Below are 72089 nucleotides of genomic sequence, written 5' to 3'. Positions count from 1 at the left end.
CTGCTTAAACAATGGAACGATACCCTGTCCAAAACGTACAATGATGAATGGGTACAAATGTTGCAATAAAATCAAAGCTTTCCCCTTTGACTCCTTACCCTAAAACCCATATAACATGAAGACATTCTGATTTACCTAAAGGTTCAAGTGGTTTTGACCCACAAGTGAATCTCCACTTCAGTGGTGGATCTGTCATCTTGCAAAAATAGACTTGCATTTTGTGTGGGGAAATATTTCAGTGGCCCAAGTATTTTCCAGCTAACAGATGCTGTAGCCACACAGATGTATAATCTACTTTGGAAGGATTCCATGATATTTCTCTTCCCATTAGCCCTTTGCTACTAAGAGACCTGATTTAATACTGATAAAAATCGTTCTTATATAGGTGAAAGTGGTGTTAAGCTTCAGTGATCTGGTGGGTAAAATGGCCCAGATTTTCCTGTAATACCCCAGTACACGTGACTAACAGCAATTGTAGGGTGGCATTGATGTGTTGGAAGTCCATTTGCATTTGCATCAAATACAAACACAAACACATCACACAGATGCACACACACACATTTCACACACATGAACACACATAAGCATGCTCGCACACACACACACATACAGACACTTCAAAATAATGCCACAGGATCCTTAACCTCGACCTAAACTACTGGAACAGGCAAACAGGACTTCGGTTCAATATTTCATCTGAAAGACTGATTTAGGGGTTTGGTTGCACTGTGACTCTATTGACCATTATTCTTTTGGTGAAACTTGCTTGTTATTGACAAATATTTAGCTATTGTGATTAAAAGTAATCAATTGTATCCTGTATTATTTAACCATAAGAGATTATTTGGGGGAAGGGGGTGGTTAATTGATAACTTCAATATCAATTTATTGAACCTCTTTCCATTATATGATTTTCATTTAATACTTTAATAATTGGCCCCAAATTCAACCTCATTTTCGTCTGTAAGATTATTTTTTCTTAAATGTTAAGATCACACAGAAGTGTAGGAAATTCTAAATATCATAAATATAGAATTTAGTTAAATTTAGTTAAACTGGAAGCCAATTTTATGCAGGTCTTAAAAAGAAAACAACTTTCAAACTAAGGCTGAATTTAAGATTTTTTGCACAATTCCGAGCGATCTTATATTTAAGATTAAATGTTATTAGAGGATAAGGTGAGATGGAATTTCAGACCTTATTTATGAATAAATAAATTTATTTATTTACAATTTACAATTTACACTGAAAGAACAAATAGTCATAGACATTTTTTTGAATAGGTGAAGTTGGTGCTGGTTAGCTGTGGGGTTTTCTTAGTCTCTTAAGCGCTCCAAGATGCTGCCCCACATGAAGGGCACTACATAAATGCAAGTTGCCGTTGTGTTTGCTTAAATACCACTAGTCAGTGTGAAATGTTTTGAGTATTTTTGAAATGCTTCAAGATGATACCATGCTATTTCAAATACAAGAATGATTTATCGTTATTATGGTGAAATGAATTGTATAATTATAAAACCCACTAAACTTTACACCAAGCTTTGGCAAAAAAAAGTACAGATTTTATTGCAGTGTGTATCAATCATTAAGTGAAACTAGAGCAAGAGAATTTAAAACTTAGTATGACCGAGACTATACAAAAAAGATTTTTCATATGATTTGACAGGTTTGGTCAAGTTGTGAATCATGACTGGTCCAAGCTAGATATTTTACATTAAGCGTTCTGACCCATCTAATTAAACTCCAACAGTACCCCAACAGACACTCTGGGGTCCCCAAGCCTTGACTCCTAATACTCTTTAGAATTAAGTAAGCAAAGTGCTTCCCTCTGGGGAGAGAGTGCACATTCCATTCCAGACGGGGATATTTCCTTGTCTAGATGGCATACATATTTGGAATTCAGTCTGTTTTGAGTACTCTTAAGCATGGCGATAGGTTTCCAAATGCATCAGACATCCAGTTGATCAAAAAAAAGCTTTCCAAATAGCATACCTTTAAGGTGAATGCGAAAAACTTGACGCACCTTGAATACTTGTTCGGAAAATGGGCAGAAATAGTTTAGGCATGGATACATGTGAAATAACTGGGAGAAACTTAATTGCTGGAATTTATTGATGGAGTAGTTTAGTACTTTAGTAACTGTATTGTTCCTCCATGCAATCAAGTGTTCAAGAAATTAGTAGATTCCTGTAGAGTCCTGTAGAGTATTGGTTAGAGCACTCGTCTCGCATGCGAAGGGTCCTGGGTTCGATTTCAGGGCAGGGCAAAATGTTAGGCAAGTTTCCTTACCCCACATGCCTCTGTTTACCTAGTTGTTAGTCAATTGATGCATAGCTTTTCTGGGGGTACTAATCCCCCAAAATAAAATAAAAAATACACTAAAAATAATAATAATTTGGTCAGTCAATCCACAACTGTCTGTGGGAGACTGCTGTGCACAAAACATACAGTGAATTTGTTTTACAGTATATTCTGTGAAGTGCTTTGAGACGTCTCGAAGACGTGATAAGGAGCGATATGAAATGCAAGGTATATTATCAGTAATAGAAAACACCCTTTAATAAATCATAGGAGCCAAGTTTCTTCCATAAACCAAAGGAGGAGGTAACAAGAGAGGTTATTGTGTTTCCGTTTTGGGGAGGGGAGAGGGGGGGGCTCTTGTGTTCTAATCCTATGGTTCCACCTAATTAATTTCTCTTTTATGAAGTAGCGTTTGACGATTGTATCTTGTTTGAAGCAGATTAGGAGCCACACACTTCATTAGCAAGGTGTAAATGATCGCCGCCTCTCGCCATCCACCTGCTTAATTGGGTTAATGAAGTGTCTCAACGGAGGGAGCTTTGAGACACCATCTTCCCAGGTTCAATCACTCTCTTCGTTTCCACAAGTGCCTCTGCTATTTATCACACACGGCAGATCCGCAAGATTATTTATTTTTTTGGGTGGGGGGGGGGAGTTTAATAAAAAAAATCATGTTAAAAAAAAATCTGATATTTAAGGGTGTGTTTCTTTCACTGTCAGCATTGGCTGCTTTAATTCAAACGTACTGTATTTGGCTTTTTGCATGATCTATCAGGTTCGGTCAAGTTTCCCAGCATTAGTTTACACTACATATTGCACATCTGTTAGAGTCTTTTGAATGACTCCCCGCAAAATTGAATGACCATTGCTTTTTTAATTACACCAGAACGTGTGTTTTATGTTGTCAATTCCAATGTCAAAGTGCTGTAGCAAACGGATCTCAAACGAGAGAAACAAACTCCACAAGGCTGAGCTCGTAAATATGAACCAAAGCCCCGAAATATTGCAATGTGACATATGCAATGACATCTGATCAAAATACGCGTTCTCCTGATCTCTCTGAACTGATGATAGTGAAGAGGAACCGATGCATTGCTGCAAAAATGGCTATTGGAGGATTTTCTTTTTGCAAACCATCTACAGTACCGTGTGTGTCCTTTTCTTTATTGCATTTCAGTCAAATGCTCAGTCGACCTCTTTAATGCCTGGCAAAAAGAAAGAAAAAAAATCGAAACATCACAGTTATGTTGGTTATCAAAGCGGGAGTTCGGAAGAACACTATTTTAAACCCTTGATGGAGTTTTTGCTCAGCATCACATTGACGGTAGATACACCTCTGTCTTAATAGCCGCTGTTGGAAACCTCAGATCCTACCTTCCCACAGCTGCACACTGGTTGTCAGTCAGTCCCTTCATCCCGACTCATTGTGACTGCAGAAGAAACGGAAGGCTGTGCGAGAAACTCAGATTTAAATCATGTTTGTGATCAGATGAAACTCAAGTCGCAGATTTTAGAAGCAGAAATTGTTCTTTCTTTTATGCATACAGGATATATAGTATACATGTAACATGTTTATTATATCTTAATATATTTCAAATGTAATTTTAATACACCTTAATCTATATGTTCTGGAATGAATAAATAAAACGCTTCCATTTTCCGGGTCCTTAAACATCCAGAATATTTTATCTTCCAGCATTTTAGGAGCGTGTAATCCGCTATCAAAACATTTTACGGTGACTTCCACCTAAGGAGATTTTTTTTAATTGTTAAAAGCTGATAAAAGGAAGAGAGATTCATTGGGAAGGAGACTTTGTCAAATGCAGACCACCCCACAACCCTCACACACAACCCAGCATCTTGTTTCCCTCTCTTAAGGAGGTGGAAAATTCAGCAAAATCTTGGCTTTTGAACGATTCTTTTTATCCGGACGAGGTCGAGACACCAGACATCTGCCATTGTGTCATGGTGTGGTCGAGTTGTATTTAACTGAAATAGTTAAATTGCTACTGAGGTTTCGGGTGAATAATGTTTGTGTGAGTTGGAGTTATTGGGGGGGAAAAAAGGTGCACAAATTAATTTCAATTCGCACACCGCATAAATGGAGGTTGGAAGAAAAAAATCGTTTACCTTTGGAAATATACACGTTAGCTCGAATGGGTTTGTTGCACAAGAACTGTGGGGAAAGCTCAATGTGCAGACGTGAGAGAAAAGGGAATAGAAGGGAATGGGATAAGGGATGAGGTGGTGGGGCGCGGGGGGAACTGATCTGAAATATAACATAAATATAAGTGAAGCAGTCACTAGTTGTATCAAATGTCCTGTTTCTGTGCTGTACAGTCTATTAAATTGTATGTGCTGTCCCTTTTAGCCTGAATGTGGCAGCATTTTAAACCACAGCACGTTCATTTGAAGAAGATTGTCTTTTTGGGTCCATAGAAGTGAGGAAGCTTTTATCTTATGTGTTAAGATCACAAAACGCATTGATCAACTGCAGTACCTTATGGTGCATTGTTTATAACCCTTAATAGTTGGAAATAACTAATGCGAAGGAGAATAAAGAGTTCTTATGGATAGTATCATTAGTGTGACTTAATGCACTAAAAATACAATGTAAAAGATCGAATTTCCACTGAAGAGTCTTCGAGATGATTCAAAGTATAACAGATAATAGGTTAAGTGCCTCCAAAGTCGTCTAGTCATCGGTCGACCAGTTAACAAATCTACTAGTTCACGCAATTCGTTGTTATAATTGTAACGCCATCAAGAGATAGTGCTTTGAACTATTCGCTTTTTTCATCAAAGAAAAGGTTTTCACAAACCAATCCCCTCCAACCCCAAACCCGAACGAATAGATACATGTTTTAAAGGAACTTGCTTGATTATGTTTTCGGAATTATACTCGCCTTAATAATCTTTTCTGGGGACGATGTGTGTGTGTGTGGGAGAGGGTGGGGGCGGGTTGGGGAGGGGGGGGGGGGGAATTTAACTATGCCTTAGGTTAATAATGCATTGGTCTTTTGAGGATACATCTTCGGACATTTAACATTCAACCCCTTAAATACTGTCAACCTACCCCATACGTTTAAAAAAACTGTACAACTATGGGAACCACCTTAGTGACACGTTTACTGAATGTGTGCCCCTTGTTTCTTAAAATTTAAGGTCACCCCCAAATTGTGGCAAAATCGTAAATTCAGTCTTAATTTGGAAGGCCATTTTTTATACTAAATGAATATGGTCACTCAATCCATGGGTGTTTGTGGGACACTGCTGGTGCAGCGTTTGGCCCAACACATGCACAGTTAATACACTTTACAGTATATTCTGTGAAGCGCTTTGAGACGTCTCAATGATGTCATAAGACGCCATATCAAATTCAATGATTATTATATAGACCAGTGGAAAACGTGGCTTCTGCTGTTAGATTGGATTTAAGTTCTACAGTTCTATGTGATCATAAAAAAGGCCAAAAATGGTCTTTGAGATTAGGCAGAATTTCGGGCCTTGTGTCTATTTTATAAATTTTTGGCCAAGAATTACTTTTTGTTAACTAGTCATCTTCCTCCTCTGTCTTCCTGCCACTGGAGATGTCCATTGGTTTAATGAATAATAATAATAAGTGTGCGTATGCCTGTATCCAGAGCTTTCTTCTCTCTGAATTGAGATTCCATTGTCTATCCAAATATATGTGATGACCCGGGATCTGTTTCAATTTGCTTCAGGTACAGTATTATGACTGCAAATGATTCAGTGGATAGCTCTGTCTGGGCGGAGATCATACAACAGGGAACTAATTACTTTCTGTATATTGGATTATAGAATTACAGATTCGAGATGGAAATTGCGACAAAACTATATCGTACTTTGAAAGGGGGACTAACTGTCTTGCAGTAGCGAGAACTTAAGAGTTGCAAAAGTCTGATATGATGGGTGAACTGATGTAACCCACCTATCATTGCTCGCTCTTTCCTCATCTCTCTGCGCTAAGCTCAGAATGTCATGTTATAACAAAGGTCACTTCAATGCATTAGTTTCCAAAAAAAACAATTACACTCACAGTCTGTCGTCTATGTTTCAATGAAATGAAATGAAATGGCAAAACTCTGGAAAATAAGCCTGGACTGTTGGTTTTTGTTTCGGGACCACGTCACTAAAAGTACATTTCTCACCTGCACCGCATACAGCAAAGATGTAACAATAAATAGGAAAGTCTATTTGGATTTTGTGGGCGGAGGGCAAGGGGGAGGAGGTAAAGAAATACGCTAAATGGTCCGTGTGTGGGGGGGATGGGAGACGAGATGAAACTTGAAACATTTTGGCATTTTGAAAAGGATGGGAATCGTGGGAAAGGAAAAAAAATCATGAGTGAATGGAGAGTTTGGGTATTTCTGATAGTCTGCATTATCCCAGAGAGTGCAAATCGTCACCGTGAGAGCTTTAACACCTTCAGTCGAGCCTGATAGCAAAGCTGACACAACATCCACCTGAAGGAGTAAGCTGAGAGAAGGGATACATTTGCAGTTACTGTGGCTTATTTTTTAAAAATGTGTCTTCATAACTCTAATATTTGGCACACCACGCTGTAAAAAATAATGAAATGATTGAGTGTTTCTATTTTAATTTCCTCAAATACACCTGTCGTTCTGTACATCTACAGATGCCGTGCGTTGATGCCATGAAACCAATTGTGCGCACAATCCAATAAAATGTGCAAATCTTATACAAATCAGTTTGGAATATATATATATATATATATTTTAAAAAATCTGAATTTGTTCGTTTCAATGTTATTTGACGATTGAAATAAATACTCAGCTAACTCTGCTTGGTTAACTCTGCCTCTGATCATTGTTTCGAGGAAAATGTGCTTGCATTTTATTTTGCCTGGAAAGAGACTTTCTTCGCAAGTCTCCGATTTTCCACAAATAAAGCTTTTGGGTTTGAGTGCTCACACATTGGTTCGTGTCTCGACCCTGTCTGTGCAATGCGGGGCTGCTGTGTGCTGCTCGTTGTCATGTGTCTGTCTAACCGCTGGCAAGTGCAAACTCACCTTCTGTTTACAACTGTTTTTGTTTCTCTGCCCAGTCCTCGTCTTGTCAAAACTCCTCTCCTCTCTCTCTCTCTCTCTCTCTGTCTGTCTCTTCAAATTCGGGCAAAACAATTCACCACAGGCAGTGAGTGGATAGCATTACCTTAGTTGCTTATTATGCAGCGGTGCAGTCAAAAAGAAACAACAGCAAACTTAACCTGAAATAATCGCTGTGCTTGCGGCCATGCTTGCAGACTTTGTCCTGTTTTAGTATGATTATTCACTGCCAAACAATATTCAACCAGCCAACAGGCCCATTGGATCAGCCACATTGTACTTGGGCTATATTTCTATTGATTCCACACGCTGAACTCCATGAGAAACTCTCACCTAACATATTCTGGAAAAGGAAGGAATATCACGTATTATATAATTATATACGATGTGTGTGTGTGTGTGTGTGTATGAGGTGGTGGTGGGGTGGGAGGGAGTGGGGGAGTAGGAGGTGGGTGGGTGTTGAACTAAGGAAAAATCCTCTTAATGCAGAAACACGGTTAAATCCGAAATTCATTGTTATTGTAAGGATTCGAAGCACACGTCCCAGGATATAGAATTGGGACTGAGCTCCATTCTCATTGTACCTTCTCGGAGCAGGCAACTGACTGGAGGCTTTTTCCACAGTGTCTCCTGCTGGATTCCCTGTGCCACTGAGTCACGTGTAACCCTGTCCTTTCCTGCCACACTTACTGAAGTGAGCATATTGAGTGAGACGGAGTTGGTCGTTATGCATAGGTTGGACAGACGCAAGTTGAACTGAGAACCCTCGTTTCACCCCCACATACACAATGTAATAATAATTATTAATAATCCTTATATTGGACATAGCGCCCTTTAGGTGGGAGGACGTCTCAAAAAACTGCTCGGTGCAGCGATGTGGCCATCAGATGTTTGTTGATCATCGCGCCAATGCATTTTATGAAACCGGAGACACCAGAGAATCGGTGCTGATTCATATCCAGGTTTAAAAATAATTGTTTAATGTAATATTGGAACCATTCTAAACCGATAGGTAGCTCCGAAGACAAATGGCGCGTTCAATCGGGACAGAGGGGATTGCAAGAGTATTAAATGTTGCAGCAGACTGAAATAAATAGTGGCAAGCATATTAATTATATGATAAGGACGAGAGCATACACCAATAATAAGGTGTTATATTATCAATTCATGTTGCAGCTTCGAGTTAGACCAGTGGGCGGGATGGAGATCAAGAGATCAATCGACCTCCTGGACTAACGTTAACTTTACTTTTCTTGTTGGTGTGGTCAGTGCAAGTGTAAAAAGAGACGGAATCGTGTGAAGCGCGAGAGAAGACAGGAAATTGTCTGAGTTGCTGCGAAGATAAACATATTAAAGTGTGAAATCGACAGTCAAGTAGCGTGTGTACTTTTGCACTTGAAGCGCTTCTTAAGAGAGATCCGTCTGGTCTGTGTGAATTGAACGCTCTCCTTCCTTGAGTCCGAATTCTGTTTGTCAACCTTATTTTTTATTTAAATCTGAATGAGTGAGTGACCAATTTTTTTATTATAATTTTTTTATTATAATGTTTATACGACATATGCAGTCAATTCACTTTACAGTGCATCCTGTGAAGCATTTTGAGATGTCTCAACGACGTGGCGAGGCGCTATATCAAACGCAAAGATTATTATTATTATCATCAACCGTCCTAAAATGGTCTTATTTTTAATTGAAAAAAATCAACCACTTTGCAAAGTAATTTTTTTTAAAAAAAATTAAACGGGATTAATTATTTGCTGACTGTTCCACAGCTTGGAAGCGGACTGTGTGTGTGTCTGCTCCTAGAATTGTGGCTCGACATTGGAATTGATACGAAACTTTTGCTTTGAATTTCTAAAGTGATTTGGTTATTCAATATCTCGCCGCAGCAATGCGTCAACGAATTAAACGAGATTGCTATTCCATTGATAACGAAAATAATTGGTAGATTTTAGTGGGCAAGGAACACATATAATAATAATAATAATAATAATAATAATAAAATAATAATAATAATTATCCTTGAGTTTGATATAACGCCTTGTCTGGTCTTCGAGGCGTCTCAAAGCGCTTCACAGAATATACTGTAAAGTGAATTGACTGTATTTTTTGTGGGCGAAACGCAATAAACCTTACTTTCCGGCCGATAAATGTATTAAGTGTAAAGGTGTGCAAGCGGAAATAATTATTTACTTTGAACGATTTGAAGATCGTGTCCATATAGACACACACACACACACATACACACCAAACACGCACAGAGACAGACTATCGTACCCACAAACAGCTAAGTGCACAAACAAACGCGCTCTCTCGGGCACATTGATTAATTAACCATTTTTTAAAAAAAAAATGAATTCTCATAAGTGTTGGGCACAAGTGAATAGGAACTCGCATTGTTCTGAAATCAAAGTTTCCGCGCTCCCCTCCCTTTTAATGCTTTGGCTTCCCCCAAATCCGAGGGGTTAATTAAACCGGTTTTGTCAGCGGCTCCACGGATTGTGGAAGTCAGATAATTGAGAATGTCAATGATGTTAATTGAAAAGCCAGGGTTTACCAATTACTTTTGAGAAATGTTCTGCTAATCATCCACCTTCTCCCTCCACCTCCCCCCACCCCCCCTCCCCACCACCCCACCACCACCTCTCCGTTAACTTCATGGGCTGGAGTTTCAAGCGTTCTGCCTCTAACGTTAAACTTGAATCCATAACTCGCTGACTCGCTCGATCCTCTGTTTCGCTCGTTCTATTAAAGTTGAGCCAGATAAGGAGGTGAAGTGATGGATGTGTCACGCTATTTTTTTTTTACCATTTCCCTTTTGACAAAGAACCATTAAAAACGAGGGACCAGTGTCGTTTCGATGTGCTCTGGTGCTAAGTCGCTTGGTGAATTCAAGTTGCACTGAAATTAAAGTCAATCGATTAATTGAGTGACTTGTCCTTTACTTGATCCGACAAGAAACGGGGCTGCATGTATAAACTGACAGGCGATATAAAATAGTACTATTATTATAATCCTTGCCGTTGACAGAAAGTACAGAGCAAAGCGACTGTGGGTAGTTGCTGCATTTTCGCCTGTAGCTCTGAATGTTAGAATAAACAGTGAACAGTGTACTATTCTATCATTTATTATTATTATTATGATTAATAAATTCCGGTTTCCTTTCGGATTTGTTTTGCCCGCTGTGCATAGAATGGATCAGCAATAAAGCGCCAATGTTTGCTTTTTTTCCTCCAGATGCCCCGAAAGTTTTTAGTTTTACCTCAACTGCGGTGGGGTGAGTGGGATTTACTTGTCACTAAGACAATCTGCGCGCCTTGTGTTTGCTCTCTGTGAAAAAAAATAAACCGAGGTTATCTCTCTCTAGAGAGAGAGAGAGAGAGATACCAAGCTGTTTTTTTTTTGATGTGTTTGAGAGAAAGTGGGCGAGTTATTATTATTCAACAGGTTGGCCGCCACGTCCCACAATGAAGCGATGTAAAACGACGTGAAATTAACCTTCTTTTTGTGTTCTGATGCTAAACTGGTTCCACTCGCATCAAGAGAAGCGTTTGCTCGTTCTTGAGATCTAAGACTCAGCATAACGTCAGCTAAAATATCATCTAGAAAAAGAGGGATGGCGAGTTTTTGTCTCGCGTATTGCTAATATCGCTTCATTTTCATACTGTGAAATAGGGTCAAAAATGTGATGTTTCCTTGTGTGGGTTCACCCAAATTTTCACATATATTGCACTGAACGCGTCAAAACACTTAATAAATACTGGACGCACAATCTTGTAAGGTTAAGTTCGCTTAATACGTCTTAAGCAATCGTACGCTGGGACACGCTGAAAGCCGATTTAACCCGTTACTACAACAACAACAAAATTAAGAAAGTGAGGGGATTTGAACCGATATAAAACAGCTCCAACGAATGGATTGGGTGGTAGGTAGGTATGTATCATTTAACCATTTCAGCAGCAAAAGTGATATTTATTATAAAGAAATGATCGAAATTTCACAAGACTTTTTTTTATCTATCATAAAATAAACACTGTACAGAACTGAATATTTATATGAATTAGTTGGACAATAAATATCTGAAATGGACAAAAAAATCACGTGTAAAAAGCACATTTTTTGAATCATTTCATCTTTGCCTACAGTAACATTGAATACACTTAACTTTACAGTACCTAATAAAAAGAATGAAAGTAGGTCCTAGATTTGTGTGTGTGTGTGTGTGTGTGGGAGGGGGAGGGGGGGGGGGGGGGGGAGGGGGGGTGGAACCAGATCAAGTCCCGTCATTTTTACACTATTAAGAAATACTAATTACAAAAATGATCCTGTACATAAAAAACTCATAAAATTTCAGAACTTACAAGGAAAATAGACAAATAAAGAGCCTAGCGTTTGCTTCGCTTCTGAAGTTGCAGGTGGGAGTTTTTTTTTAATCCAAATATAAAACTCTTTCAGGCCTCCTTCTGCTACAGGATTCCGTTCTTTTTTTAATGCTTCACTTCCTTTGCTTTTCAAACTTACGAACGGGACAGCTTCGAAATCGTGCCTTTAAAACGGAAATTAAAATTGAAAACAGACCTGGCACAGTGCAAATTTCCGCCAGTTCTACTCACAATAGACTGACCCCGAGCTAATAAAGCACATTCTCACCCTCACATGCTTTTTTTTTAATATATATATATATGAAGGGGGGGGAAGGGGTACCTGAACTGACAATTATTTGGTAAACTAATAGACCCTAAATGGCAGACTCCCCAAGTCGTGTGGATTTGTTACACCCAGTGTAAGTGCCGCCAATGCTCAATGATTTCCAGTTTATTACATATTGTTTCAGGTTTGGAACCGTGGAAGACAAATCAAAATTGTGCGAGAGTGACATTGATGTCGCCGTATGTAACTGGCAACTCCAGAAAAGTTTGATAACTATGCATATACTGTATAATACTCTATTAACACCTGCAAACAAAAGAACCCAATCTGAGCACCTGACCCCGATGATGAGGGTGAGGATGAGGATAACAGGGTGGTGTGGGTTGGGGGGGCAAGGGAAGCAGTCGAGTCAACTTGACCACAGTTTAGCTAAGTGAGTGTCCAATATGAAGTTTTGCTGCTGCAATCGAGGGGGGGGAAGGGGTGGGGGTGAGTTTTCACAGTTCAGCTCATGTTTCAAGGCGCTCGATTCAAACAGCGGCGGGTTATTTTTTTTCCAGCAAAATTTGGCTCCATTATATAACAGCAGAACCACACTCCCACCTCCCCAACCCCCCCCCCCCCCCCCACCCGCCCTGCTCCAGAGCCTTCCACAGCAACAAGCGGTTATAACACACTTGCATACAGTACAGCAGATCATAATTTGTCTTATGAGTCTAAAAACACAAATAATTAAAAAAAAACACAGATGTACCACTGATATAAGACACACACTGATTGTCTCTCAGGACTACATATGAACTCCTTATAAACACTTTAAATAAAGTAGTGCATCTGGGACAGCCAGTTCGTAACAATTCACACAGCCCTGATGGTTCGGTTTGTTTGTGTGTGTGGGTTTTTTTTTTCCTCTTTCGATGCCAGTCTTAAACAGCTGGTTCACATTGGAAAACGGTGCTTTAACATTGGAATAATCGCCAGTCAGTTCAATTCTATCCATTCCAAGCGTTTAACTGGGTTGGGATGTGTGTGTGTGTGTGTGTGTGTGTGTGTGGGTGGGTGGGGGGGTGAGGGAAGGGAGAGAGAGGGGGCGTGGGGTGGGGGTGGTGAAGAGGGAAGGGAGGAAAGTTGGCTGGAAGTACTGAAATGATCACAAGTTTTTGTTGTGGTTGTGTGTGTGTGTGTGTGTGTGTGTGTGTGTGTTCTGTCCATTCCAAAGGGTTTTCACGTTGGAATCATTCGTCCAAGTTTTCAAAGGAGAAAGAGAGAGAAGAGAGAGAGAGACAAGAGTTTCCCAGCACTTCACAAGACCTGAAACTTCCACGAGGACGTCTGATCTTTGTAATCCAAGCAGTCAGCATTAAAGTTGAGTTTCCAAGACGCGGTCTGGTCTTTATAATCCAAGCAATCGGTGGCGTTAAAACCTAAGCCGCCGGTCGGGTAGCCCTGGGCAGAGAGGGAGGCTGGAGACTGGTTGAGGTGACCGGCCGTCACTGCGTTGGTGCCCATGGGGCTGAGAGCCGTGCCCGGGCCGGAGAGCTGGTGGTGCATGGGGGACAGGTAGGAGCCGCAGTCCATTCCTCCAAAATACGACGTGGATCCAGCGTAGCCTTGCGTGTAGCCCGAGGCCTGGGTGTAGGTCATGGGGTAGGAGCGCTGCATGCACGACGAGGAGGTGGAGAGGGAGTCGGGGGCGATGGGGGAGATGGACGCCGGGCTCCAGATGGACACCGGGGCGCTGCTGCTGGAGATAGCCGTCACCGGGGTGCTGGAGGGCGGCGTGAACTGGCCGCTGGCCCCGCTCTCTGAGCTGGGCTCCCGGGCCGGGGAGCTCTTCTTCTTAGACGGTCGGATTTTATTCTGCCCTCCGTTCTGCTGCTGTTGCTGCTGTTGCCGGCATTTCGCTCGACGATTTTTGAACCAAACCTTTCCCCCACCACCACCACCACCACCACACACACACACACACACACACAGACACACACACACAGACAGACACACAGATAAACACACAAAAACAGCAGAAATTAATTCAATTTCGGGCACAAATCGACGTTGATCTGAACAGTTTTAACTCAGGAAAGAGATCTCCGAGGCCACACGTTTGCTTCGAAATGTCTTGATTATTTGGTGAAGCAATTAAAAACATTGCATCAATTTGAAGTCTCTTGTTTATTTCACGCGAATAAATGTATTTTATATTTCTTTTGTATGACAAACTCATTTCCTTGTTACTTTTACTTGTCACTATAAAATTGCTCCAAATCGCAAGATGCAACGAGGATATCAAAGGAGGCAACTAATTACATTAACATTAACCCTTCAGACTTCGAAACGTTAATTTACTTTACAATATGTAAGCAACAACAAAGCTGGAGGTTTGGTGTCACTGCAAAGTCTATCCAAACTCGATTGGTTTTTAATGGGGGGGGGGGAACAAATAAAAAAAAACACATTTTGTTTCAGAACAGCTCTAAAGTGAAGCATCATAACACATATAATATTGCAATAACCATATATATATATTAGTACAATCGTACAAATGTTATTTTTCCAATTTGGCTGTATGTTGCATCGTTCCACTCTCCCCCCCCACCCCCCCCCCCCCCCACACACACACACACCCCAATTCAATCCAGAAAATGACTAGATTTTCAGTGTTCAAGAGCCAGGTTTGATGATAGACTGTAGTGTAGCTTAAGTTTTGGGAACACTCCAACCCCCCCCCCCCCCCCCCCCCCACCCCCCCCCCCCCCCCCCCCCCCCCCCCCCCCCCCCCCCCCCCCCCCCCCCCCCCCCCCCGAAAGAAAAAAACTCTCCCACCAAACCAGAGATACAGACGCAGCGCTAAAAATAAAACTGCGGGCGTGTTTGATGCGCTTCTTCCTTGCCCCCCCCCCCCCCCCACATCCCCCTCCAACCCCCACCCACCACCCCCAGACCCCTCGCTCCTCACCTGGACTCTGGATTCGGGCAGATTGATCTTCAGAGCCACCTCCTCCCGCATGAAGATGTCCGGGTAGCGAGTCTTGGCGAAAAGCGCCTCAAGGACATCCAGCTGAGCTCGGGTGAACGTGGTTCTCTCTCGCCTTTGCTTGCGCGGCGTGGCTGAGTAAAAGCAACATACACATTCAAAGAACAACATGGAGTAAATCGGAAATTCAGTCCACAAGTTTTTTTTTAAAAAAAGCAAGAGGAGGTGGGGGGTGGGGGGGAGAAAAACAACACATTTTACGATTCTAAAAAGCTTATTACGTTAAAGTCGGTTTGACCTCCGCTTTACTGAAACACGCTTTCGTTTAGTTTAACAGCAGCCACTTGCAATGCGAGTGTTTGCCTCAGCCAGTCTACGTTATAATGCGTTTAAAAATCAGTCAAACCCTTCTGAGCGAATCGTACACATAAAGTTTAATGTCAAAGATAAAGTTTAGTAAAAGTACAGCCTTTTGCGAGGTTCCTAAAGGACGGGGGAACTCTGCAAAAAAAAAAATGACAATCCCGATTTCACTTTTTCTGCTCCCTAATTCTCAACAAACTATAAATACAGAAAATATATTTAACTGTTTTCATTTTTTTTAAAAAATCACACGCGCGTGTTTAAAAAGAGCTGTCGATTAAAGTTTTTTAGGTGCAACATTTGAGGTCAGCATTGAATTCAACAACAGCTCCCCTGTCCTTGGTGGGTTTTTTTTTTGCAATGAAGCGGTTGAAAGTAGAATTTCAACCCATTTTTGGGAAATTCACAGAAAGCGATTCCTACCAGGATAGCCGACCGAGGGGTGTAGCAGATCCATGCCTGACGCGGTGAGACTCAGTCCGTTCACTGGGTAGGGAGGTTGCTTGAGATAAGACATCATGCTAAAGTTTGGTGCGTTTGGCAAAGTTGCGATAAATACGAAAAAAAAATGCAAGGGTGTCTGGCTCCTTTCTTTCTCGGCTCTTCGATCGACTTTGGAGAGAAACGGAGAAATAGAAATGTTTTTTTTTAAAAAAAAAGGCCCTGGGCGAATCTGTATCTGTTCACAGAGCGGAAAAGCTGGTGAGAGAAGGAGAGAACGCTTGTGTCTGATCACTTGAAAGTATCTGATCTCCCTACAGATCCCAGTCTGTCTCTTATGAAAGCAGCCCCAGACCCCCAGCTGTCTCTTGGACCAGGGGGGGATGCAGACCAGATAAACATGTCCCCAAAACCTGCTACACCCATTATTGCAACGCGCCTCGCACACAACAATAACCATCGCAATTGTTAGCATTGCAATTTGCATAGGTCCCATTAGTTAGCACCAGTCTGTTATCACGCTAATTGGCTCAAACAGAACTTGATGAGGACCATTTGCTTAGACAATGGGGCTTTCTGGCCCGAGAGAGAGAGAGAGAAATCGTCAAACTATTGATAACAAAGACTTTAGAGCGAAACAAAGCAGGCGATGTGGAAAAAATACCCCCCCCCCCCCCCACCACCCCGCAGACCCACAACACTCATACTATTTGCAACCTAATGGAGTTTTTACATTTATAATTGAATATAGATTCATGTTACAATTCAATCCCCCCCCCCAAAAAAAAATGCAAGTTTTTTTTTGGGGGGACGGGGCGAGGGGGGGTGATAACGTGAAAAAATGCAACACGCTTATTTTTCCCCACTAAATTAGCCCAGATTCAAGGGCAGAGATTGCTTTATATTACATAGTGGCGGTGGGTGCATTAGAGTGGGTCAAAGCAGCAGCAAAATTAGCAATCGTTTCTGCAGGAAATTGACATGGGGGTGGGGGGGGAGACGGCTACCTATGAAAGTGTATTGCGCTGAATGTTAAAATGCAGCCTTATTTAATTAAAAGGGTTTAGCGCCAAACAGCACAACACAGGACGCGAGATTGCAGTGTGTGTGTGTGTGCATTGCGAAACTTTACACCTCTTTTGCGCTTCTATAACACACTGTTTGCATTCTCAAATCACAAACCCGTCTCAACCTGAAGACGCCATCAGGATTTTCTTTGCAAAAGGCATTGCACATAAACTCCCTCGTTGACCCCCCCCCCCCCCACCCCCAGCACTCAACACTTATGTCTCAAAAAGCATTCGGCACAGTTTTAAGATGGACTTGTTAGTAAGGATAGATCTTTCTCCCTGTTTCCGCTTCAGAAGCTGAACTCTAACGTGTTTCGCCTTCAAATATGGCGCAGCGCCTGAGAGTTGGGATGACTCAAACTTAGATATTATTAATAGAACAAGGCGATCTGGCAATTTTTTTCTCTGGCAACGTTTTTTTTTCCCAAACGGAAAAGGAGAGGATGCAAATATATATATATATAGAGAGAGAGAGAGAGAGGGAGAGAGGGGCTGAACTTTACTTGACTGGATCAATAAGTGGGAAATATGTGCGGTTGCTTCGCCACCTGTCTGTCTAAAAACGGTCAAAAATGCTTTCCATCTGAAACACATACAACTGAACGCTTCACACAGCCCGCGTTCAGCACCGCTCCCCACGCCCCCACCCCTCTGTCTAATGATTCACTATTTCACACTATATATAATCTATCCCCCCACCACTGCTCCACGCCCCCCCCCACCCCACCCCCCCCCACCCCCCACACACACACGCACACAAACAAATCCTACTTTTAAGCACGCACCAAATATAAAAATGTACATTTCCCAGACTTCTCCCTCCCCAAATGTCAATCACAACTGGTGAAAAGAAACATAATTTGTCCCTTGTTGCTTCCCCCCATCCTTCGCCCAGAACCACATCAACAAGTTTAAACCCGGAACGAATTATCGAATGCAATGCAGTCGCCACTGACTCTACCTTGAAGGATGGAGCCCTAAAGTAAAGGCTGGTGGTGTTGGGTGGGTGGGTGGGGGGGAGTGTGAGCAGTTTTTATAAGCGCCGAAGCTGATTCTGTCTGGCTTTCCCCAACACAATCTGTCACTTTTTGGGGGGTTGGGGGTGGGGGGGGGAAAAACAATCCTATCTACCAGTTGCTCGGGCGATCGGTCGATCCGTAATTACCCCCAGTCCAGCATGCGCCCAAGAATTAATTATAATAAATGTTTTTCTTGATAAATTAACGAGATAATCCGGGTGGCACACGTTTGCTTAATTACTGGACGCTGCAAAAAAAAATAGCCCAGACTCAAGACCCAACCAACGCCTCCGTCTCTTTCTCTCTCTCTCTCTCTCTCTCTCTCCCCCTCCCCTCTCTCTCCAGATCGTCGCTGTAACATTTGCTCGGATTAATTTTATGCTTGATGGAAATGAAACAAAGCTGCGAAGTCGAACCCGTGTTTATTAAAAACCTTCATGATTAACCTCTTACAGGGTTCACAGTCTCGCAATCCTAGTGGGGGAGAGAGAGGGAGGTGGGGTGGGGGGGAAGAGACTCGGGGGATTTCTCTGAACACCAGAATAAACACTTTATTTCCACATTTTGACACTATTCGTGAATGTGACACAGTTGCAGCGCAGAGGCTCCTGATCTGATTCTGAATTAGAGCAAACAACTAAAAAGGGAAGGATTTCGCTAAGAGAAGATAATTGATGCTAAGGCGTTTTTTCGCTGCATTTTTTGTTTTGCTTCCCTCCACATATACATATACACAGCCCAGTGCAAATTTAAGTGAGAGCGATTTTCTTTTAACACAACAGCACAACCTGACAACTGATCTGGGCCCTCTTGTTGCGAAGGGAGGCTTTTTGTAATACGTTCTTCGCATAACTTTTGCACAGGCACAGTCTGGGCAAAGTTTCATATCTACAAGGGCTGTGCAAATGGGATTTGACTCCTTGCTATCAGTGCCACAGGCGAGAGGGGAGCTAACATTTTTAGCAGTCTCGCTTGTGTACGTTTTGTGCAATTAATATAGCTTTTGTCCAGCCACAACGCACAAAGCAGAGGCCATACATCGCTTCCTCCCCCCCACCCATCTCGACAGAAAAAGAGTTCTTTACTCTAACACAACTCATGCGACCGAAAATTCAGGCGTTGTACTCCTCTCCCCCCGCCCCCCCCAAAAAAAAATAGCCTCTTAATCGTTTAACACCTTTGATCTGTCCGGAACTTGAAAGCAGGGAGATGGATCTAAAGGGCTTGAACCTTGGAAAAAAAAGTGCGCTCAAAAATGTATTCCTTTCTGGACACTTTAAATCTGAAAGAGAAGCGGAACTCGCGACAAATATCGTTAACAGGTGCTGAGATTTTAACTGACACTAAAACGTACATTAAGCAACGGGTAACACTTAGTGCAATGATGCATGTTTAGTTTTTTTTAATTTTTAAAAAAAACTTTAGCAGTCGATGCTAAGCATTTCTATATTAAATCTCGTTTAAAATGTATTGTAACCTCCTAGATGCATTCAAAAACCAGCAGCAACTAACTGTAAATTGTGTTTTTTTTTACAGTGGAAAGTTACAAGGGTATTTGCAAACACGCCTTTGCAAATATACACGTGATTGAGACAACACAAAACTCGGTTAAACTTTTAGCAGAGTGTTAATATTTTCCAATGGGCAATGATGCGTCTTAGTTAGATTTTGTACAATTAATAGTCCACATTACTTGTCTGTAAACTGTATTCCTAACCATTCAACTTTGTTGGTTCTATTTTTTAACACTTTTTTTTTAAGCGAACGACTTCCCCCAGCGAACGAACATATGTCGATTGCTTTCGCATCCAAGTCTACAATTTGAGTCGGAGGTGTGTGCAAAAAAAAAGTCCATTTGTGTGTGTGTGTCTAGTAATTCTCCTCACTGCAGACTATTGATCCAACCCTCTGGTCAGAAAAAAAAAGCTGTTTGTCAATAATTGGGAAGCGTTGGATTTAATTCCAGTTGGATTTTTTTTAATGATAAATCATTGACAGGAAATATCTACATCTACATCCCGGTACATCTCACAAGAGGCTGTGATTGTAGGGGCAGATCGTCGATATCAGGAAGAAGGAAGGGAGGGAAGAGGTGGGGGGGGGGGGGGGGAGGGGGGGAAAATCTGGTGAAATCCACGCCTCCTCAATTATCTCTGTGTTTGAACATTCATTAAAAAAGCAGAGGGAAAAACCAGCCGAGGGACTCGAGTCGCGAGCACATGAAAACAGGAGGAGGAAAAAGCGAGATTCGCTTCACAACACGCATCGCGTTTCTGAAACTGACTACAGTACAGCAAAGACACACACACACACACACACACACACACATACACACACGCACACGTCTATCCGAAGCGACATAACAGTTATCAATTATCACAACAAACACAAAAGCATGCGGTAAATCACTTGCAAAACTTGCCCTCTCTGTCCTCTCACCCCTCCTCCATCTCCCTCCCTACCAAAATCCCCACCTCCCCATTCTGTAAAACAAACACACATAATTCTAGGATTTGCTACAGCATTGCACTGGACAGCTTTTACACATATGGAAATACCTTGTAAGCTTTATCAAACGTTGTTCCCGCCGCGTTTGGTACCACATCAGAAAATGTTTTCTCTGATCTGTTGGCTTCCAAATTGCCGAGACACACCAATAACACAACGCGCGCTTATCTATAACTCTATCTATACATTTATATATATATATATAAAGACAATTCATTCACCTGCTTTGTAATTTTGGATCAAGTTGAGGTGTAATGCACCCAAAAAAAATAGGCTTCCACGTTCTTTTGATGGTCTTTTGTCCCTGAAATCAAACAAACAAACATAGCAGAAATAGGTTAGAGTGTGCGGAAATAATCGATTTTGAGAATCATTTCAAGTGTTAGAAACAGGTTCCAAGCTATCCACCAAAGAGAGGGAAATCGATGGAACCAAAAGATTTAAGCAGGCGAGGAATGAACCTGTTTTAAAAGCAGAGCTGCGTTGCCTGGGAGTGGAAAATGGTTGAGATTGCTGACTTGTGCTGGTCTCTCCCTCCCTCTCTCTCTCTCTCTCTTCCCTCCCTCTCTCTCTCTCTCTCTCCTTTCTCTGAGACTTGCTGAGAAAGCGCCTTTGGTAACTTTTTGACGCAAACTCTACAGCCAATGGCAGAGAGAGCATGATTGACACATCTCAGCAGAAGCGGGCAGAAAATAACACCCAGCAGGAGGAGAGAGAGAGAGAGAGAGGGAGAGAGAGGGATTGGGGGAAAGAATAAAAAAAAACTGCTCCAAGGAGAAAACAAGAAATAACCCAAAGAAGAACATTTATTACATATATATACATTATATATGAAAAATAAACGAGCGATGGGGAGAGAAAATGTGGCATTAGAGGAGAGGAGGAGGAAGAGGGAGGGGGGAGAAGGAAATTGGGAGCAAACTGCAGCAGAGAGGAAGAATATAGTTCAGGGCTAAGGCGACTAGAGAAGAAACTCATACAGTAGAACAAATCGCTGTAAAATACTGAAGGGTAAGAACTAAGCGGGGATAAGATCAGAGAAGAGAGCACACGGCAGAACGTATGGAAATTCAGGACATTTGGAAACACATACGTGGGAAAAGCCAAGACGAGAACATCCTGAAGGTTAGGGGAGAAGGGGATATGAAGGCCTAAAATCATCGGCAAACGAGAGAGGTGTGGGTTGGTGTGTGTGTGTGTGGGGGGGGGGGGGGGTGGGGGGGTGGGGGAGGCTGGTCGTGAATAGATTGGCAGAGAATGAGTTGAACCTGCGAAAGCAAAGATGAAGGAACCTGGATGGATGGGAACAGCTTGGGCTAACTGACTTACCAACACAGGGAGAAAGAGCCAAGTCTAATGATTTACACTAGAGGAAGCTACGCAGAAAAAGAGAGCCCGACAGGACTGTCACAAGGCCAGAAAACAGGACACCGATGAACCAGGGTGTGAAGGACCAGCACATATACAAGGAAATAAACATGACAAGGCGAGGAAGGCGATGTCACACAGACTTTACAATAAGGAGCACACAACAAGCAATCATTTAAAATGAACCAGGGATACAACATTACTCACTGAAGAGTATTGTTTAGCATTGCTCACATAAGAGTATTGAGATGGATGGATAGATAGATAGATAGATAGATAGATAGATAGATAGATAGATAGATAGATAGATAGATAGATAGATAGATAGATAGATAGATAGATAGATAGATAGATAGATAGATAGATAGATAGATAGATAGATAGATAGATAGATAGATAGATAGATAGATAGATAGATAGATAGATAGATAGATAGATAGATAGATAGATAGATAGATAGATAGATAGATAGATAGATAGATAGAGATAGACAGATAAACACCGACAAATATTGCTAATGTTGATAATATTCCATAGTAGGTGATAGACCCGCTTTAAATCATTTACCAGGACAATTAAACGGTAGCCTAGAGGGTTTCAGAGCAAGAGAAAATCTCATGGATAAAGGAATAGGAGGCCTAACACAAGGCACTTGAGAATCAAAACAAGACTAAACGGTAACACAAGTGACCAGAATAGCAGCGCATTTTAGTGGGTACACGATCTGTTTTATTTCCCTGTCACAGTACAGATGGATCTACTGTGTATCTTTCCCCTGCCTGAATTTTACAGCACATATGTGTTCCTGTTAACAGAACAGTTTAACGCGGCAACGTGCAACAGCAGGTGGTAAATATATATGTTGGTGGTAAAAAGCCCATCTTGGATTCTTCAAGAATGAAGAAAGAGTAATTAACTGACTGACTGACTGACTAACTAACGAAAGCATCCAGTAACGAGAGAGGGAAAGAGAGAAACTTTTTCGTGGCATTAGTGCAGCAATTTAACACAAATAGAGAATTGAGAAACTGAAAAAATAAGTCAAAAAAACCACGTGTACATTGAAGCCTGGGACAGAAAAAGTAAACGGAATCGTGATGTCAATGCTTCCTAAGATCCGTTCCAGCACAAGTATCTGTCGCAGCAACCAGTTATGGAAATGTGGCGGGTATTTTGCGATACATTGATTTTATAACGTTATTTAGCACATCACCTTGTGGTGGTGCAAATCAGGCGCAAGAGAATTAGCTGATAACAGTGCAGTGTGATAGTCTGACTCAATGAAAGTCACTCACAAAGGCCTCGGAGACAGTGGGCAATCGTAGACTCAGCTTTGCAGCTCACAGGCAAATAGGATGTATCAAATATTATCGGATATTACAACACCTGAACGAAATACCGCGCGCCTTTAATGATCCCCGAAGTTCAAAACTCGTGCACGGTTTAAGACAGGTTTAAGACGACATCCAATTACACTGAAAGAAGGGAAGGGATGGGATGAAGTTTTCTGGCCTTAGAAGTAAAAATGCGCTTCCAGGTTTTTGTGTGGAACTGTTGTGTTCTCTCGCTCACAAAAAAAAAGTTTGGGTTCTGTAAAAAAATGAAGGAAGTAGTAGAAATGTTATATATTCGGTATATATATATAATATATATATATAAATGATAGCACAACAGCGCCACGCTGTCATAAGCTATGAGAGCTTACCGGTTTGCGTGCAGATGCGAATAGAAAACTTGGTAAATTCAGAGTCGAAAACTTTTTTTGCGGTGCCCCCTATGTCGGGAGAAGTTTACCTGTTCCTGGAACTGTAAGTCAAGTCAAGTAAAGGCAAACGAGGATCACGAATTGCCGAGTCTTTCCGAAAAGAGTTATTAACTCATTTTTTTTTAAAAAAGGAAACATTCGCACACACAAGACAGAGTATGTGGTTAAGGTGTGTAGCAGAGTGTGGGGAGGAGGAAACAGCGGTAAGTAAATTGTCGAAAATACGTGGAGTCTTTGAAATAACAACTGAAAGAATCGTGTGAATAGAAGTCACTTATTCGGTGTTCAAACTGATCATTGACGCACGTTTTAAAATGAGAAAGGAAGTTCATACACACACACACACATATATATATCATATATATAATATACATGTGTGTATGCATGAGCACAAACATACAAAATTGGTTCGCCTACAAATACACAGTCACTACACAGTTATGTAAGTAAGTTATGCGAAGCGCTTTGAGACGTCATCCCCGATGTGAATTGACTTTTTTTGTGTCGGTTTGTATTGCAAAGTTGTGTGTTTACCCGTTTTGCTGTGTTGTGCGATTTTTGTTCACAAAGTACTGTGGCAAGTTTTAAAGGAAACGCATCTACCATCACATTCTACGTCGTTTCTTCTTCTTCTTCTTCTTCTGAATTAGCTATACTTTCTAATTTCTAAAACGTATCTAAGAGGGAAATGGCTTTGAATTCCATCCAGACCATCCGTTCGCTCAATGTGCACCTCACACAGGGACAAAATAGCCGTGAATTGAAGCAAAAAGAAAAAAAAAAGCGGCAGCGTTTGAACACTGCAAGGAGACTGGAAAGTTATCCTGCAAAAAAATGTCGACGTGTTTCTGCTCTGTGCAATGTATATAAGAACAAAGTGACATTACGATTATTTTGTCGTGATCAGGCAAAACAACATCACCCTGGGAAGAGGCTTAGGAAACCCTTACATTTGAATACGTTTGCAGGTTTTCCCACCGTTCAAGATCCCTTGCATGTTAAAGTGTCCTACTCTGTATTGCTCTGGCCTTGGGTAGGTGATCAGTAACACTGGGATGACTCGTACTTTCATATGATTTATTAATTCAACAGTTCTTATCAAGCACATGTCAATGTAATGCAAAGGCACATGTTTTGGGAAAGAATTATCTTTTTTTCTGCTTCTATCGGCACCATTCGCTTGCAGCGGGATGAGAACTCAAGTCTTTTTCTTGTCTAAAAAAGTAGAAATTGTGAGAACGTTTTGGAAAAGATCTTTTGGATGTTCTGCAACGTGCTGTGCAGAAGTTTTCCCTTGCAAGATTGCAAACTCCAGCAAGTTCTCTCCCTCCCCAACCCCTATCCTTTTTCTTTCCGTTTCTTTTTAAGAGCTGTGTATTTTCCTTTGAATTTTATATTTTTAAAAATACCTTTTATAAGGTATCAAGATAAGAAACACTCAAAAATAAAAGTGATTTTTTTTCGGGGGGGGGGGGGGGGGGGGTGGGTGTGGAGGAAACAAATCTTTCAAGCAATGAACGCTCTGGGACGCTACCCTGTGTGAGGGGCGTTATATAAATGCAAGTTGTTGTTGTAAATTTATCAATGAGTTAGCCTATTGCATTAATGTTTAACTTATAGGAGAAAGGTTAACGATGCAGTTTTCTTACAGATTAGTGACCAAGATAAATGAAGACACTCATTTAAATGCATTAGCTCGAGATTCACCTTGCACCAAAGTGGACTGTGCACATTATTCGAAATAGTTTTACCTTCTGAAAAAAAGAAGCGGACTTTTAGTTGGCATTAAGTTTATTTATTGCACTAATTGGTCACCGAGTTTCAATGCTAATGATATTGCTGCTAACGTCGCTTTATTTTTCCAGTAATGGATCTAATTGACTGGTTATGTTAATGCTGCGGTTGTTGTTAAATTTCAGCTGTTAGTTAAAACGACGGTAAAATAAAATGTGAAACTGAGTTAAGGGAAAGCTATCTCCAGACACCAATCACTAAACAATTGTCTCTACTGATCATGAAATAATTACCCCACTATTTATGGAATACGCATTAAATTGCCGCCGGTAAATAACCAAGCATTTTTTCTAATGAAATATACACACCTGCCAGGCTTGTATTACATCAAGTCCTTTGTGTCCCGTACGTAAGTACCTTGCATTTGTAGCTAACTTGTTTACATTAATCATATTGGTATTCGTTGTATATAAACATATATAGAAAAAATAGCACTTGACAAAAATATGCCGCTTTATCTACCTCATCAATTGCAATCAATCGTAGTTCAGAAAACCGTTTACTCTTTGCATTTGTTAATGATGTTCCACGTAAAATAAAATTGATAGTTCAGCCCCTGAATGGAATCGATCACATTTTTTTCTCCCCCAGCGCTTTCCAGAGCCCGAAGTCACTTATACTCTTAAAGGAGAGACTTGCACTTCCTGAACTGAATAAAGTAGGAGGAGCCGTATAAATCAATGAAAAATCAAGATAGTTTTCTGCTTTCTTGCCCCGGCGCCTGCCAAAATATAGCCTCAAATGTTATAAACCCGCAGTTGTGAGAACATAAGACCATTTGCACCTCGTTTGATCAGAAACCGACATGTCAGTCGCACTTCTCCCGCACTTAATAATAGATCGGGTATTTCTCTTAAGTCATTTAGTACAAATATCTGAAACATACTCATTAGCAGAAAAGGACAACAAAAAAAGCGCCTCCCACCTCACCTGGAGCCAAGGCGAGAAATTCTTCCACTTCTGAAGTTTTTGTTTTGTGTTTGCTTGTTTCTCAACAAATTTCCTTGGGTAGTCGGTAATGTTTCAAAGGACGGAAGAGAGAGGAAGAGAGAGAGAGAGAGAAAGAGAGACAGAAAGAGAGAGAGAGAGAAAGACGGAGGAGGGAGGAGAGAGAGAGAGAGAAAAAAAAAATGAGGCTAATGTGCAGTGTTATTCTTGTATTAACACGTAACAAAAAAGCAGAGGGAAATAGAAGCGCCAGGGCGTCATCTGCCAGAATGGGTGTGTTTTTTTATTTGCTTAGATAAGCTGAATATTAAAAAAAAAAGTTGTGCGGTTTGAACACAACGCGGTGCGGGCAATCAGAATCAGCCCCAGTCTCGGTCTCTGTCTCAGATCGGGAGCAGATGCCCCATATCCAAATTATACAATTTAATCCCTTCACAACAGAGGGGCTGCCAGCACAGGGAGAAAAAAGAGAAGGAAACGCTAGCTCAGTGGGAAAAAAATACCAATCTAAACCAGATCCACGAGTGTGTGTGTGTGTGTGTGTGTGTGCGTGAGAGAGAGAGAGAGAGAGAAAGAGAGGGAGAGAAGGGGGAGTGAGTGAGTATACTCGCGTCTATTTCACACCATTGCTTTGTACAGTCCTATCACCTTTTGCCAATTTCATTCCAAAGCTTTGCCAGTTTCTCTCGTTTAGATGGGTCCTGCATTTGCAGTTCCCCCACTTTTCTTCGTTTAAATATTACAAGTGAACTAGTTCCAAGCCGCAGTGCTTAAACCCCCCCCCCCCCACACACACACACACACCACACACACACACACACAAAAAGACTTTTTCTTGCTGATTTCAGGTCGGTTACAATGAATCCAAACTGCATTGAACGTGGCGGATGTGAATATTTAGCAAAAATAATATGTTTGCGAAGTCAGACTGATTCGAAAAGTCAGGCCGCCAACTAGCACTCTTAAACCATTATTTGCCAAGCACATTTTTTTTTAGAAAAATGTAATTCATATATATATACAAGTTTTAAAACTGAATCAAGCAGATGCATAAATCTGAAGAGTGTTTGAAGAGATTTAACAGTTGCAGGCAGTTGTTGCAAAACATTCCAGTTGCTATAAAGTATGAGGGGAAAGGGGCGCTATTATTGTAAGCTATATATATATTATATATATTTATACTAATCCTTGCATTTGATATAGTGTCCTATCACGTTGTTGAGACGTCTCAAAGCGATTCACAGAATATATTGTCAACTGCATTGACTGTGTATTTGTGGGCGAAACTTTATATATATATATATATATATACATATATACTGCAGATATTTCCTTGGGATCCAGACGACAAGTCCGCCCCCAAAAAAAGATTAAAATTTCAGATTGGGTAAATGTTACTTTCAAAAACAATATTGTATTTTAAACCCAAATCCACTTACTCGCGTGGCTTTACGGACTGATCCAAAATAATGTGCTGCTTTTTGCACATTAGCAGAACCGCAAAAGTCCCACCGAAAACAACCAGCTGTTAGTTCGATGGCGTCGGGATGTGTGTGTGTGTGTGTGTGTGTGTGTTGTTGTTGTTTTCCTTACTGGTTAACATTGCGTTGAACGTGGCTGATGTAAATATTTAGTTTCAAATAACGCGCAGTGATTAGGCCGGAATGTTACGATTAAAGGTGGGAAATTAATGTAACTCATTCGCCTTTTGTGACATGTCTTCATTAGGGAAATTGACTGCTGAGCTCAAGAAAGCTTTTAATTGAAAAAAAAATCCACTGTACTTTCAATAGCATGGTAACAGAAGAAGATTACATACTTTATCCAAACACACCATACAATTACTGTGGAGAACCAGGATGCCCAACCGAACACGAGAAGGCATTAACTCTAATACACGAGGTTGACATATTAAGTGCTGACGGGATCTGATGTTAGAAAATAAATCCGCTGCTAGTCATTAAAGCACTAAGGACAGAACAAGTGGCACAGAGATAGAGAGACCAATACACATACACTGTAGTGTCACGTACAGGTACCCAGGCACTCGTTGAGGCTGAGAGCAATTCTGTTGATTATTTTATCACTATTATTGAAATAACCAACGAGAAAAAAAGCTAAGTACAAATGGGAAGTATGTGCACCACCCGCCCATTATTCCCAGACGAGTCAAATTGGATTTTTGCTCTAATATTGGCACTTTCGTTTAGTTTTGATCCGTGCTGTGCAATTCGTTCCTTTAGCTTTCACTGAGCCCGGAGCTGATGGGAACTGTATGTTCTGAGCGAAAAGGGGTGAACAATTTGGAAAATTGTTTTCAAATTGTTTTACATACTTACAAACATACAAACATACAAACATACATACATACATACATACATACATACATACATACATACATAGAGGGTTGGGGCCCGATGCGAATCTATGTATGTATGTGTGTGTGTGTGTGTGTGTGTATATGTATGCGTGTGTGTGTACGTATGTGTGTGCTTGTATGTGTGTATGTATATGTGTGTGTATGTATGTAATAGGACGTCGAAAGTTTGGGGAAGTGAAACTGACAAACAGAACCTGACAAATCACCGCCAGCCCGGGGGGGGGGGGGGGGGGGTCTCAGTCGAGTGCCACATTTTGATAGCACAACGCGGTTTGTTGAGGGTTTTATTGTGGATTTTGTTACAGTTTTGATGTCTAAACGGAAGAGAGCGCACCAGCGACAGGGAAAATCGATGTGGATGGAAGATTTTTTTTTGCAATAGGCTGTTATTGTGATATACACACACACAGACACACACACACATATATATATATATATATATATATATAAACTGACCCACTATTCATCAATCCAGTCTTATACTAGATTGCTGCTGTCTGTCTGTTACTGTTGTTATTCATACACTGCAAAGTTGTTCTGATTCCCTCCCTCCCTCTCCCAAGCTCAAATGGTGTTTAGCAGCAGCCGGAGTTCACGGCTCTAAGGTAACCTATCTTCTTCTTAGGCGCATTAGGATTCTGAGCAACTTATCAATAATGCAAACCTGACAATAACATGGGATCAGGTCGTTTGATATGAACACCGACACAGAGCGTGTCGGTCACATAACACAACAAAACCAACAACACAACACCAACAGCAAAACAAACCCCCCCCACCCAAAAAAAAAATATAACGCCTGGCGTTTAAAGGCGTCATTTGTGGCTGGAAATCTGCCACTCGATCTGCCAACCAGCAGAGTTGGTGACATCAGTTAGTCGCCTGAAAGCTCAAATAACTCTCCTAAAAATAACATGGCCTCGAAACCTTCAGTTTTACACTTTAGACATGTTGCTTTTTGGGCTGTGCAGACTGGAAAATGCTCATTAGTAGAAGTGTATTAGGTCAGGTGGCGTTTAGCTTATCTCTTAAATTCTTAATAATTCCCTTGCATCGTTATTGCAACTTAGACAAAACATGTTGAACTTCTAGTAATATCATTTCAAACTGGTCCCTGCCTATCCCACTCTGAGCTCTTCAAGTAATTGACATGTTTCATATGTTAACGTCCATGTAACTTTAATGTAATGTAAGTCTTTCACTCTCTATAGGTTAACAGCATGTCGTCAACCTATAGTTTTTTTTAGGGGAGTTTTGTTTAATATAAAAAATCTTTTCAAAAATGATGTCCAGTTTAATCTATATTTTACATGGGATTATTCCAGACTCGAGGTTCCAAATGTTAGCACTGCCACTACAATGTGCATTTATCTGCTTTCAACTGAACACTACATGAAATAAGTAATCCGTTTAATGTTTCGTTTAGTCGAAATAAAATGAAATAAAGCAGGGATGGGTCGTGACAAGATTGAGTTGCATTCTAATGGCCGATGTGGGGTATAATAATAGTTAAAAATGTTTAAAATCCCATTAACATGGGAGCAGCATACTCCTGTAAAGAATGCCAGGAGAAACTTGTCATTTGTTTTATTGGACAAAATTAGGAATAAATGCAGGATGCTGACTGCAAACAACTTAATCGGAAGAGTATATTAATCAGACAAAGACCTGTGTAAAAAATGAAATCGCTTCCCATGAGATTTTTATTATAAAGTGCGATTAATCTGCTGTAACTAACTTCGGGCTATTTTGCTGCACATACACATCGAAGACTTGCACAGAACAAGACATTGAACATTGGTGGAATATTAAATTACAAGTGCTCACTGGTGTCTCCTATTAGATTACAAACGTATAATAGATCTGTCCTCACCTGCTCTTAACCGGTTAGAAAAGAAAAAATCAAATTCTTGTGCATAACACTGGGAGACAACTTACACTTCATGCAAACAATATTTTCGGGCTTTTACTAACTACCTTAGGGCTTTTTTGTGTAATACTGTACATAACATGCAGATGCAGATGGATGGAGAACAAGTCTGCATTCAGAACAAAAGACTATCTCCAAATAATAATAATAATCCTTGAATTGATATAGCGCCTTATCACGCTGTTGAGACATCTCAAAGAGCTTCGCAGAATATATTGTAAAGTTAATTTACAGTGTATTTTGTGGGCGAAACTCGGGAGCCAATTGCACACAGAAGGTCCCACAAACAGTGGTGGATTAAGTGACCAAAAATGTTTTGAAGGGGTTATTACCCCCGGAAAGCAATCCGCCAATCGACTAACAACCCGGTTCCTACTTTCTGCTAGGTAAACAAAGTGAACACAAGTGCAATATTCCTGTTTCAAAACTCTTTCAGGCCTTTGTATTAACTCTTTCAAGGAAGAAACGTAAGATGTAGTTTTCTAAAATTATTTTATGTCTGGAGCTGCAAGATCATTTACAAAGTTAAATAATAAATGTCTTATTGTTATGAAGTTTGATTCTTTTACTAAGAAGTTCCACTTCATGAAAAAACAGTGAACTATGTATTTGATTGTGAAGCAAACGTAAATGGATGAAGCAGTGATCACTCGCTTTCTAACAATTTAACAGCAAAGTAGTATATCAAGAACATTATCCAAAAAATAAAAGAAATTTAAGAGCTGCATTTTTTCTCAATTTTATTCAACACAGGTCACTAGTTGAAATCCGCATTTCAGCATTGCATAAAAAGCCTAAAGAAAACTCTTAAATTATTTAATTTCTTCCAAATTAAAGTAGTTTCCCCCCTTCCCCAGTACAGGGAATGTAACAATTGTGTTACACGTTTTAAAATCAAAGTCTTATCTGAACTATGATGCAGTGTTATTATTATTGAGCAGAAACACTAAAAGTTCACCTTAAGTTAAACTAAAAAAAACTTTGAATTTTAATTTCACAATGCACAGATTTCCTTTCAAGAGTCTTTGCTGGAGCTATTTATTCTAGAAAATGATTGAATGAAACAGAAACAATTGTTTGCATATGTGGGAAGAGAATTCTGCTGTTATGGTATCAGTAACATACTTTTAATTTACACGATCAAACTAGTTTTGACTTGTACTGCCCATAGACCATTTAAAATTTACTGCTTGTTGGAAAATAATAGGGGATGTATTCCGCATACTTCAATAACGTTGTTCACATTAGAGACAAAAGTTATCTCCAAAACATTAATTGGGAATTTCTTCAGGATAAATAGCAATCTACGGAGAGGGAGTGGAGGAAGGAGAAGAGACAAATAGCAGTTATATTCCTTTCAATACTCAATAGTTATTTGCATCCACCAGTACAGTACAGTACTGCCTGTCATTTCATTAAAAGATTGTGTGAGTAATAGTGGTACAGTATTAGATGTCATTAAACATGTAATGCATGGAATTTAAAACCAAACTGTTGTGCTTCACAGTACTTTATCAATGGGTCGGCCAGTTCCTGTCTCTCCTTAAAGAAGTGCTTTATACTCTAACAGGTAAGGGTGACTGCATTCCTTAAATTTTAACTAGAAGTTTCTTTGTGCAATTTTGATCAGGCACAATTACAAATCTCAGATGAAGTCCATTAATGCTACAGGTTCCTCACGAGAATTACAGAAAGTCACTCCCTTCCTATTTGTGCTGACTATACAGCCTTTTAGTAATTAAAATCAAACGGACACATTTCCGTTCTGATGTTGGGCAACTAGTAAATTAAATCGTTTTGTGTGCTGATCTTCCAAATCACTTCAAAACTTGTGTGATTCAAGTAACTGTTAGAAACACCAGCATATTGAATGAAAGAAGAATCATTCTTTTCATTGACTGTAATCTGGAGGATTATTGTTAGTCAGAGTGCTTAACTCTTTGAGAACTATAGTAGTGCTAAATACAAAACCCCCCAAAACACTCTTTAAATATTTGACTTTAAAAATAAAATATTGAGAATACAAATATTTTCGAATGTATCGTATTCCAACAAGTATTCAACAGGGAATTTTCCCAGAATATTCAATCTGTATGTTTACAGGAACAAAATATAGCTGACAACATTTTAAGGATACGTGTAGAAATGTTGTGCTCAAAGATGATGCTTATTTCTATCTTTAATTCCAGGAAAACCTAAAAATTTCAATTGTTTTCAAATGATTGAGCTTGGACTATGTATACATTCACTGTTTGTTGTCAGAATGCCTTTTACAGCAAGGTATTACATTGTTTTCCAATATTCATTTTGCTTTGAACTGGATAGATACAGAGTGTAGGAGAACAACTTTCTCTCCATTATATATAATCCCAATGTAAACATGACAGAGTGAAACCCAGTCCTGAGCAGCACATGTGAATGAGCGTAACAAATAACTCCACCGTCTATTTCAATCTCAATCTGAATCATCAAGCTGCTTATTGTTGATCACGCCGATGGAATGCATGGGGTATCAGTCGTGGTTATTTTGTTGCTCCCCTAAAAAACCTTTCTGTCAGGTGTTATGACAGAATTTAACACACAAGAAGATAATCCGTATTTGTAATCTATGAGGAACTATTGCAATTTGCAGATCAATTAATTCTAGACAGACAAAATCTGCATTAAAAGAATTGAAATGATCACATTTTTCCTCACTAATAAAACAATATCCTAGTGGAACTAAAATAACGGTGTTAATAATTTGAAAAGGTAAGCAACAGCTATATCAATTGTTTTATAAAGTAAACTATGTATTTGTTTCCATTATGTAAATATTAACATTTTTGATATGCACATAACAAGACGTGGTATATAATGTAGATGAAAGGTCTTATTTATACAAAGAAAAGTACGATATTCAAATCTCGGTTACATTTTTATGTGAAATGTTCATTGCAAGTTAATAGTAAGCTATTAAACTGTAGTACAAATGAAGCCTTACAATTCTATGGCAGATTAGATGCAAGTTGTGTTCATTTGAGGTTATGTTAAAACCTGTTCCAAATTTCTAACCAGGCTATTATTCCTGCTGTGAAGCTTCCATATTGTGAATTCCTTGCAGTTTGATTTAGCTGAATCGTGCATTTAGTTTTCCATGATACAATGTGTGATTCTATGGCAAATACCGAGACAGTTTTTCATCATCTTGAAGCAAGCAAACATCAGTGCATCAGATCAACAGTTTCAGAGAATGGCAAAAACATGTCATTATGGAACATAAGTGAAATAACAATAATAATCCTTGCATTTGATATAGCGCCTTATCATGACATTGAGACGTCTCAAAGTGCTTCACAGAATATACTGTAAAGTGGATTGACTGCATATTTTGTGGGTGAAATGCGGCAGCCAATTGCACACAGCATGTCCCACAACCAGTTGTAGATTTTTTAAAGTCGCATTCTCGGTGCACAATCTCCTAAATCCACCCTCCAACATTTGAAACATTTGAAACTGGTAAATTTTGCAGCTTTTCACATCTTGTTCAAATGGACTGTTATTTTCAAATGGAACATGAGTCAGTGCACTATGTTAGATGTTTGACATAATGCACTGTGTTATAACAACAGTGTATTTTCCTGACAGCTTCTTTAATTTAAGAATTTACGAGCATGATTGATTTACCTGCAGTTCCACTTTTTTCTGTTGACATTTTTATGAATATATCAAGGGTGGCGGGTGCCTCAATTTAGTTTCCAATAGTTACTGCACAAGATACGTTCAGCAGAAATATTCTCCTTTTAAACCATAGGGTGTAATCGCTGAGTAAATTGCGCCAGTTGGGAAAGATTAGCTTTCTTTGAACACTGAAACTTTGGTTTCATATAATGTCATATAATGCACTGCTTTCTTTTCTGAGTTTTGAACTGTCCTTCTTATGCATTTATCTTATATTGAGATTCAGTGCACTGACATAGAGGTAGAAATTCCACCTGTGTCTAGATTTACTCTATTTTACTTAGCATTTCAGCGTGCCTAAATTCTTAAATGCAGCTTTAATTTTCACGTTGGTTTTCTACAAGTTCTTCTAAGAACTACAGAAAACCGGCTTCAAAATTAAGTCTGAATTCAACTATTTGTCAAATTCTAAATAATGATAACAATAATAATCCTTACATTTTGTAGAGCGCCTTTCACATCAGGAGTATCAAAGCACTTCACAGAATTTGTTGCAAAGTGTAATGATCTTATTTTGTGGACAAATGTTCAGAATGTTAAGACAATAATAAAGCTAAATCCAGGTGGAATTTCTACCCCAAAGATAAGTTAATTACAATGTTGTGAATGTGTTTTTTTTAAGAAAATAGTACTTTCTAATTGATAAGGAATTTCATATGACATTTTTAAATGTAACTCATATCATTAGACTTAGTGTTAATACTTTGATAATTCATCACCTTCCCATAAGAATTTGGGTTGGGTTCTGATGACAAGATTAGAAACAGTTGCTTCTCAGTATCCAATTCCTAGCTCCAAGGATAAGATCTCAGCATTAAATAACCATTGTAACAATAACTTAACAAGAGTTTAAATAACAATAACTAACACGTGTGGCTTTAGATTTTCCACGACCTCAAATAAAAATAACGAAAGGAAAATAGAAGAAGGCATATATGTAATAAAGTGGTGCATGCCAGAGCAATGCAGAGGAGGAATAATAATAATAATCCTTGCATTTTATATGGTGCCTTATCACGTTGTTGAGACATCTCAAAATGCTTCACAGAATATACTATAAAGTAAATTGAATAATTAGGTCTGAGAGAGTATAAAATAAATTCCATTTTTAAAAATAACTTTGATCATAATTCAGAAATATGTAGTTTAACGGTATCACCAATGAGATTTTTTCTGCTTTATTGGTGACATGGAGTTTGACTACTGTTCTTTTAACTCTTATCTTGTTCAGTCACAGACGTCTGGCCTACCATTTGCAATCATAGATTGTTCCCAATCTGATCTTAGTTGCAGAATATTTCTATTTGTTAAATGCCATTGATAACTCCCATGTCTCCCATCATTGCAGATTGCTCCTGAATGCAACACATTTATAGATAGAGATCACTGAATCAGGCTGTTCCGGTGTAATGGGGTTCCTGCTTACTCATTGTTGATCATTCACACATTGCTTCAAAACCGATCATACTATTTTAAAATTGTTAATAATTGTTTATGTATAATTTTAGTCACTCCCGTATCATTCCTAATCATACATATATTATTTGTATTCATGTGTTATTTCTGTGATTTCGGCTAATTGTTTCCATATTGTTTAATCGCAGATTTTCCCTGCACAGATACCTCCTGAATTATGTATTGGCATGAATCACTCCTAAATTGATTGCAGCTATAGACTTATCTTACTTTGTTCGTTGGCACAATTTATTACTAATTTTGTGGGACTTTTCTGTGCTCAAATTGACCTTCACGTTTGCCTGCGAAATACAGTCACTACACTTCACAGTATATACTGCAAAACACTTTGCGACATCCTCCCGACATGAAATGCGCTATATCAAATGCAGGGATAATTATTACTATATTATTAAATTCTCATAATAGATACTAATCTCCTCTATCGTCAGAATGCCCATAGATTATTCTTCACTTGATCACAGTCATATATTGCTGCTAAGTTCTTCAGTTACAGACTGATCCTCTATTTTTCAGTCACAAGTTTCAAAAATACAAGGATTAAACTGATTACAGGCACCAATAGTAGTAAGAATAATAATGACTTATGTATTGATCATAGTGACAGATTCTTTTAAAATATTTCATAAACATAGAATGCTGAGTAGCCACAGTCTGCCTGCCCCCTGTTTTTATCATTACCACCGATTATTCACAGCCAAAAAGACAGAATGTTCAACAGTTCCATAGTCCCATGTTTCTCCTATTCCTTACCTAGTAACAGATAGCTCTAAGTCATAGATTCTTCTGTACTCACAGATTGCTCCTATCCTTTCATAATCACAGACTGGCCCATAATCGTAGACTGGTGTTACATAAACCAAACTCACAAGTTACTCCTAATCTGCTCTTTGACAAAATTGTTGAGTCTAAGCTGATGCCCAAACTATTCAAAATATGTCATATTTGAGAGAAAGATTTTTTTGTAGTTACTAAGATGAGTGTTTACTCATAAATGTTTGTAGGTGTTTATCTTAGAAAGCTTGCCATTGCATTTAATCTTTCATTTCTGCCAGCAAGCGCTGCATATCAACCGTGTGAATTTGATGGACATTTTGGCAGCGCTTTCATCATTCAAAGTCCCAGTTCAAAGTAAGGCAACATCACGCAACATTGCCAATTTGTCTACATTTTTTGCCAAGTGAAGAGCCATGTTTGTGTCAGTCACTGGTTCTGTCTTGTCTCGTTCTCCACCGCTGTGGCAGACTTTCTCAACCATCCCACCAAGTGTGACACTGTCCATCAATGGCTGTGTAGCCACTCCCCCATAATTAGACAAAGTCAACACAGCAGTCATTCAGAACCGGGCCAAAGCACCTGAAACTGTCAACAACTCCAATCTCTGAGATCCGAAGAACAAGCCTTCCTCTTTTAATGCACCAGCTACCTAATTAGGACTGCAATTTACCCCCCAAACAAACCTGATGAAACTGATAACTTGAACTTCTGTTCTAAGTTGCCCAAAACTCCTGCTAAGAAATGAGAGCCGACACTGAGACAGCCTGCAAACAGGAGCCAGTAACCATGCTTACGGGATCATTTGCTTAAGAATGTGCTGGCTCACAAACAGAACTCAATGAAATGATGAAGAAAATGCACGGGCAATGCTAGTTTGGCTGGGTTAGTGGGGAACCTCAGACAAGACTGCTGGTACACTGCATGCAATTTCCAAACATGTACATTTAATGGCAAATGATAGACACCCCCAATGGAACTGAAAGATCTTGGGGTCTAGAATGAAAACTATAACAGCACGATCCAGTTCAAAGCTACCTACGGTTCTGAAATAGCAATTATCAATCCAGCTGTTTTCCACTTTTACACTAATTAAAATCTTAAATAATATGAATACTTAAAATTCTAAATTATCCAAATTGCACATTGTGCGCATACGTGTGAGTATTTGATAGTGTTGGTGGGAAGATTTGTGTGGATGTGTTCAGGGAACGAGAAGCAGGGAGGGTTACAAAAGTTACTTAGTAATTAACAATGTTTAATGTCTGTCTGCGATTTGACGCATTGGGAGTCTATTTGATCAGATTTATAAATCCGTTAGATTTGACTTGGAAGCAAATCAGCACTTAACCCTTTGTCAATTTTTTTTTTAAAAAATTTCAAAGATTAAGACTCTTTATTTCGATTGTTGAACTGCATTTTAATTCCAAAATGTTGAAAGGTAAATTTGAGACAAAAATAATATATCGAGTTTATTAAATTTACTGAAATTCTGGATTTTCTTTTATTTTGCAGGTTTGGAGGCAAATCATTTCCAGAACTAAAAAAGATTTAGATAGTTCCACAAAGTAAACAGTTTTATGTATTTTCCCCTACATTCTTCCAAACACATTTTTCTCACTGCACAAAAGAAATCATACAAACTTTATTTTTTAATCCATTTTGCCAACATTCATACTCTTTCTTCCCAGTTTAGTGACTGGGGTAATATTTTTGAGGTGTTCTACACTGTGCACAAATTGACTGTCACGTTTGCCTTTAAATGCAGTGACACTACAGTAAGATCCTGTGCTTGGAGAAGTGTCCAAGACATGATGAGGCACTGTATAAAATATAAGCATTATTATTATTATTATCATTATTATTATTTAACTTGGAAGAATCCCTAATGGAAAGAATTCGGACAGACGTTCCAAAACATCTGGGTAATGTGGAGAATGAAGTGACAGATATAAAGACCGATAATGGGCACTCTGGATGCTTTCGCTGACACTGCTTGATTCATGTCTTCAATACGAAGGAAAGCAAGTCACAAACTGCTGTATACTCCATGAACTGTACCACATTCACTCCAAGCAGAGAGCTGTACGAGGCTTAACTAGTTTTAGTAGGCTCCATAGCAACAGTAATACACATATAAAACAGCAAGACGTAAATGGGCCTCCATCCAGCAAACACAAGATGGTATTTAACAATGATCTCTCTTTGGCTTTTTCAAATGGGGAAAGGAGCTAAATGCTGTTACATCAACTTAATTGTGCCCAGAGTGCCAGATTATTCATTAAATGCTCATATAGTGATAATTAGTCTCAACATAAAACATTGAAACATCTATTATTGTAAAACATCTTAATCTATGATTTTTTTTTTCCAAACCCACCCTAGGATTAAAAAAACATGCGAAAGGTCTAAGGCTACCGTCTTCCCTCACCGAGCCAGGCACAGAGTCTCCCCAAACTCCATCAAACTTGGAACCAGTGCTTTTCGCCCTTTCACAGATTGTGCTGCGCGCACACTATATTTCTTGTTGTTTAAAGTACAGCTTGGTTTAAAAGAACAGCCACTTAGCCACTGTCCTGAGTTAGAGTAGAACAGCTGTCTGGCTGATGCTACCATAATTACATTGATGTATAATCCATCCTGCATATGGTTTTGCTTTATACTGTGACATATTGCCAATCTTTTCCTCCAAACTTATATACGTGTAGCATCTGTTCCCTCGACAAGATCACCATGGCAGAAACTCAAGACACCATAAAATATTTCCTTTAACTTGAGGATGGTCAGCACATGCCTTTATACCAGCCACAGATTGAAGTCGTAAACGGAACTTTATTTTGACGTGTAGGTTATCTATTAAGGACTTTACACGGGTGTTAGATATCCTGCTACAGTTCCTGTAGCATTGTAACAAAGGAATGAACCCTTCCAGTGCCACTATCTCAAATGGGCTATGGAATTGGCTCCCGGTGCCTGCTTTTGGCACGGAAAATGTTAAGCCAACGTTCATATCAAGTTGCTGCCTCTCTCAGACAACGAAGGGAGAATAAAGGAGCAGTTGGAATGTGTTTTGTACATAACAACATACAACCGGCGTATGTTAACACGATCAAGGCATTTATCTGCTATAACCTAGGGAGAAGGTTGAGTGATTTTTAAAGTCATTTTCTTATGCTTTCTTGGAGAGACATATACAGTATAATATATATAATATTCCACAAATATTTATTGCTGAGTATTCTATTTCAGCTTATATTGTCCATTTACAATTACATAATTACCTGATATGGTCACAAACCATGTGACGTGAAGAGGAAGTTTACGAGAAAATAAAGATGCCTGTTCTCCTTCACATGACAGGATGAACCATAGCAGGAAAGGTACCAGGGTGTTCTCTGTCCTGTGCACACGCAGATTTTACCCAATTCCCAGCAACGTAACAGGTGTAAAATTGCATGTTACTGAAGATCACAAACAAATAACACAGCAACTTCAAATGATATATTCATTTAACATTTCACACCAATACATAAAGCTGATCTGTGGCTTACTTCCAATAGTTGAATCAGTTCTTGTACAGTTATTGACCTATAAAAATAATAATCCTTGCATTTGACATAGCATCAAAGGGACATATTGAAGTGATTGCTAAAAAATGTAGTGACTGTAATTTTTTAGGTGAATATATTGTCCATGTATGGGATGCTTGGCATTCATATTTAATAATGCCAACATTATTGATGGATTTGTTATCTTTTAGTAACAGGAATTCATCAGTTGTGCCTCATTCCAATTTTCTCCTCTATTGCTTTCCCAAAGCCTCCTGCTCTTAATTCTGGTACCAAGTGATCGTTGTGCTTGTGTGACTGGGGGTGGGGATGGCAAGAAGGAATCACAGCCCAGCATGACCTTGTGCTCACCCAATGTGCACATATACTTTACCGTAAGAATGACACTCAGGAATGGCAAGCCTGCTGAGCTTTTCCTCCTGAGCACAGGGAGACTGAGGCTTATTGTAATGTAATGCTCCACTCAACTCAGTTCAGAGAGGGATTCAAACCTGCAGCTCTCTGGTCTGGAGAGGGGGAAACAGACCTACGAATTGTGGTTAGATGCAGAAATAACACAGAATCTATAAGCATCGCTCTTTCAGACGACCGTTACAGGATGACAGTCAAGATCCACACTACACAGTTGGAGCAATTCTGACTTTTAACAGATTCAGATGCAAGAAATGTTTTGTAACCTTGTTGTAGTGATTTTAATAATAAAGTGCTTGCATTTGGTATAGTACCTTATTATGTCATCGAAATGTCTCAAAGCGCTTCACAAAATATACTGTAAAGTGGATTGACTGTTTAATTTGTACATTGTTGGCTAATTCAAAGTATGAATGAATGAATGAATGAATGAATGAATGAATGAATGAATGAATGAATGAATGAATGAATGAAGCCATTAATATCATTATTCTCCCACATATATATAATTTATAAGCATAGTCAAGTGTATACATGTTGTAATAATTAATAATGATTGGTAATTATTATATAAGCAAATATATATATGATAAAATTAGTCATTTGCTGAACGTTATTACATTTGTTAGTTGCCTGGATCTAACCTCAGCAAATGATTGTTGAAAGCATTCCTTATATCTTGGAGATTTAAGTAATCAGTGCTTAGCTCTAACCAAGACCACATCCCTTGGAAGTTGCAGATTCTTGTTTTATCCACTTCAATTCATCCCAGTTGGTTTCTGCCCTTCTCTATGAGCTAATATTATGAGGTGACCCAGCTTGTGGCCCTGTGAAAAGTTTCACTTCTCGCCCTGACCTGGCCTGTGTTACACGGTTCTACATCAGGTTGCCCTGCTTTGAAAGAGGATGTCACGGATAGTAAGTAGGCTTATAAGGGGAAAGGTGGGAATGAATTCTCTTTTAAATTTCTCTTCAGCGGTAACAACAATAACACTGTACAGTGCTCCAAGACGTTATTCTACATGAAGGGGCCTTATAAAGGCAAGTTGTTACAGTGAATATACAGTTTGCTTTCAACTGAATCAAAGCCCCCCTGGGACTATCCTGATTTTACTTTTTAATTTATTTTATATTTTCTTGTCTGTTTGTCAATCTCAATATATATAGTTTCATAATAATAATATGATATATGCATTTGATATAGTGCCTTTCACGACAGGATGACATCTCAAGGTGCTTCACTTTAGTACTCCAATGCAGTGCTGGGGCGGTGGGGTGGGCGGTGCTGCATTGACAGAAGTGTTGTCCTTCATATTGGACATTAAACCGAGGTCCCATCTGCCTGTTCAGGTGGATGTTAAAGATCCTGTGGTACTATTAGAAAAGAGAAGGGAGTTTCTCCGAATGCCCTGGCCAACAATCCCCGGTGATAAAATTGATCATTCACTTCATGGCTGTTGTTGGATATGGCTGCCGAGTTCACTTAGAAATACATAATCACTGCACTTTACAGCAAATTTGGTAAAATGGTTTGAGACATTTCGACAAGGTGATAAGGTGCTATGTAAGATTTACTAGTAATGCAGTCATTTTCACAGTGAAGGTTTAATTGAACTATTTGCAATATTCCAATGGGAAAAAAATAAAATTAAGTATAACATGATAATATAACATATCAAAATGATAATTTCTGCAACATTTTCTCTAGAAATATGGTTAACGTTGGATGAAATGACAAACCAAGGTTTTGACTGCCTGTTGAGATGGACGTTAAAGTTCCCATGGCACAATTCAAAAAGAGTTTCTTCTGATGTCCTGTCGAACAATTCCCCAAATAAAATTGATCACTCATTCCATGGCTGTTTGTGGGACACTGGTGTGCACAACTGGCTGCCGTGTTTTGCCCACAAAATACAATCAATCCATTTTACAGTATATCCTTTGAAGCAATTTGAGACGTATCCACGACATGAAATACAACAAAGAAGAAGGCCATTCAGCCTATTCTGTCTTTGCTGGCTTTCTGAACAAGCTATCCATTTAAGTCTCATTCGCCTGCCTCTCCAACAGCCCTTAATATTTCTCCTTTTAAATGTTTATCCAGATCCCTCTTAAAAGTCAATGGGATTATCATGGTTGATGGTAATGATTCTCTGTAAATATCAGCATACAATATTTTAGACAGTCCATCACTGTAATAGCTGTAATACATTGTGGGCGAATGCTCCACTAAGACGCCAAACCTGACCATGAGAGAGAGAGCAAGAGAGAAACCTACCAGTACGACTCTGGTGCTTTGCTGAGCTTTGCTTTGCTTCCTTTGGTAACATGAAGAAACATGAGGAGTGTGGGAACAAGAGGGTTAAGGACATGAAACATGAGCTGAGAAACGTAAGCATTTACCCAAGCCAGTAACACTCCTCCAGTGTCTCCCACTGAGGGCCATTCCATTCCATACCTCAGCGCCAACTTCTGCCCTAACTACTTTTCTCACCTGCTTCTCAAAACGTACCTCTTTGACCAAGTTTTCGGTCATCTTTCTCCCACCCCAGCTCCCAACCCCAGCTCGGGTTCCCCTTCAACACTGTCAAGCATCTTGAGATATCCTTCTGTCGTGAAAGATAATGTATAAGCTTAAATTACAAATTTAGTCAGAGGTTTGTGACTTCAAGCCCCACGTCGAGACTTGGAATCACAAAGTCTAAGCTGACACTCCAAAGCAGTACTGGGATGTGTTGCAATGTCGGAGGTGCTGTCCTTTGGATGAGACATTATACTGAGGTCCCATCTACCTGTTCAGGTGGACGTTAAAGATCCCCTGGCACAATTCGAAAAGACTTTTTCACGGTGTTCTGGCCAACAATCCCCCAAATAAAATTGGTCACTGACTCCGTGGCTGTTTGTTGGACATTGCTGTGCACCGCGTTTTGCCCACAAAATTCACAATCAATCCACTTTACAGTATATCCTGTGAAGTGCTTTGAGACATTTCGACGCCGTGAAAAGGCGCTATATCAAATGCAAGGATTATTATTATCATTAAATTGTACTGCTTCCTTCATCACATGGTTTGAGCTGGTATGGGCCAAACAAAAACAAACAAAACTTGCATTTAGGACCACCTCAGATCATAAAGGGGAGCTGAGCCACTTGGTTCAGAATCATCTAGCCGCTTCCACCGTGGATTTGCTGGAGGAAAGTTGTGAGAGTTAAGTGGAGCAGCCTTTGTGCTTCTCAAGAGCTCGTTACTCATAAATATAGGATTTTTCTATGGATTTGCTCAAGAACCCTTGGAACAGTCAATGCAACATTTAGGCTCTGAATTAGTTTTGTCGGAACCACATGACAGGCATCACCTAATTGTCGGCAAATTATTTAATGTCACATCAGCCAACAAATAAATGTAACAGGGTCAATCGGGGTCATACCATGGGATGTAAGAAAACAAATAAACAAAATGTTAGATGTTATTAATACAAGATGTATGTATCACAATGTAGACACTGGTACTCCAGTCCAGTACCGGGGGAGTTCTGCATTGTCAGAAGTGCCGTCCTTCAGATGAGATGTTAAACTGAGATCCCATCTGCCTGTTTAGGTGGGTGTTAAAGAATCTCACGGCACTATTTATTTAAAAGAGAAGAAAAGAGAGTTTCTCCTGGGGTCCCGGTCGCCAGTCCATCAGGTAAAAATAATCATTCACTTCATGGCTGTTTGTTTGACATTGCTGTGTGCAAACTGGCTGTCACATTTGCCTAAAAATATACAGTCACTACTCAGTAGTGAAAATCCTGTGAAGCACTTGAGACGTGTTGCTAACATGATATATTATAATAATAATAATCCTAGCATTTGATATAGCGCCTTATCACATCTTTGAAACGTCTCAAAGCACTTTTCAGAATATACTGTAAACTGAATTGACTGTATATTTTGTGGGCGAAACAAATGCTAGGGTTATTATTGGGAGAATGTGGGGCCCAAATTATTACCTAGCCTATCCTATCAGACCAAGACGCTTAAATCAAATTATATTTTAGAAGACAGTTCTTTTCAAGGCCTACAAAAAAACTGGCTTCAAAATTAGACCTGGGTATAAGAATTTTTGCACAATTCTGTAGGATATTAAATCATTAGACAACAAATTGCTTTAAGCTTTGGATCAAGCAGAATTTCAGACCCCAAAAAGTGACTTTTAAATTAACCTGGAAAACCATGAGGTGTGTCCTCTGTAAAGGACGTATTTGACGTGAGTCCACGAACCATCATATCTGATTTCCGTCCACTTGAAATGCTAAGCATTTAAAAAAGGCGCAATGTCCCAGGGTCACCCGCCCAGTAAGAGGCTACGTTCACTGTCACAGGTTAACACGAAAGGAGGTTCTTATTGAAAGTGACTGAAGTGTTTCAGGTACACTTTTGATTGGAACGCACTGTGACACGGCATATACGTGAAGGACATTTTACAAATGAACAAGGGTTCGCTATTATTTTTTTCACAGATTCTAAGTAAACTGGAGACCCTGACTACCTACTTCTTGGGAAGTCTTGTGACCAAGCAGCGGCCTGTGAAGTGACATTGCAACGTTTTAGTCTCATGCTACTTCCATCTTTTATCCTTTTTAATTAGAAGGCAAATTCTCAGACTGCCCAGCCTAATCCCTGCACAGTTGAACAAAGCCCAGCAATGTCTTTGAACAGTGCTCAGTCGGGCAGCACAAACCCTAGTAACTGATGGTAGTAGGGGCAGGATTCTGACCCCCACCCTAGCCATTCTTCACCAACTCCTGATGCTCCCTGCCCCTTAGAACTTTGTTCCTTGCTCTTCTGTTTAAAGCCAGAAAGACAAAGGGCCAAGACAATGTGGGAAACCTATAGGATTGGCTAGGTAGGGAGCGGGAGGGAGAGAGCAAGTGGCAGCTAGGAGAGAGCAAATGGAGTTTCACAGAAATGGACACAGTGGGGAGAATTGGATCACCAGATTATGTCCTTAGTCTGAAGAAATTTCTTCATACCTCACTAAATCTTTTCAGCGACAATGCTACTTTTAAGAATTGTTGCATTCCCAATTACCGTAGGGCTACTCAAGTAAACACCCACAACCTTATTTAAAGCACCAAAGTACCATATGTCTTAATACTGCCCTGAGTGGGCTACCTTTATATTGAAGGAGTTAGATAAGCAAGGTTTCCTGTCATCGCTTTCAGGAATGCTTGCAAACAAACGCCTTGTATTAACGCCTTCAGAGCCACAATGGAAGGAACAGACGTCTCATGATTTACAAAATACTTCTGGATATGATTTTCTTCATTGAGAGAATCACCCCCAACCCCCACCCCCACCGCACCTTTCAATCCTTTAAACAAATTCAGATCTTTGCATGATAAGTGGCTTGTGACGCTGACGTTCGAGGTCATGGGTCCTGTGAATTAATGACCCCTCCATGACTTTCTCTTTCCAGGCTGGATTCTCGTTTTGATGATCTGGAGGTATAAGAACAGCAGCCTCTATTGCTTCCCCATCCGCTACCACTTATTCTTTACCTCCAGTTATCTCCTCCAGCCTCTGCTAGAAGCCCTGGTACCTCCCTACCTTTCTGATCTGCTTTCTCACCACTCTACTACCCACTGCCTCCACTCAACTGGCTCTGGCCTCCTGCCCGTCCCTCGACCCTCTGTTTCAGCCACTACGCGCTGAAACTTTGGAACTCTCGCCCCACCAATCCCTCCGCCTTGCCCCCTCCTTGTCTCTGAGACGCCGTCCGGCGTGGAGGACGCTATATAAATCCAAGTTGTTGTTGTTGTTGTTGATGCCTCTTTTAAATCAGGACTAAAAACCTTCCTCTTTGACCATGCTTACGGTCACTTCCTCCCTCCCACTGGCTCGGGGTCAGGCTCTGCCAATGTTAACCAGTCTGAAACACTGTTCTGTGTAAGGGCACTATATAAATACAAGTTGTTGTTGTTGCTACTATCTCCTTGCCATCCCCCATCACTTATTGCCCACTCCTACCACCCTTCCTCCATCCCCAAGCATCCCTTCTCAGACCTCGCTATCTCTTCTCCAGTCCACTAATATCTAATTAAAGAGGTTAATTGAAACATTGATAATACACTGAATTCTCTCCCCTCCAGCTGTTCTGCAAAGCTTGGAAAATGATCCCATTACAAAATTCCACCGTACGCATAAGGGATCTAAATCTTTTGAAGCCCTTGATGCTGTTTGGGAAACATGGAAATTAGAGAAGATTCTTTTTTTTGTTCTGTTCAGTTTGGAATTGTTTTTGCACTGTTCAGAAAAGCCATGAAAGAAAGTCCAACACATTCCTAACTGTTTTTAAACACACAGACTGATGGTTAATAAAACATAATAATTATTATGAATAATAATAATCATTGCATTTGATCTAGTCTCTTTCACACCAGGAGGATGTCTTAAAGCACATCACAAGATTGTTTACTCTAATCTGCAGGGACTGTGCATTTTGTAGGGGAATACTGCAGACAATATGCTCAAAACAATGCCCCACAAATAATAATAATCCTTGTATTTGATATAACGCCTTATCACGTTGTTGTGATGTCTCAAAATGCTTCACAGAATACATTGTAAAGTGGATTGACTGTGTATTTTGTGGACGAAACAGCCATGAAGTGAATGACCAATTTTATTTGGGAGATTGTTGGCCAGGACACTGGGAGAAACATTTAGAGCCATGTTCACCTTAACAGGCAGTTTGATGTCTCATCTGAAGAACGAAATCCCCAACAATTCAGCACTCCTCCCCAACACTGCACTGGAGTCTCAGCCGGTGGATTCAAAGTCACAACTTTGAGCTTAAAGAGACACCCTCTGACTCAAATTTAAGAACATTAACAAAAGATATTTTTTTTTGTGTGTAGGAGTTTCGCCCATAAATACAGTCAATCTACTTTACAGTATATTCTGTTAAGTGCTTTGAGATGTCTCGATGATGTGGTAAGGTGCAACATCAAATGCAAGGATTATTATTATTATATTATCTATAGTGGCTGTTAGCTACAGGCTGGATAAGATTCTAGTCTCAGAATTGAGCCTCTCCCACCCATTTTGGCTGGAATTCTTGAAACATTGCTGTAGGTTTATGTCCACGGATTGCTTTTGATGTTTTGTGATGTAAAACATCCAGTGGGAGGGTTTACATTGTTTAGGCAGTACACGTTCATCAGTTGAATGCTCCCAAAGTGTCATTTTGGCTCAGTTGATAGTACTCTCATCTCATCCCATCTCTAGGTCAGAAGGTTATGGGTTCAAGCCCCACTGCTGGACTTGATCTCCTAGTGCAGGCTAACTTGCAGTATTGGGGGAGGGGTGGGGGGCACTGCATTGTCAGGCATGTTGTTTATTGGGTGAGATGTTAAGTCGTGGTCCTGTTTTCAGCTGAGAGTTAAAGATACTGTGACGCTATTTGCTGTCCTGCTCAACAATATTCCAGATTAATTGGTCATTCATCCCATGTCTTGTGTTTGTGAGACCTTGCAAATGCCCGCCGCGTTTGCCTACAAAAACAGTCCATTCACTTGGCAGTACTTACTTGAGAAGCGTGATAAGGTGCTACAAACATAAAGTTCTTTCTTTGTTGCTCCCGGATTAATGTGCCATTTCGGTGCATACGTGCCTGTGTTGCACTTTTCTATTCAGATTTAACCCACACAGAGCCTCTATTTGCTGTACAAAAGCCTCATCTACCTTCTATTTGGAGAAGTTGGTCCACTGGGTTATTGGTTTGTGATAAATAATCAGTTCGCTGTCTAAGATGAGTTTGGGAACAAAAGAAGGCATCTTTTCAAAAGATCTTTAATTGATCCTTATCCCCTGCCGTCCTTAAAGGTCCTCGACTCCCTTTAAAGATGTACAATGTGGGAACCACATAAATAGATGTTTGATGTGTATAGTATATATGGGTTGACCTAATCTGACACGCGTTTAATACTTTGTTTTGTCTGTGTAGCTAGCTTCACAGTATGTACATGCCGTTTTTAGAGATGCAATCATCTCGATTTTGCCTTTGGGCTGGCTCAGGGTATCTGCTTGTGCTTTGTTCATGGGGTAAAGTCTTATAGCTGAGTTCTGAATCCCTTTTTAACTTGATAAGTATAACTAATGACTTTTGGTGAATGATATTCGCAGTTTTACAGCAGTGATTTGTAAGATTTGGGTGTGTGCAGGGCTGGATGGTGTGTGTTATTGGCTGGGGAGGGGAGGAAGAGTTATTAAGCTGTTAAATGCTCAACTTTTTATGAAATTATTTGTGTATTACTTTCCACAAAACAATTAAATCAGACTTTCATCAGGGTGTTTGTTGGATGTGTTATTCTTTCCCTTTACCTTGTTCCCTCCTTACCCATCTTCAGGTCGCACCTGAAGATCTTCCTCTTCGACCGTGCTTCCCCCCTCCCATCTCATTCGGAGTTGTGCTCCACCATTGTTAAGCACTACTGGGATGCTAGCCTCTGCAAGAGGCACTGTATAAATGCAAGTTGTTGTTGTTGGATCAGGGCTGGAAGGCAACTCGCTCTATGGTGAAATGGTGATTGGATTTGTCAAAGGCAGCTGTCTGAGAGAGTGAATGAAATTCTATATAAATGCTTTGGATGTGAGTCACATTCTGATCCCCTGGCATTTCATCTATAGAGTAATCTGGTTTGCCACTGATAAACTGTCATCAATATTAGAAACCGACTGAGTAATGCTGCCTAATAGTGCCATAAAATGCAGGAAACCAGGAAGCTCCAGTTCAGTTACAATAGTCTGTCCATCTCAGGTTCACAACCCTTTGATGAAATGCACAGTTAGTTTCATATCAGGACATCCATGAGAAACAAAGTATGGAGTTCACCAAAATGTTCCACCCCTAAGAAGGATTGCTGCTTGGGAGCAGAAGAGACTGAACTCTAAGTAATGCCCCAAGTCAAATTGTATCACTTTTATAATCCTTATGGCAGTGGCTAGTCACTGTAACCCTCAACTGCAATGGATATTTCCAGAAACATATGCTGGAATTTCAGATCTATTATTTGCAATGTGTCCTACAGAATAACATGATTTGCCTAACAGTGTGTCAGGCTGGTTCTATTGGATGCACTCTTTCCTCTAAGGTAGAAGGTTAAGCGGTCAAGCCTCATATCAGGACTTTAAACTCACATTCTTGGCTGACACTCCAATACAGTGCTGGGGTGTGCTTCAATGGTGAAGGTGCCTTCCTTCGGATAAGACAGATGAGGCCCTGTCTGTCTGTTTAGATGACAAAAATCCCATGGCGCTATTTGAAAAGAGAAAGGAGTTTCTTCCGGTGTCTGGCCAACAATCCTCCAAACAGAATTCAAAGCACTTCATGACTGTCTGTGGGGACATTGCCATGTGCTGTTGCGTTCACCTACAAATATGCAGTCACTACACTACACAGTAAAATCCTGCGAAGGGCTTTGATATGTCTTGATGACTTGGTAAGATGCTATATCAAAGGCAGGGATTATATATAGCAGAGAACGATTAGATCCCAATAGAGTCAGCCAGGAATAATTGGGACATGGCAGAATATATTTTACGGTGCACTGGGAAAGATGCTACAATAGGTTTGCTTTGAAGTATTTATAACACGGTGTGTTTGTGGCCCCCGGAAGGAAACATCATCTTGAAAACACTCCTACTGCAGTGACGTGCTTTGCAGAAAAGGTTTATTGAAAAGAGGTCGTAATAATCCTTCTGCCTCATGGAGATATTCCTATTATTAACCTCCCCCCTCCCTGCTCACAGCTTACACACACACTCTTGACGCCACAAAGGAGGCCTGTGAGCTGCAAGATTCAGTACCAGCTGGCCTGCTGGATGTGTGCTGTGGTGCTGAAGTCTTGTTGGTTCAAGATGATTCCCCACCAGCATCCAGCACTGGCTGCGATACTAATCTTCAGTGCTCCCAGTGGAGTCACTCGTTGGCAGACCCAGTTGCTGAGTCAACACAGCAGTTCCCAGATGTGTGTAAAGATCCGAAATGGAAGATCTCCTCAGGCGGTGGAGAATTTAACAAATAGGAACATCTCCCACCAGCCACAGTCATTTCCAAATTATTTCTTATTTCAACACGCTTTGCTGCAGTGCACATAACATGGACAGATTTCCTTCCACTGAGTAACGCTCAACGTTCGTGTAAGGCAGGTTTGAATTGAGTTGCATTAATATCTTCGCTCAGACTTTTGCTCTCATCTGGATGAGAGATGTTAACGCTGGTCAATGGAACACTTTCCTATTCCTGATAACATAAATAATAATCTTTGCATTTAATACACCGTCTTATTGTTGAGACATCTCAAAGCTCTTCACAGGATTTTACTGTGAGGTGTAGTGACTATGTTATTTGTGTGCAAATATAGCAGCCAATTTGTGCACAGTAATGTCCCACAAACAGCCATGAAGTGAGTGACCAATTTTACCTGGTGGATTGTTGGCCATGACACCCGGGAAGAAACTCCCTTCTCTTTTTGATCAATGTTAATACGATCTTCAATGTCCATCTGACCAGGCAGTGGGACCTTGGCTTAACAGCTCATCTAAATGGCAGCACATCTGACAATGCAGCGCTCAACCAACACTGCATTGGAAAGTTAGTTCAAAGTCCCGACACAGGCTTGAATCAACGATCTTGTGACTCAGAAGAATGAGCCCTACCAGCTGAGCCAAGCTGATACTTAAGTAAGGGTTCAGTGCAGAGTTTAGTTCCCTTTTTTCTGCCCCAATGATGCACCTTTGTCCCAACTAAAACTCACTTCTTTGAAGTACCACAAGATCTTTAACATCACATGAACCATTGCTCAGTTTAATGTCTTATCCGAAGGATGGCATCTCCAACACTGCAACACTCCCTGAGTACAGTACTGCATTGGAACATGAGCCTTGAGGCTAAGCTTGGAGAAGAGGCTTTACAGTGTTTAATCACAATTACAGTCTCATGTCAATCACAGTTATGCTGCCCACTTGAGTCACTTAATAGAACACAAGGGAAAATCAATCACATAAATTACACTCATGAGCTATTTAATTAGCTAGGTGTCAGGCTGGCTCAGTTGGTAGCACTCTCGCTTCTCAGTCAGAAAGTTGTAGGCTTTTGTCAAGGTTTTGAATGCACCGGTCTTGGCTAACATTCCAATACAGTGCTGGGGGTGTGCCACCTTGTTAAAGGGCTGTCCTTTGGATGGAGGCTCAAACTGGAGTAATAAAGACTAGCACAGACTAGTTGGGCCAAATGGCCTGCTTCTGTGCTGTATCATTCTATGTAACAAAGGTCTTAAGGCTGCATTCCACACAAAATTTCAGGCCTCTGAAGTAACTAACCAGCCATTTACTCAACCAAAGCAACTGGCTAGTGACATCTCTTATATCCACAGCAACCCATCAACTCATGTACTCAAGCAAACTTGATAATATGGTAAGAATTGATAAGGAAAGAGAAAATAAACACAATTGAGATTTCAGACTTTGAGACCTGGTAATTTAATGATATCCTTCTACTGAATCAGGTTATGTCAGTACCTTGGGATGTCCTCCCAACATGAAAGGTGCTATACAAATGTAATTTTATTGTTGTTGTTTCTGCAACATCGGTGCAAAGCTGCTGAAGTTGGCAAGCATGCGGTCATCACAGAATTTCTTCACTATCATAGAATCATCATAGAAATAAATAGGTTAGAAGGAAACCCTTCGGCCTATCGAGTCTGCACCTCCTCTGAGAGCAAGGTGTCCATTCAACATTATTGTATCCTCTAAAACTGGAGCTAGGCGTCAGCTTGGCTCAGTTGGTAGCATTCTTGTCTCTGAGGCAGAAGGCTGTAGGTTCAAGCACCCATTTTGGGACTTTGAGCTCACATTCCAATGCAAGGCTGGGGGTGTGCTGCAATGTTGGAGGTGCCGTTCTTTCAATGAGACATTAAACTGAGGCCCCTTCTTCCTGCTCACTACACTCTCAGAACCCCCCCCCCCCCCCCACCCCAAGATTTTGGCTTGATAAGGCTCTATAAAAATGCAAGGATTATTATTTTATTAATGACTGGGTTTGGTTTTTTTACAATAAGATGACCTCAGTGGTCCAAAAGGCAAAAGCAACCAAACATTGCAAGATATTGGCTTGTGGTATTTTAATGCAAGCCTGTTGAAAATTTATCATAATTGTAAAAAAAAACAACACATCTTTATTCTGACTTATTTTGTTTTCATGCTCAGTTGCCACAGTAAATATTAGAGTAAATTGCCTTAAATCACTTCCATGGCTGTCATTCAGAATAATCTCCACCTGCAGTTGCATTTGAAATTGCCTGCAACCAATACCAACATTAATATTCAAACAAAGTCAACGCAAGAAATCTGTAGAGCATAAAGCTCTATTTTCTTGTCTTCAGTGATAATATTTTTAAAAATCTTTCCATTATCTCGTGTTTGCATTATTAAAGAAGTAACAGATTTTCACTCATTACATTGAAGAAAAATAAACCTGAAATATTCCTGCTCTGACCTATGAATATATATCATAATAACATTAAAAATGCAGGAATGTAAAATGGCCATACAATGCACTGAACCCTATTGCTCTGATTCATTATCAATAATACTAATAACACTTGCACTTGACCTACCATTTTCACATCATCAAGATGTCTCAAAGTTCTCCGCAAGATTTTACTGTAAAGTATTTTGTATACTGAACAATGCTTTTGATTCTTTAGAAAACTGATAATTAAGAAATACTGCTAATTAGAACCTTTCTCCCTATCTATCTCTCTCTTTTGCCTTAATCACTTAGGCAAGTTTCCTTACCCCATATGCTTCTTTTACCTAGTAGTAAGTAGGAACCCAGTTGTTATTCGATTAGCGGATCACTTTTCAGGAATAATAATCCCTCAATCCATGACTGTGTGTGGGACACTGCTGTGAGTGATTGACTGCCACGTTTCACCCACAGAATACACAGTCAATCAACATTACAATATAATCTGTGAAGCACTTTGAGACGTCTCAATTATGTGATAAAGCGATATATGAATTGCAACGATTATTATTATTGTTTCATGGACCATCAGCCGTTTCTCCACAATTCCCAATCACAGTTTGTGGCATGTAGCTCTGAGTGAGAATCAGAATATAGGCAGTTCAGCAGCCCTGTAGTTCCTTTAGATTAATAATGACCAGAGGTATCTCACTCTCACTGAAATGTCTTGCAAAGTTTCCATAAATCTCCCTGGAGGGAGAGAACAATAAAGTCCAAGCGTGGGCGAGCTTCATATTTTGCTGAGTGTTCGCTGATAGTGTGATAATGTGTCAAAGTAATCTCTGTAAGTCTGTATCAAAAGAGAGCTTCTGTTTGTATAACGGGAAATTGTGATTGATTTGGAAATACAGCATGTTGGGACATAATCTTGCTGACATACACTAGAAGTAACTGGCTTCTCAATGGGAAGGTGTAACTTGCAGATCCCGTTACTCAATGTCTAGAGAGGATGAAAAATATTCTGTCTATCACACTTAGCAGAGCTTCTACCCAACAGGGGGATGAAAGGAACTTGCTAAACTCTTACCATTTCAAAACATCGGCCATAATTCCCCTAAATCCAGATTTGTCTGACACACAGAGCCCTGTTCTTACATCATTTCCATGTGGCAATCCAAGCAGTCACATCGGCTTTAGAGCAGCAGATCCGAGCCCATGCAGTGACAAAACGGAGGGAAGCATTGCCTTGGGCAAAACATTATGTTCGAGTACATTTGACCAGTTCAACTGGTGGCTGAAAGAGAGGCACCGAGAGACATATGCAGTTGCCTTTGTTCAAAGCTCAGGCTGCTCATAAGTGAGTGACCTCAACCCTCAGCACAAAACCCAATGTCCTGATTAATTATAGCTAATAAGCTCTGATACACAGAAAAGGCATTGCTTGCTCTAATCCTCCTGCTCTGTCCTACACTCCGAAGTGACCAAAACATTACTGATAATTGGTAAAACAAAACTGCCCGTAATATAAAGGAACTGGGTCTTATCTTTGCTCTGATAGCGGCATAAGACGTTGTGGGCTCTGGAAATTGATACACTGCGGAAGGTTAGGCTCTCGGTAATTAAAATTCAATCCATTAGCCATTGTGTTAGAGAAAACACCTTAAACACAAGTTGTTGAAAGTATGAACCAACATCTTATAATTAGCATGCATGCAGCTTTAACTTCTGTCAGCTTAATTACTATTCACAATTTGCTGCTTAAGTGAATACCATTAATCCAATTTGTTTTACACATTTCTAAGGAACAATGCATGACCAACCAGGATTCATCTAAAGCATACTTTAATATTTTGGCAAGAAATGCTGACTGCGTTCACGCTTTTCACCACCAGCTTTTCCTACGGGCGAGGACAAAAGGAAAAGGGAGGACATTGTCCTGTTGATTAAGTAAGAGCTCATTAGAAAAAGCGGCAAGAGCCAAGGTCTGCATATGTATGAAGAACATAATCTGATCTTGCTACATCGTAAAAGGGAAAATGACAAGTGCTAAGGGTTCATTTAATTACTTTAAGTGGTTCAAGGCTGTTTGGGTAGAAAAGGCATCAGAAAGCATATACTTGTACATTACGCCAGTTGTGCGAACTAACAAGGAACCAGGATTTCGCTCCCTCCACAATAGTTTTTTTTGTGAAGCACACTAGGAAAAGAGCATTAAGAAATTTGACACCAAATCTCTGGAATGCTCTTCCTCTATCTCTCCGCCTTCCCCATTTTCAGGTCGCGCCTAAAGACCTTCCTCTTCAATCGTGCCTTTGGTCACCTCCCCGCCTGGTTTGGCATCGTGCTAAGTACTGTCAAGCTCTCTGGGACCCTACCCCATGTGAGGGGAATCTGTATAAATGCAAGTTTTTGTTGTTTCTTCAGGAATTTTATTCATGCATTTTTATAATAATAAAAAAGGTTACATTGGATATTCACACCTTTCATGTCAGGAGGATGTCTCAGAGCGCTTCACAGGATTTTACTGTGAAGTGTAGTGATTATAGGCAAACGCAGCAGCCAAGTTCTGCAAGCACAGTAATGTCCCACAAAACACCCATAAAGTGAATGACCAATTTTATTAGCCACGAAAATAAAACACACTGACATGCTAGGACATTAGTAGCTATAAAGATGTCCACAGCGATGATCAGAAATAAAATCATGCTGAAAATTGTGGGTTACACGAGGAAACAATAATTTAGCAATTCATTACAGAAGACAATTCAGTTTGAAATATGAATCATTGCAGCCTAAGATGTGGCTTTCTTTTATCCTCATGCTAACTTGAAGACAAATGAACACACATCCATTCTGTACTTTACATTGTAAACATAGACTGTACAAATAGTGTCAGAAATCATTCTACGTTTGATGGAAATCCATAATTCATTTCCAACTTAAAAGTATTTCTTCAAACGCCTCAGAGGAGAAGCAAACACTTGAGCATTGAAGAACCTGCAATTGATTATAAATAGACAGATGCATACAAGTTTGCAGCACTAACTTCAAGTCACTAATAACTTGAATTCACCGTGTCGTTTTGTTACTGTAAGTGAGACCATTTCCCATTCCTTCCAAGATAGTCCTAATACACCAAGCTCTTTGACCGTGCCTAAACTCTCCCCACCTCCTCCCAGCTTCCACCCTCAGCTCGGTTGCCAAGCCTGGATTGTTAAGCACCTTGGGACATCCTCCCGATGTGAAAGGTGCGATACAAATGTAAATTTGTATTGTATTCTTTCACTCCTTTTACTCTATCTCTCTATTTCATCCATCATCATGAGGTGCTTGTGAAGAAACTGGAAGTTATGGCCAAATCTTGGATTTTATTTGGACTGTGAATTCAAGGTCCAAGATCCAGGTTCTGAGGCTTGAGAAAACAGCTGCTGGAAGATATTAACTTGGGTTCAGGTTCTTGAATGCACACTCATGTATATAGGGCATGGTGCCTACCTTAATAAATGCAGAGAGATAAGCAGTTGTTGAAGAAATTCTGCATCTCCAACTGATGGAACCAAGTTCCTCTCGATATGGTGAGGGCTCAAACCTGTCAAAATGTCTAATGACATTTAAATATATATAACTCATGACTATTTTCCCTTGTGGAGGGCAGGCGGTAAACATGGTCTCTTTGAGGCTGCGTTGATTCCAAGGTGACATTGCTACCTACCAATCTATTGTATTAAGATGTCTCTGGCCTTCACTCTTCCCAGATGACACAAATGAGATAGGAGACGTTCTGAAGATTCATACTCAGTATGAGCCCATTTCAGCAAAATGGCACAAGACTCTGGACCACCAAACACCCACAAAATACACCATCAATTCACTTTAAAATATATTCAGTGAAACGCTTTGAGACGTCTCAACGATGTGATAAGGCGCTATATCAAATGCAAGGATTATTATATTATACATTACTCATCAGCCTCTAGGGCATTTTATTGTTCAAAGCTATAAATGAAAGTACACTTCAAGGACAGTGGGTAAAGGCACCATCTGAACAACTCTTAGTTATACAGACCAGAAGGTCACAGGGTTCGAATTCCAGTCTGGGCTACATTATAGCAACAACAACAAATTATATTTGTATGGCACCTTTCACATCAGGAGGACTTCTCAAGTCTCTCAACTTCTCAAGCTGGACAGTCAGGGATTTGGATCTGAGCTGGGGGTTGGGATCAAGAGGGATGGAGGGCAGGGAGGGTAGGGGTAGGAGGGTAACCCAAGGCTGGTCGTAGAGGAGGGTCTTGAGATGGGTCTTCAAGGAAGCAAGGAAGGGAGTGAGGCAAAGGGACTGTGGAATGGAGTTCCAAAGGACGGGCGCAGAAAGCCTATCTCAATTGGGCCCCAATTGGTCTTATCTCCCCTGGGATGAGAAGAGGGAAAAATAAAATTATCCAAATTGGATGAGAACAGAATTGTTGTCCTGGTTGTTAGTCGATTGGCAGATCACTTTCTATGGGTAATAATCCCATTAAAAAAAGTTTTAAAAATAATTTGGTCACTCAATCCATGACTGTTTGTGGGATATTGCTGTGCGTAATTTGCTGTCACGTTACGCCCACAAAATATAATCATCTATTTTACAGTATACTCTGTGAAGCGTTTTGAGACGTCTCCACGATGTGATAAGGCGCTATATCAAATAAAAGGATTATAATTATTATTAAAGGCTGCAAATGGAGGAAATAAGAAGTGAGGCAGGAGTCACCTGCAAAGCACTTTAAAGAGAAAGAGAGCGAGAGCGGCACAGTAGAAGGAATCATTTAACGTAACCACCAATGAGGCCTATAGATTGTCTTTTCTAAGTGCCATCTTTAGCTCTGGGGCCATCAATGTCAATGACTGCCACCTATTCAATTGAATTTATTGAATGTTCACCCACTGAATTGATCTCTTGTAAGAGAGAGAAGGTATCCAGCGCACTTCTCCTCACCTAATTAATAAGCTATGAGTGGGGAATAAGAGATTAATGACACAGTCTGCTGACAGAGCCACCAGGAACTGGTTAATTAACAAAAGGCCTCTGGAAAATAAAGTATATTAAAAAAAACGACTAAAACATGTCAGAAAATTGTGACAAGCGCTTTTGTAATGTGCTCTTATTCTAAAGCATGCATAAAGCCCCGCTTTTATACTGGGTTTTCAATTTCCCACTGTGAACTGTAGGTGTAAGGCTTTCACTTCAGTTATTAATTTTGCTTTTCATCAAAGTGTCACCTGCAGGCACAAAAATGTAGGCCCCACAAAATATAATAATAAAAATAATACAGTAGAATGGACCCAAAGTATTAGCTGCTGTAAAGACTGCCAGTCAATTCGAACAGAGATTGCAGCTGCTTGCCCTTCCAGTCTGGAGCTCTAATAAGCACGGGTCTGCCGGCATTATAATTAAAAATCAAAATTAAAAATTGTTCTCATACTTTGGAAAAGTCAGTGTTACATGCGGCAGCAATCGTTAGCCAATGTACTGCCAAGCATTCAGACCCCTGTAGCCACAAAGAGTGCGATTGCCTAACAAATCAAGTCCGAAAGAAGTTTACGAGGCAAAATTTGCCACAGAAAAATGTTATTCAATTAGGCGTCTTTATTTTGCAAACTCTATGTGGTCCTCGACAGCCCCATTGGAACCAAGTAGAAAATCTAGGCTTATTGCTGGCTTATTAGCATTCTCACTCACAGTGCTGGAGTGCTGCTGATATCAGACTGCTGCCTCCAGGAAGGGAATGAAGGGTTCCTCACAATCATGGTTCTTTGTCCTTTTGTCCCATCACGCTGGTAGGGAAGTGCTGTCCCATGTTCCCGAGGAGCATTCTGGGACTTGTCCGAGGCTTATTTTTCCAACCTAGGCAATGTCGTTTGCCTGGGATTTTTTTTTATATGAAAGCACGACTGTCACCATCAAACCCTCCTGTTCAGCTAAGTCTAGCGAGGTGAAGAGAGGTCAATGCTGATCCTCTTCACCCTCATTGCCACAGGTGTTATTTTTCTCTCCAGCAAGAGGGTATTTGCTTCCTAAGGGGAAATACTATTGATGGCAAAATTAACAAGTTATCTTATCAACTACCATAAGCCTTAAAGTCTAATTAATTTGGAACTGATCAATTGCCTTGAATGAAGCATTGATTTACGCAGCCCGTCAGGATATGAGAGGTTAGTCTCAGTTCTTTGTACGCAAGGAAGAGTGGACAAGGCTTTACAAAGACAATCCCTGCATCATTTACCTATCTAGATTAATCAACTCCATTATCTTTAAACATTCTTTAATACATATTTATTTCAAGGGGGATTAAAGCGAAGCAAAATGGAGCTTTTGAAGCCTTGGGAGTCAGCTGATCTTTGGAGGGTGAGCAGCGATGCTATGAGGTGAACTTATCTCTTAAATCCAGTTGGCTGGCCTTCATCCTCAAATGCTGACCTGCAAAAAAAAGAGGTCAACTGCTCCGTTTTGCAAACAGCTGCTTGATGTTCCTGGGCAAGTGGGACAGAGCCCTGCCTGCAATATTACTGTGAAGCCTGATTTCACTCTTCGCCCATTTCATTCCCTTTTGGCTTGTTAAAAATCTATTGGCTCCAAGTTCAAAAGGAATTAAAAGGTAACGCATGGTGGGAATTTGTGCCTGGCTTAACAGGTACAAATAGCCCCCCTAACGTTTGGTTAAAAGCTCCCAAGCTACTTTGAACATTTAAGAGTGAGTTGAATACTCAACATCCTGAATCCTTCGAGTGAGATGTTTAAACCAAGGTCCCGTCGCCTGTGTTTCAGGTGGACTTTAAAGATCCCATGCCTCTATTTCTCCCTAAAATCTTCCAGCTCGATCGTTCACCTTGTGGTTGTTTATGACACTTTGCTTGTGCACTAATATTTGCTTCAAAAAAGTAGTTACTACACTTGAAAGTAATTGCAAAATGTTTTTTGAGACATTGACATGATAAAGGTGCTTATAAAAATGCAAGTCTGTTTGTTTTTGCATGTTTCCTGGATATATCTTGCAGGAAAGGCAAACCTCAGCAGGTGCAACAGGATGGTCTATTCAGAGACCAGGATGGTCCAATCTTTTGGCTGCTGAGGGCCAGAGACTGTATTTGAGGAATGTCCCCGGGTCGCATAAAGCAATCTTTTATCCTGATTGGTCAGTCCCATTGCCAGTCAGAGTTTGAGCCCATAGACTGACTGAATCTGTACAGAACTTCACAATTAACCTTGGGGGGGTTGTACTGGATTCAAAGCAAGTAAGATCTCCATAGGGAATAGGCTGTAATAGTGTTTCGGGACGCTACCCTGTGTGAAGGGAGCTATACAAACGCAAGTTGTTGTCGTAAATACGGCATACATTTTCCAAACTGAAAGAAATCAGCGTTGACTCAAGTTGACTCAAATTAAGTGTTGACTCTTAATTAAGTTTCTATTAGCAGCAAGGTTGTTTCATCCATGGATGAATTATTTTTTTAGAGAGGTTATATGAATTCACATTCTGAGACAATATAAAAACATTCACTTTTTGTCCAATCAAAAGGTTTCCCTTTGACAAAGGAGTTTACTTTATTAAATATAGATCTTTGAGGGTAAAAGTCTATCTGGGTCTAGATTTAATCTATTAATGTAACAATTCAGAGCATCCAGAAATTGGCAAATTGTTGAAATCAGATTTCACTTCAGTTTTCTGTAGTTCCTAAAACAAACTGACAGTAAACTGTTATTCAAAGTTGAGGCTACATTTAAGATTTTGTCAGATGCTGGACATGGTGAAATGTGTTAATACAGTAAATCTAGATCCTAGGTGGAATTTTATTGCTTCTATCGGAAAAGAAAACTGATTGATTCTGATCTTTAAATTGTGATTTACTTCCACAAAGCTACAGATTCCAGTCTATTCGTTTCCTCAGAAAAGTAAAATTCCTGACTTAATCTGTTTGTTGAACCACCGTGATCTGTCCTGTCTCTGTATAGAAGCTTTTTATTGAAAAAGGGGTATGGACAAACTTTGGTTATATACATGGTGCTGAGCCATTAAGAGTCTCCGCCACCTCCCTCAGCAAGCCCTTATTCCTATGTAAATACTCTTGCATAATGTTACGGGCTATTGTTTGCTCAGTACCAGTCCAAAACCTCTGTTTAGAGTGTAGAAAGATGGTCTTAAGCTGTTTGCCCACTGAGTCCAAGCTGGGAGGTATTACTGAGAGAGGGGGGAAAAAACTGGTGTGCAAGCAACATAATCTAATGCATTATTAGCGCAGCTGTTTTCAGGACTGATTTCAATGCAGTGCTGGGGGAACACTGTATTGTTTGTGGTGCCGTCCTTGGATGTGATGTTAAACCAAGGTCTCATCTGCCTGTTCAGGTCGGACATTAAAGATCCAATGATGCTATTCAAAAAGAGAAGGGAGTTTCTCCTGCTATCCTAGCCAACAATGTCTTGGATAAAATTGGTCATTTGCATCATGACTGTTTGTGGGACACCATTGTGTGCAAAGTGACTGCCTTGTTCGTCCACAAATACTAAGTCACTACAAATACTAAGTCACTACACTTCACAGTGAAATCCCGTAAAGTCCTTTGAGATGATTCGACAACATCATAAGGCTCTATATCAAATGCAAGGATTATTGTTATTTAGATACAGACTAAAAGCAATCGAGTCTTCTGCAAGATAGTACGGCTATTGGAATAAATATACTATTTTTAGGTGTTCATGAATTGCAGGATTCAGCGATAGGAAAGCCCTGTCTGAACTGTTGCACAACTGCTCAAGCATTTATCTGCATTATTTTCCCTGCACCGTTAGAGCTTCGGCTTTGGTTAACAGCAGACAGTTTATCCACGCTACACTAGAATTGTGCTCAAATCTTTGGCCTTGCATTTTGTACAGTGAATAGGACACAATTACAAAATTCAACCACTTTGTTTGTGAAAGCACAGTCAAACAGAGAATACAAACCCCCAAACCTCACTCAAAAAAATGAAGAGATACAAATATATTTGGGGTTAAGTCTATTACACCAGTTTGGATACTCTTAAGCATAGTGACGGATTTCCACGTGTGTCAAACACCTGGCTGACAAAGAAAATACATCCAATGTGCATTGAAATGGAATCTTAAACTGGACAAATATGTTTTAGAATTCATTCACCATTAAAGTGTATGTATCGGTTTGTGCGCAGCAGATTCACTAAATAATGGCCAAGTTAACCACAATTTCCCAATCTACAATCAGGAATCGAAAATTTGGGATTCAGAATAAGGACCAGTAACTACTATATGGTTTTAGCTGGTTAAACATCGTAACGCACACTCTGGATCCACTACATTCTAGACTTGCGGGAGCGTCGCTACGACAGGATCAATTTCCGTAGCCGGCATACTTCCACTTACTGCCAGGAGTTTGCTGTGTGCTTCTCCTGCTGTAAACAGCGCACTTTAAAACCCCTGACGTAACAAGCTATGCTTGTTGTTCTCTCTCTCTCCCTTCCCACTGCTTAGAATTCTCTGCCTTTAACATTTGGCGGCTCCTGCCAAATTAATTAAAACATCAGTTTTTTTGCTCGCCTCGCTAATGTTCTCACCTGAAGGCCTTTCTGTGCACTGTGCTGTGATTATTGATGCTTAGCATGTCGTTTTCCCTGATAACCAGTTGGTCTCCTGGGTAAGCAAAACCCACAAGGGGCTCTCGACAATGGAGGTGCTAAATTCTGTTGACAGGTTCAATTTTCTTGGCGTAAACCTCCCCACCTCCCCCATTAGCTGGGGGCTACTATCTTTACAACTGCTTGATGGCACCACAAATCCACATGGTGTAGCATTAGCCCGAAGAAACACTTGACTATTTGCATGCAGATTACTGCCAAATGAGTGCTTAATGAGTGCATATAGATGACAGAGGAAGCACCTGATTGCATAGTTACTGCAACAAAAACACAGAGGAAAGCAAGGCCTCAACTCTATTATCATGACAATTGCCATCAAGTACAGCAGTCGCAGTGGAGAGGGGGGAAAGAAAATCTTTCTATTATAGCCGCTTGTTTCATTCTAGCCTCTGTGGGTCAGCTGTGGGACTGATAACCTTTCCTTGCAGACAAATGCATTCGGAATTGGCTCATCTAATTAAAAGCTCAGGGAGTTACTGAGAATACCAGCACACAGAGTAGAGCGAATGACTGCCCCTTCCACCTAATGAAGCCAGTGTGGTATGCGGCTACTGTTTGCTCTGGAAGGAAGCTGACTCACTTAACATTTCAATAGGTTAATCAATGAACAAATTAAAAGGAGAAACTAGCAATTCCCCCCCTCCTCCTCCCTCTCTCCCGTAAGAAATCAGCTAAAAAAAACAATTAGTTCATCACACCATTAGCTACACCTTTTAACTCAGTGGCTGTGTATTTGCAAGTCGAGGCCATGTTCCCTGCACATGGAGCTTTGTAAAACAGTTTGATTTTCCTTTCCATCCACCCCCTGACTCCTCCACTCAAGTGTTTTTTGTCAGGATTTTTTTTAGGGTGGGCAGTGGTTGTAAAAGTTATATAGTAACCTGTAATAATCCTTGCATTATATCAAATGCAAGGATTATTACAGGTTACTATATAACTTATAATTTTGTTGAGACATCTCAAAAGGTTTCACTGTGAAGCGTAGTGACTCTGTATTTTATAGACGAACATGATAGCCAATTTGCGCACAGCAATGTTTGTCAATCACCCGTGAAGTCATTCTAATATATCTTCCTCCTGGATTGCTATCCCTACTGAAAGTTATGTGTGTGTTCGTTGGTTGAGGGCTCAGTGATTTGCCCTGGGATGTTTTCACTGATCAAACAGCCTGTGAACATCCATTTTAGAGATTGTACGCAAAATGAGGGTATGTAATTGCATACTTGTATAATTAATAGAAATTAATAGAAATGGCCCCAAATAAATATCATCAAAATCAAATATAATTCTCTTATTCTCATTCTAACTTTTTAAGTAGGAGCCAACAATGTCACAAGCCAGGACCTAAGCTAATGTCGTCTAGACTGTCACACTGGCACTGAGGGTATCTCTGAATCATCAGAGGTGCTGTGCTTCAGATGAGACATTAAGCCCAGGTCCTATCAGTTTGTTCAGGTGAACGTTAAAGATCCCATGGCACTACTTGAAAGAAGAAAGAAGTTTCTCCTGGTGTGCTGGCCAACAATCCTCCAGTCTAATTGATCATTCACATCATGGCTCTATGGGACTTTGAGGTGAACAAATGGCTTCCATATTTGTCTACCAAAGCAGTCACTACACTTGACAGTAATTACTCGTGAATCACTTTGCGATGTTCCGACACGAAGAAACGCTATAAAAATGCAAGTTCTTTCTTCTCGGCCATTATGAGGGATTCTCTTGTGCCGCGTTTTGTGACGCTAACATTGTCTCATTTCGACTATAGTTCAGTTTGGTTTGGATTTTCTGACATCCCCAGCTTCCTCTAGAGCAAACACGAGAAAAAAACCCTATCCCTGGTGGTGACATCTCTCATTAAACCCTTCAGCAAATAAAAATTCATTTGGCAGCCTTTCAGCCTCGGATGTCTGTGCAGCAAACCCCAAACCTGAGCTGGTGACAAGCATCGAGTTCTCTTGGGATCACAAACCAGCCAGTTTGTTCACTGCTGTGAAAAACTCTCTGAAGCTACATTAAATTGCAACAGAAACCATAGCGGAAACAAAGGATTTTCAAAATGAGTACTTTACTTACGGAAGAGTGTACTGCGATGGGTGACTCGGATTTAAAATAAAAGCTATTTTAAGACCTATGAAATAATTAATTTCAAACTCTCTCCCCACATCCCACACTCCCCAACCCCTCAACAGTGATGCATTCTTACCAAAATCATGTTGCAGGTACTATGACTTTAATTACATCCAGTGCAGTGATGGGGAAGTGCTGCATTGTTGGAAGTGCTATCCTTTGGTTGAGACATTAAATTGAGTTGGTGTTAAAGATTCCATGGAACTATTTGAAAGAACAGGAACGATCTCTCAGTGTCCTGAGATTAAATTAGTTAAATTAAATTAGTTACTGGGCTACTGTAAGACCAGATTATTTTAAAATTTAAGGTTGCGACAGGTTGACCATGGTTACTACACTTGACATTAAATCTTATGATTTCCTGTGGTTTAATGTCCTGACAGGCGCTAGATTAAATATAAGGATTATTATTTTCGTCATTTCTTTTCGATAGCGAACCAAGAACCTACTTTGCGATGCTGAAATTTGGAAGCCTTTGTATTGTCCATGGTAATTATTGTATTGTGCACGGCAATTGTACATGGCACATTATTGTGTTGAACATGGTTTGGATCAGATTCCACCGGAATCCAATTTGGGCTGTTTATTTTCCACAGTTGTACCAAAATGAAATTTTTGAATGGCTCCCTCAGTTTGAGTTGTGAACATCTGCACGGCAGACAGATGGACACAAAGGACTGAAAATATTGTCATCGTTTTCTTCTGCCCTTAAAGTCGTCGACACAGCTTTATAGAATAATTTACAAAGACAAAGTAAGGTTTGGTGCTTTGCTTTCATGTAAATAATGCGGCAGCTAAACATTATCACTAAAGAGCCATGTTTTCTTTTACTCGAAGAGACACCTTTGTTGATCAACAGCAGTTTTTAATTGCAAGTTGAATAAGCAGAAGGATCATGGTTGCAGAATAATAAAATAAGCTTATTACTTATGCTGGTTTATCCTTGTTGGTTTTTAAGATTCATTTATTTCATAATTGGGGGGGGCTAAAAATCGTTATTGAGTTCATACAGAGACATATTGACGTTGTTAATAAATGGCCAGGTTTTATTAAGACTTTTTTTAAAAAAATAAACTTTATTGAAAGAGTAAAAAATATGGAGTTTGTTTGAAAGCTATTTTTAATGTGAAAACTTTTGTATATATTAAAATTACGCTTCGATGTAATAATAATAACAATAATGTTTGAATTTGACATAGCACCTTTCACATCAAGAAGACATCTGTGCTTCAGAGACTGTTTTTTGTAAAGTGTAGTGACTGTACATTTGTTGGCGAGAGTGACAGCCAGTTTGTTTTTGTTGGCCAAGACATCGGGAGAAACTCCCTTCTCTTTTCGAACAGTGCCACGGAATCATCAACATCCACTAGAAAAGGCAGACGTGACTTTGTTTTTAGATCTCATTTGAAGGACAGTGCTTCTGACGTCACAGCACCTACAGTATTGAACCAAAATCTCAGTCTTGACTGTGAGCTCAAAGTCCTGATTTTGGGCTTCAACCCACAACTTTCTGACTTAGAGGTGAGAATGCTACCAACTGAGCCAGAGATGTAATTAGATATTTATATCATACGCTGGTACTCAATTTTACAAGAAAGCATGGATTCAGGGATGAGGGCGGATTGTACTTAATATTTAGTAATGACTTTTTAATTATGTTTTTGTCCCCTTAGGTAAATCTTAAGGGAAGCCAGGTCCAAAACAGCTGTGAATTGAGTAACCAATTTAACCAATTTTACTGATAGCCAGGACACTGAGGGAAACCTCCTCCTTTTTCGAATAATGCCATGGAATCCTTAACTATCTCAGCTTAATGTCTCATCCAAGGAATGACACTTCCAACAATGCTGCATTTCCCTGTCACTACATTGGGAGTGTCAGCCTTGGCTGTGCTATTGCCATTCAGACTGCCTTGCTTAAACTATTGTGTCCAAAACATATCAGTGTCTTCTAATGTATCAGATAGGTGAAACTCCTGTTGAGATCAGTAGCTCTGTCCCACAAACAGCCATGGAGTGACTAATCAATTTTATTTGTGAAATTGTTGTGTATATATTGGCTGTCATGTTCACCTACAAAAAATGCATAGTCACTACACTTTACAGTAAATCCTGGGTAGCACTTTGAGGATTCCTCTTAATGTGAAATTTGCTGCATCAGATGTAAGGATTATCATTATTTATTATTATTATTTGTTATTATTACTCATTTGCTTTGTTTCCTCCCTATTCTGCCCATATAAATCTTCTTCCCCTCTTTGATTTATTTCAATTTATACAAATTTTCTTTATAAATGCAACTTAGGTTTTGTGGTGAGTTTCCCCCTCTCACAGCTCACAACTATTATTAATAATAATAATCCTTGCATTTGATATAGCGCCTTTGTTGCGATGTCTCGAAGCGTTTCACAGAATATACTGTAAAATGGATTGACTGTGTATTTTGTAGGCGAAACGTGGCAACGAATTGTGCACAACAATGTCCCATAGACAGTCGTGGATTGAGTGACCAATTTGTTTTTAACGTTGTCTTTAAACATCTCTTGTAAGCGGTCTCCTCTATGTATTTGGCAGCATTTACAGCAACAGTGCGGGCCATAACTTCTTATAGCATTGTGCAGATCCAGTTGAAATGTAAGTGGTGATAAGTTCATAGCCTTTCCTGCCTTACTGGCCCCTCCGTGCCTGCTGTGAATAACCCCACGCCAGCACTAAGAACACTGAACAAGAGAAAAAATGTTCCATTCTTCTGCCTCTACTCTAATAAGGTGACATTTCTGATTATTCAACATTTTTCTAATCCTGAACAAAAAAAAAGAGAGAGAGCTTTCTGTCTCTGTGCTTAATGAAGTTTTTGTACAAACTCAGAAACCTGAAATCACACTAATCTTTCTTGCTCCAATGTGTGGCTGTTGAAATTCTTAGCTCTGATAAATTAAGCTACTTATTAATCTAATTACCGTATATTCATCGCAGAAACTTTCATGTGACTTGAAAAGGCTGTTCACCCTTTTCTCTCTCCTCACAGCACAGCTAAACCTTGCACCAATTAAGATCATTTTGATGTGATGCTTTAACCACCAGCTCTCTTTAATCGCCCATTGGAACAAAAAATTGATGGTCAACCGACCGAAAGGAAGGGTGGGGGAGGAAATGCCATGGCTTCCTTTGATTTTTAAGGCAAACAGAAATTACACAGAATTGAATTGAAATGTTTGCGAGATTTATCCCGACAAAATACAACTGTGTCAGAACAGTGGAAATAGAAAGGAAACGATTGTGAGTTTCTTTGCCGGAATAAAAATCATTCTGAGCAAAGTTCTACAATGAGCAATTTAATAAAATTAGTGAAAAGGGACCCCTCCAGCCAATAAGTCGGTCATTAAATACACTGTGTCTTACTGGGACCAGGGAGATCCGAGGTTCAATCCCTGATCTGACAACTATTGGCTTTTGTGCCTTTGGGCTAGGGAGGAGAAAAATCAGCCAGGGTTCCCTCTCCTGTTTGCTAGCCAGTGCTTTCCCCCACGCCTTTCCTGGAAAATGCACATGTGTGGTTGTTGGGTGAAGGTAGGATCATGATCGAAGCACACCAGAGCTGAATAATCGGTTGATTCTTACTATCCAGGCTTGTACATGAAGAATGGCCATTTAGCCCAGATACCAGAAGACATTAAGTGTCTCGTTTAACTTGATCCTTGCATTAATCAGGGCCTTCAGGGGGAAAAAATCAGGGGCAGGGGAGGGGGGGGGGGGGAGAAAAAATGTGGGGGAAGGGAATCTCACAAATCAAACAACTTTGGACAATGGAAAGCAAAAAATTGTTTGGCTGCAAATTACAGTTTGTAATACTTTACATGTAAAAAAGTGTGAAGCGATGTGAAATAGTGTCTTGATATGAAAGGCACTGATATAAAAGTGTAATTAATATTATTACTGTTATTAACACAGCAAATCCACTTTACAAAGATCACAAATGAGACTCCAACATGAAAGGCAGACTTCAGTCCAAATTCATTTAATTAACAGGTAACACTCTCAATAGATCCTGGAGACCACTGAAAGGATTTTTGTCTGCCATATACAGAAACCCATCACCATGCTTAACAGTATGTTTTGATGGTATGATAAGGCTCTATATCAAATGCAATGATTATGCAGTGTAGGGGGAATGCTGCATTGTTGGAGGTGCAGTCTTTTGAAAGAGACGTTAAACCGAGGTCTTGTCTGTTCAGGTGGATGTTCAAGGTCCCATGGGCATTATTTGAAAAGAGAAACGAATGTTTCCCTGTGTCTTGGCAAACGTTCCCCCAGATAAAAATGATCATTCACCTCATGACCATTTGCAAATTGTGTGCAAAAATGGCTGCTACCTTCACCTAAAAAATACACAAACTACATTTTACGGTAAAATTCTATGCAGTGCTTTGAGTCATGTGAAACTTGTTAGATCAAGTGGAAGGATTATTGTTATTATAGGAAATTGGAATTTCAATCTGAAACAACAATGTAAAAATGTCCATGTTCTACTAATACCCCACAGTAAAAACATAAAGAGAAATACATAACATTCAGTTTGTACATCTCAAATCCAGAAGGTAAGTTGTGTATTAAATCCAAAGATTATTATTACAATGGACATTTCTAAAATAGCATTGCTTCCATTTCTATAGCTTGATTTCATGAAACAGCATTGCAGAAACATGCAGAACTACACAATTCCTGTTCGGGAGTTTATGATTAATATTTCAAAGTGATCTTATTAGAATTTTTTTTATTTCACTGCAGCATACATTTTCAGTCCTCAGAGAATTAAAGCAATTACTGTACTTCAAAACAAAATAAACAAAGAAATAAAATCTTCTCAGTAATACTTCAGACTACACACTTGCCTAATTCATTATAAAGAGTGCAAGAAATAGTCAAAAATTTGTATTCCTTATTGATGGAATGGGCGTTTTATTTTGGGGGGATACAATCTATGGAACAACAAGAACAACTTGCATTTATATAGTGCCCTTCACACAGGATAATGTCTCGGAACACTTAGCAGTGGTAGAGTTTTCACAGTATATTCTGTGAAGCGCTTTGAGACGTCTTGTGATAAGGTGCAATAACAAATGCATTATTCTTATTATTATTTCACACTGCAGTGCAAAGCAACTCTGAGCAGCATGAGAAACGAGTCTAACCCTGGTCCTTCCCGCCACCCTCTCCACCACCAGTCCCAGCACAGAACGAACGCCACAAACACTGGGGATACGGTCAGAAACGCTGCAGATCAATGCAGCAACGCCGCTCCCAGCAGCCAGGAAACGATCCAGCTGAAAGTCAGCCAGCCTCTGCAGTTATGTAGCAAAACTTGAAATGCAGTGGCAATTCTTAAATCTGCGCAGACTGCTATCTCTGTGTCCGTCTTTCTAAATGGTAATGCGATATCAGCAGCTGCAGACGGCCGTTGATTTCCCTATTAGTAAACAAGTGCTTTGGAGACCTGTGTGAGGCTGTTTAAGCCCACTACTCCCCGAAGTGCTGTCAAGCTTAACTACTAATCCATGGTATTTTAGAGCACTGGAAATTCATCTTTATAAAACCCGAACAAAAAAAAATAGAAGCCTGGAGGGCATGAGCTCCCTCTGGTGAGACAAATGACATGTTCATTTATTAATGAAACAATAACCCTGGAAGTAGGATCAAAGCGTGTTCCGTCCTCACTTTACAATCCCCAATTTTCTGAGGCCAAACCATTTAATTGAGCCATGACAATGGAATACTTGATTCCTTCCATTAAAATAAACTTTCAGGTAGGAAGCCAGGCATTCAAAACCGATTCCTCATGCAAATAAACAGCGCCTCAGTGGTAACTGCAGACAAGATCTGGTGACCAAAGGACTAAAAAAAAATTACTTTAATTCTGACATCGAATGCATAATCGTTGTTTTTTATTGGGAAATAGTCTCGCAAGCCAGTTGTTTTGATTGTGATACTGATTGCTTTTACATTTATAAAAAAGATGTGCAAAAAAATTTGGCATGAGTTGTATTTTAAATTTTCATTGAGCAATTACTGTGTTATTTCCTCTCCGCATTACCAAACGGCACAGTGATGTGAGCAATGGGGCACACACGTTTCTGGTCTGCAGTTGGGAGTGTTTAAGCGTTGCACAGTGAATACAGCTCTCACTTTGCCTTCATTGTACACATGGTGAAACGTACAAATATGAGCCCCCAAGGGGCCACAAAATAGGAACTCAGTTATAAAAAATACATCATTAACACTGTCCCACCTGCCATCTTCCACACTAGTTATAATAATAATAATCCTTACGTCGTTGAGACATCTCAAAGCGCTTCACAAAATATACTGTTAAGTGAACTGACTGTATATTTTGTAGGCGAAACAATTGCACACAGCAGTGTCCCACAAACAGTCATGGATTGAGGGACCAAATCACTGTTATTATTTTTTGGAATTGTTTTGCAGTGGCATTCTGCCAGATAGCCCAAATCATCGACCTATTTGGACATTACCAGTGAACGATGGTCACAGTGGCCATCTGTACCTCATTCACGTTAATAACCTGATGGGTCTTCCAATATTCAGACTCCACAGCACGTCAGTCTGTGGAGGTTAGATTGTGAATATCTCAGACTGGGAGGGAGAGAGATGGGTCATCATTTTTTGTTAAAAAAAAGTTGCTGATGGACACCTCAGGATTTCAAGGGTTAATCACAAACATGCGGGTTAATTGCAAACATTGCATTTCACATCCATGTGAACTTGCAGTTAAATAAATGGAATAATACATGATGCAATGGGATGCTGCCTCCAACCTCCCTCGTGGCACAGACCCAACACAATTCATTTGGATCCAATTGCTCCCTTACAGTCATGCATCACCCTCAGTGCTTGCTGCTAGCGTAGGTCTGTTATTCCCCTGTACTTCCCCACAGTGTAACCAGTTGTGGAATATGTAGCATCTTAAATCTTGGGTAGCTTGTTGAGTGCATTGTGTATCAGAATATGAATCCGTTTAGCCGAGGTGTCCCCTTTGTCTGCATTAATCTGCAAAGGTATCTTTGTGGAGCTCTGTAAATGCATTCTGCTGATGCATGTCACATTTCCCATTCTTTCATCTCAAACATTTAATTTAGCATCCAGTCACGCTGGTAATCCCGTGTCACGACACTTGCTATCCACCTCTGATG

The 72089-nt window shown here is 40.0% G+C and overlaps 1 protein-coding gene across 11 annotated transcripts; it reads right to left on the bottom strand.

The window, feature by feature from the left end:
- Positions 1-13120: 13120 nt before the first annotated feature.
- On the bottom strand, positions 13121-36623 carry otx2b (orthodenticle homeobox 2b). 11 transcript variants are annotated; one of them, XM_042338319.1, is made up of 6 exons: positions 26939-26971; positions 26273-26345; positions 20637-20719; positions 15801-16076; positions 14997-15148; positions 13121-13966 (listed from the first exon to the last, which is right to left on the bottom strand). In XM_042338319.1, the coding sequence occupies exons 1-6, from the start codon at positions 26952-26954 to the stop codon at positions 13343-13345; spliced, it is 1224 nt and encodes a 407-aa protein (XP_042194253.1). In that variant the 5' UTR covers positions 26955-26971; the 3' UTR covers positions 13121-13342. The 11 variants fall into 11 exon arrangements, with proteins under 11 accessions (XP_042194253.1, XP_042194256.1, XP_042194258.1 ...); XM_042338322.1 differs by having other exon boundaries at positions 15801-15989; XM_042338324.1 differs by lacking the exons at positions 26273-26345; positions 26939-26971 and adding an exon at positions 36550-36623.
- Between the last annotated feature and the right edge of the window lie 35466 nt (positions 36624-72089).

This window comes from Callorhinchus milii, unplaced genomic scaffold (genome assembly GCF_018977255.1).
Source record: "Callorhinchus milii isolate IMCB2004 unplaced genomic scaffold, IMCB_Cmil_1.0 Scaffold9, whole genome shotgun sequence".
NCBI lineage: Eukaryota > Metazoa > Chordata > Chondrichthyes > Chimaeriformes > Callorhinchidae > Callorhinchus > Callorhinchus milii.
The sequence above is the reverse complement of the archived record's forward strand: the minus strand, read 5'-3'. Positions and strand labels throughout refer to the sequence as shown.

Bases quoted from the DNA above. Each gene is read 5' to 3' on its own strand.
- otx2b (XM_042338318.1), bottom strand. From the start codon at position 16,314: ATGGGACCTATGCAAATTGCAATGCTAACAATTGCGATGGTTATTGTT. The intron at 15,149-15,800 runs GTAGGAATCGCT...GCTTTTACTCAG, and splicing joins CCCCTCGGTCGGCTATCCTG to CCACGCCGCGCAAGCAAAGG. The intron at 13,967-14,996 runs GTGAGGAGCGAG...GGTGGGGGAAAG, and splicing joins TGCCCGAATCCAGAGTCCAG to GTTTGGTTCAAAAATCGTCG.